Raw genomic sequence first — 72,089 nt, 5'->3', positions numbered from 1 at the left:
GGCAACCCTCCTGTGGGTTGGCCAATTAACCCTCAAAGAGCTAAGAGGTCTAGTACCAAGAGGGGGTATCAATCTTGGTCCAGCAATGAAGGATCTCCTCACTCTTATGATGAAGTTGTTGATGGCCTTGCTCAGACCCTTGGCCAGATCGGAGTGCAAGAGGGTTTTGTCCTCACAGTGGTTGCAGATTTGCGCAACTGTCATCGTGACAAGGATCAGATCAGCCTTAGGGACCCCAGGACGAACTTTCCTAGTGCACAGGAGAGGCTTATGAGGGTATGTTCCTTACTATCTTGATTTTTTGTTGTATCAGTGTTCATGGTGTGTATACACTTGTTTTCTCACAGGCTGTTAACTTGACTTATGGTACCTTTGCCGAGTTGCTACACCATCTTGATGGCGAGATAGCTTGTCTAGAGGAGCTGAACTTAAGGCCAAGAGGCAGATGACTCGTGACCTGCAAGAGGCCCAGGATGGTGAGAGGGGTAGTCGCCAAGATATGATTGAGGTCATCAAGGAGGGAATCACTAGGAGGCGAGAGTTAGAGCAGGCTTTAGCTGTGGAGCAAGCATAGAGACAACAGGCTGAGGATACCTTAGCGCCACTCTAGTACACCAATTTGGAGCTCACTGGTACGCTGACTTGAGCTAAGCTAGTCTGCAGGGGGTAATTGGGCTGAGGCAGGAGTTCGAGACCCTAGGGAAGCGAGTTGCTTGTACATACCTCAACTAGCATGGCTTATTTGCTATGTCACCAAGCATAAGTAACCTTCTCTTAAGGAGCCCATGAGTCATAGTGGGACCCAATCGCAATATACATCTCGTACCCGACATACAAGCTACCCTGTGGTAGTCGGATGTTAATGTCTAAGATTGAGCGGTGGCTAAAGTCTCGGTTAACGTTAGTCTGATGGGTGGACCACTACTTATGATACTCTCAGAGCTTCCGCTACCAGTCAAGTAAAATACAAAGGGTGTCAGAGGGAGACCGCGTTGGGCGGTTTTCTCTTCTCCGATGCCTAAGTTAGTCAATGTATTTGTATTGACAGAATAACAGTAGGTAAGTAGTAAATGCGTAATTAATGAGGAGAGATGAGAGAACCTTTTATAGGTGGGGAAGAGGCTGACCTCTTCCATGTTTTCGATGTGGAACTGACATGCTTCAGTTCCCATCTTGTGGAGCTTTTGATGCTATCTTGGCACGGCGCGTGGCAGCGCGTTAGCTACAATCTGAGGGTGAGCCGGGGCTCAGGCGGTAGCCTGCTTGGTTGGGTTTACGTAGGTCACTCCGTTGTCGAGAGTTGGTACGGTTGGCGATAGCATGAGCGTGGGACATTATAGCTAATTATGCTTGGCAAATGCTCATGTAAGTATAAGTCCCCCAAGTCCCCAGTCAAGGAGGGCAATCTCGGTTGGGGAGTTGCCTAGCGGTTTTGAAGCGTTACTTCTGCTAGACTTGCAAAAGCATAAGTAGCTTCAGTGCGTTGTCAACCATGGACTTTACTGAGTAAATGCTTTATACCCTTTCAGGTGGGCCCCTGCTAGGCCCCCCAGGGAGTCCCCCACTCCCCGGATAAGATAGACCTCCGTTTGGTCGTGTATTGTTTGTTGAGGGGAGCTGTGCTGAGCAGAGGGTGTTGGGTAGCGAGCCCAATCCTTGATACTCAAGTGGCAGGGGTCATCGTGCCTGATCAGGGAGGTCGTAGATTGTTGACGTGTCCCCTTGTCCCTGAGGGACATAGCTTGACTGTACTGCAGTGTGGCGGTCGTCATAAGCATGAGGCGTTGCCTCGGGAATCACCTTTGGCGGAAGTCCCTTTGCTAACAGTAAGCTGCAAGAAGTGTCGCGGGGACTTGCCTGGTCGCAGCTCAGCAATCCGTGTTGCATTCAGCGGAGCTTATCGCTTTCAAGGTGAAAAGTTGGAACTCCCTCTAGCGGTGTTGCGCCTAGCGAAGACGTAAGATGAAGGGAGAAGTTCTGCTAGCAGTGTTGCGCTTGGCGGAGACTCTCGCTTGCAAGATGACTGGAGAAGTTCCGCTAGCGGTGTTACACTTAGCGGAGACTCTCGTTGGCAAGATGAAGGGAGAAGTTCTGCTAGCGGTGTTGCGCTTAGTGGAGACTCTCGCTTGCAAGATGACAGGAGAAGTTCCACTAGAGGTGTTGCGCTTGGTGGAGACTCTAGCTTGCAAGATGACGGGAGAAGTTCCGCTAGGGGTGTTGCGCTTAGCAGAGACTCTCGCTTGCAAGATGAAGGGAGAAGTTCTGCTAGTAGTGTTGCGCTTAGCGGAGATTCTCGACCATTGGTGATCTTCCTTTTTGACGGTTACTTCTGATAGACGCTTCGTCTGACGGCGTCCAACACGTGGCCAACATGTATTAGGTTAGCGTGTGGAATAATGTCCCCGCAGCATGCCCACATCCTTGCCATTAATGCGAGTAATTATTGATTTTGTAACCGAGGTGACACCTTGGTTAATCCGGAGAGTAAGTGCGATCGTGGGGCACGTGTAAGGTTGTTCTGCGATGTCGTTTTTCAGCGGACGGTTTAGATTGGTTTGATGTTGACATAAAGAGAGGGAAACCGAGTGGTTCAACACTTTGCACTTTGAATTGATATCGTCCTCTTCAAGCTTTGTTCACTGATAGTCGAGGGGTGCCTTCTGCAAATCGAGTGAGTGTCGTTTGGTGATGGAAAAAGATCCTTGGAATCGAAGATATACATCTTAAGCGCACCGAATTTCTCATATTTACAGGTTGGTGATCCGAGTTTCTCTATTTTAATGTTTGTCAGTTTCTGGTTTTGTTGCTTTGAACTGGTTTCTGCCATTCCCCGGTGTATTTGAGGGTCTAGAATTGTGTTTGGGGGTGGGTTTAGGTGTTTGACAGAGGGTTGAGGTTTCTTGCTTTGTTAGATGGTCGAATCTGGGGTTTGAGTGTGTATGCGCTTTGTTCTTGTTTTGGTTGTTTCTGGGTTTTCTGGATAACTGTTCTTGATGTTCTTTGATGGAAACTGACGTAGGGATAGTTTAGATGGTTGTTGAACTAATTAACCTGGGTTTTAGGGTTTGTGATGGCTAGAGTCGTAGAGATCTCGAGCAGTGAAGACTCAGGGTCTGACGTGTCGCTCAGCGTGGCGGATAAGATATTTATTGACTCGTTGCTTCCGTCTGCCCATGCAGGAACCTCACTGTCTAATCCGCTAGATATCGAGCCGCTACAAACCATACCTTGGGAAGTAGCAATGGGTCTTGCCGGGTGTCCAGAAAGCTCTAGGGCAAGGGAGGATCTTGCCGCTCGGAATAGGCGCGAGGAGAGGCTAGCGAGCAATAGTGCTGCTAGCAGTTCCGCTGATGGGGGAGAGACTGGAGGGAGGAAATTGAGTCAGCTTGGGTCCTTCATGACTGTACCCCAGTGGACGAGGCAGGCTGGCCGATGACTGTAGCCGCCATGAACCGACTAAAGCGGGTGTTTCACCTCCCTGGGGTTGTGAAGCTGCGGCCGCTGATGAAGGACGAGAGAGCATCGATTCTGCTAGCGGGGCATGCCGTGGTGCATGAGGAGATCTTCCACCAGGGAGTGACGTTTCCCCTATTACCAAATCTCCAAATTTTGGTTTGCGAGTTCGACCTCGCATTTGGGCAGATTTGTCCCAACATGTGGTGGTTGTTGATGGCGATGAACTCGCTCTAGCGTCTGTCGGGATGTGAAGGGCCTACCGTACTTGGCAGAGGTACTTCACTGCTATGAACTTGTGTATGTGAAGCGCCAAGGTTGTAGGGGCAAGTGAACTTGAGTCGCCGCCAGGGGGCGCCGAAGCTAAATGAGAATCTGAAGGATTCCATGTCTCCTTGGCGGGGGACCTTTTGTATTGCTACCGCAGGGTAGAAATATCAAGTGGGGTCGAATGAGGGGGCACCGACATTCAGGATTAAGTCGGAGTTCCAACCTATCTGAGGTTGTCGCTAACTTCAGCTGCCCAAAGTTGGTGGTTTTGCTTGTATGATAATTCTTCTATTTTTTTCTAATCATTACTTGATTTTTTTTTTTTGTGTAGCGGGCTCGCGTTTTAATCTGATGCTCGAGGCGGAGTGCCGCATGGCAAGGATTAGAGGTTGTTGGCTGAATCGCAACCTGCTTGACCTTCGTCTTCTCACTGGTTGGGAGTTGTTAGTAGATCAACAGTTGACGAGCGTCCTTGGTAAGTAACTTTCGCTGATCCATGCCCTAGCTCAGTTTATATCAGGCTAACCCATTGTTTTTTTATAGCTTCTTCGCCGGGTAACAAAGCGAGCCGTGACGCTTTTGCAAAAGCCATGGACCGCGCAGAGATTAATAATTTTTTGGAGGGCATGTACGCAGCTGGGCTAGCAGCTCAGCAAACCGTCGTTGATCCACAGACACTGGCGGTGAGCCAGTCAGAGACTCCAGTGGTGCTGCCGATGCCACACCACTCTCATCTCGACGTCTATGGTTCGCCCGTGGTTCAGGAGGGAACTAGCACAGATCTCGAGGCTGCCGGCTGGAGCAGGGTATAGGCCGCCCCCAAGAAGGTGAGGGAGAGAGTACCCTCCAACCGTCGTGGGCCCTAGAAGGACAAAGTGGTGTCGAGGAGGGAACCAGTTACCGTTGCCGTGTTGGAGCCCTCAGGTGACCTTGAGGCCTGTCGCCCCGGTGCCACACGGGTGGTTCTTCAAAGGAAGCGGCGGCAGAATGATGCTAATGAGGAAGATGATGCAGCTGATGTAGAGACCATTGGGGCCCGCCAACAGAAGAAGGCCAAGGAAGCCTCGCAGCCGGTGACTGTGGTTGTCTTTGGGGAGCTGCAGCAGGGCGGCCTGGACTCGTTCTCTGCCTATGCGGAGTTTCTGACCGATCCCAAGCGGGAGTTTCTGTTCCTCCTCTACGAGCGGCTCGGGTTCGGCGGTCTGGATGGGACCATTCGGTCGACGGCCATTCAGCTCGACGTTTGGACATCTGTCCGTCGGGCTACATGAGCTGTTCCTCGCCGCTTCAAACCAGCCTCGGGTTAAGCGGCAATTAAGGGAGGAGATCGAAGGTCTCCAGAGGGAGTTGGGGGAGGGCAAAGACAAGGTGGCAGATGTTGAGCGGCGCCTGACCAAGGCAGAATGAGATGCTATGGATGCCCGCGGCAAGCTGAATGTCACCATTGAGCGGGACCTCGAGCGGAATGACCATGTATCCACTAAGCTAGAGCAAGACATAGCTCTGCTGAAGGACCAACTAGCGGCGAAGGCTAAGAAAGTTAAGATTCTTCAGAGGGACTCTGCCGCCAAATCTGCGGAGGTGAAAAAGTTGGAAGTCGAGGTTGCCCTGCTAGAAGTTGAGAAGAGCTGCTCGGAGGCTGCCTCTGTGGAGTCGCTCAAGCAGTCTGCGGCGTACAAGCAAGCAATGATGGAGGCGGCGAAGGCTGGTGCCGCATTCAATTTGGACTTGCTGAACCAAAAAGGCACAATTGACTGGGTTAAAGCATCTCAGTCTGCCAGCACGTCCAACCAGCAGCCGGTGCCAGTGGGTGGGTCTGCCGCTGCCCAGACTGGAGGTGCGTGCTCGGGCAGTAGTGAGAGTAACCATGGTCTGGCGGATGATGCTCAGTGGAACCCCCTACCTACTCAGTCTGAAGTGTCCCTGCCGAGTTTATGGCGGCCAACACTCGGGAGGATGGCACTATGGTGAAGCCGAGGGCTACCGCTCACGGCTTGGATCAGACGAGTCACCTAGTGAATCCACCGTCATCGGTGGGCGAAGAGAATGCTACTGTCGTGCCCAACAATTCGTGAAGACTGTAGCATAGCCTTTGTAATGTCGCTGAAGCTCTTTTTTTTTTTTGTAACGTGACAATATTCTTGGGCAGGGAGTCTCGACCATTAATATATACAGTTGGTATTTGCTTTTGAAATATTCTAAGTGTGGGATTCTTTTCGATGATTGTTGTTTGAATGTTGTTATACCGCCAGAGTTTTGACTTGTGCTTTTGCTAATCAACGAAACATTAAAGGAATTAAAATTGTTCCAAGTGCACGATGTAGCGGACGTGGTCCACCGAATATTGTTGGCGTTGCCAGTTAACTCTTGTGCTTGGACTTGGTGACAATGGTTTGAATAATTCTTCGTTTCATTGATAGCTGACAGATCAGCGTTTATAAAAGCTAGGTTGTACCTGTTGGGTAGCTTCCCTTAGCTAAATATTGAACAAAAAATTAGCTAAGTCAAGATGCTCTTAGGTAGCGACATGACTATTTGTAGTAATACCGAAGGTGTTTGGTATTCCAAGGGTGGGTCGTTGTGACGTCATCCTTGTTTATTAAGTAGAAGGTGCCGGGGCTAACGACTTCCACAATTTTGTATGGGCCTTCCCAAGTTGGGCGGAGTGCCGTTGGCGGTGGAATGACTTCCTTCATTACCCAGTCCCCCAGTTGGAGGCTCCGGGCTTTGACTCTGGCATTGTAGAAACGCGATACCCGTTGCTTGTTTTGCAAGTTGGGCAAATAGGCCTTGTGGCGTTTCTCTTCAAGGAGGTCCTTGTCGAGGTTGACGCCTTCGCCGTTGGTCTTGGAGCAGTAGCCCTCGACCCTAGCGGTAGGTTGGGTGACTTCGATGGGTAGGACGGCCTTAGTGCCGAACATCATACATAATGGTGTTTCACCAGTGGCGAAAGTTGGGGTAGTCTTGATGGCCCACAGAACTTCCAGCAGCTTCTCCGCCCATAAACCCTTGGCGTCGTCGAGCTTCTTTTTTAGCAGCTTCTTGATTATCTTGTTTGCTGCTTCGACTTGGCTGTTGGTTTGGGGGTGAGCGACAGATGCTAAACTCATCTTGGTGCCCAGGTTAGCGGTGAAAGATATGAGTTCCTTGTTGTTGAACTGTGTACCGTTGTCTGTGATGATTGTGTGGGGGACGCCGTAGTGGCAGTAGATGTTCTTCCAGAGGAAGTGAGTTACCTTGGCGGTAGTTATTGCCATCAGCGGTTCCACCTCTATCCACTTACTATTGTAGTCAATGGCGACAATGATGTATTTGAACTGGCCCTTGGCGGTTGGGAATTTTCCAAGCAAGTCTAGGCCCCATGTGGAATGGATCCATGGGCCAATAATAATTTACAGTGGTTCCGCCGGGGCGTGGGGGAGGTCAGCGTATTGTTGACATTTGTGGCAAGATCTTGACACCCTTCTGGCATCGTCGCCGAGCGTGGGCCAAAAGTAACCTTATCGCATTGTGCGATTGGCCAAAGATCTGGCGCTTGAGTGGTTTCCACATTCCCCAGCATGTATCATGGCAAGAACGACTTTTCCCTCCTCTGAGGTCAGACACCGGAGATTGGAGTGGGTGAACCCCTGGCGGTAAAGCTTGCCATTCTAGATGTTATAGCAGGCTGCCCTCTGCTTAAGTTGCCTTGCTTCGATCTTTTCAGCTGGCAGCGTTCCATTGCGCTTGTATTCTATGATTTCATCCACCCAGCTGGGATTGACCTCAATGTTGAAGATCTCCACTAGGGTTTTGGTGATGCTTGGCTTGTCGAGGCATTCCACCCTTGTGTCCGCTGGACTTTGGTGTGGTTGAGCGGTTGCTAGTCTGGCCAGTGAATCAACTTTGACAATCTTTTCCCTGGGGATCTGTGTAATAGTGTGAAATTTGAATTTTTTGAGCAGCGTCTTGACGTAACCCAAATATGCTGCCAATTGTTGGTCCTTGGCTTGGAAACTGTCGTTGACCTGGTTAACGACTAGCTTAGAGTCGCTGAATATGTTGACGTTGTCAACCCCCGAGTCGATGGCGAGAAGTAAGCCGGCAATGAGCACTTCATACTCCGCCATGTTGTTTGAGGCTTTGAAATTGAACTTTAACGCGTATTCCACGTTTAGTCCCCCTGGTCCCGTCAAGATGACTCCAGTGCAACAGGCCTTGGAGCAAGCGGAGCCGTCCACGTAGAGGTTCTAATCTGACTGCTACTGGGGGGCTCGTTCCGCAGCAGTTATCATTTCTGTGTTGGCCTCTTCTGCCCCTAAGTTGGGTTCATCCTGACACTCGTGAGCTCAGTGATGAAATCTGCCACCGCCTGGCCTTTCATGGCAGTTCTTGGCTTGTAGTCAATGTCAAACTCGCTGAGCTCGATGGCCCACTTGCTGAGGCGCCGGGAGTGTTCAGGGTTCTGCATTACTTGCTTCAGCAGCTGGTTTGTGAAGACATGAATTGTGTGGGCCTGGAAGTATTGGCGGACGCGCCTAGAGGCAACAATGAGTGCGAGAGCGAGCCTCTCCAGGAGGCTATACCTTGTCTATGCCCCGTTCATGCCTCTGTCGGCGTAGAATATCGGGAGCTCCTCCTGGCCCTCTCATCGTACAATGGCGCAACTTACAGTTGATGGTGATACCGCTAGGTAGATGTACAGTACCTCCCCCTATACAGGAATGGAAAGAAGTGGGACTGCTGCCAAGTATTCCTCCAAACTTTAGAACGCTGCCTCACAGTCTGGGGTCCAGTCGATTTCTTTCTTGTGGGTCCTTTTCAGAACTTTGAAAAATGGGAGGCACCTGTCAGTGAGTCTGGAGATGAACCGAGAGAGAGTGGTTAGCTTGCCTTGGAGGCTCTGAACGTGCACCTTCCATTCCGGAGCCTTCATGTTGAGGATGGCTTGCACCTTGTTAGGATTGGCCTCTATGCCCTGTTCGCTGACGATGTAGCCCAGAAATTTGCTAGCGGTGACGCCAAAGAAACATTTTTCTGGGTTGAGGTGCATACCATAAGCCAAGAGAATGGCGAATATGATTCTGAGGTTTTCCACGTGTCCGCTGGCTTTGATGCTTTTGACCAACATGTCATCCACGTATACCTCTATTATCTTGCAGAGATGCTCAGCGAACATGGCATTCATCAACCGTTGATAAGTTGCACCGGCGTTCTTCAAACCGAAAGGCATGACATTGTAACAGTATAGGCCCTTGTCGGTGGTGAAAGTGGTGCGTTCCTGGTTGCCGGGGTGCATCTTGATCTGATTATAATTGGAGAAGGTGTCCATTATGCTGAGTAGCTCGTGTCCAGTAGTTGCATCGACCAGTTGATTAATGGGGGGTAGCGGGAAGCTATCCTTTGGGCATGCCTTGTTAAGACCCTTGAAGTCGACTCATATCCGCCACTTTCCGCTGGTCTTCTTGACCATGACCAAGTTGGAAATCCACTGAGGGTAATTGACTTGGCGGATGAACCCAATGTTCTGAAGCTTGGCGACCTCCTCCCCTATTGCATGATATCTCTCTTCATCGAAGGCCCTCCGCCGCTGCTTGACCAGATAGAAGGATGCTTTTATGCTCAACTTGTGTGTGATGATTTCAGGGGAGATGCTTGGCATATCAGCATAGGACCATGCAAAGACGACGGCGTTGTCATGTAGAAACTGAGTGAGTTCTGCCGCTATTTCTGGGGCTAGCTGAGCACCTATTATGACTGCCCGCTCAGGGTGCTCGTCAGAGATCCTGATAACCTTCAAGGATGTTTCTAGGTTGACAGGCTCCTTTTTTACATATTTTTCCTCATCATCCTTAGGGCCCTCAAAGATATTTGGTGCCGGTGCATGGTTTCCTACCATTAGTATCTCATGGCGACGTGTTGACTGTGCCACAGTTGTTGAATAACATTCCCGTGCCAGTTGTTGACTTCCTTTCACACAGCCTGTCCCGTTGGGTGTGGGGAACTTCATGAGAAGCATATATCCAACTATGATGCACTTGAGCTTGTCGAGTGTCGGCCGACCAATGATGGCATTGTATGAAATGAAACAATCGACAATGATGAACTCCGTATGTATTTCAGTTGTACATGGACTAGCGCCGATAATTAGTCGCATGTAGTCAGAACCCAGTGGTTGGGTAACGTCATCGGAGAAGCTGAGCAATGGCTCATGATCCTGGAGTAATTTTCTATTCCGCTGGAGTTGGTTATAGCAACCATTGAAGATAACATTGACACCGCTATCAACAATGACCATTCCCACTTACCATTTATCGAGCACGGCGTTGATCAAGAATGGATCGTCTTGGGGAAGATGTACTCCACGCTCCTCCTCCTCCGAGAAGGTAATGGGTTCCCAACCAGACTTTGGGAGTTTAACGGATCTCTCATAGCGGATGTTGCAAACTTCTTTGGGGTGGTTAGTGCGTGCATAATGCTTTCTTGCCCTATTAGACATGTTGGTGATTGGAGCACCGTCGTCGATGGTGTTGATGTGGCGCATGGGTTTGATGTTAGCGACCACAGGTGGTGGTTGGCGCACCTTGAATTGTTCCATCTTACCATCATAGTACAAAGTCTCAATAGCTGTTTTGAGAGCGTTGCAGCTGTTGGTATAGTGACCGCTGTCCTCTTGGTATTTACACCACTTGCTGGTGTTTCTTGGTTTTCCTACTCTTGGGTACTTTCTTGGGGTGGCGGTGGGATCTGGTCTTTACACTGGTCGTATATCTCTTCATACGAGGTTGTGAGGACTATAAACACTGCGTACCACTGGGAGGACTTCATCTGTTTGTTACGGTTATCCCCATGGGATGAGCAGTTGCCCTTGTTGTAATGCTGGTCCTTCTGCCGCTTGCTCTGGTAGTTGCCCTGTTGCCACTCTCTCTTCTTATCAGTTGGCGGCGTAGCAGAGGTTTTGTTAGCGGTCTCCTAATGGCTAGAGAAGGGCTGAATGGACTTTGCCGGTATTGGCAGTGATGGTGGGGTTTCTCCATATGTGATGAACTCTGCCTGTGCATGGATGACAGCTTCGCTCATGACATGGTCATATGCAGCATTTGGATGATTGTAATTGAGATGATAGAGAAATTGTCCTTTTAGGAGTCCTTGCTTGAAGGCTGCTAATGCCATTGTTTTATCTCGATCGCCGCACTGAGATGCTGCCGCTCGCCATCTGTTGACGAATGCCTTCAATGTTTTCTCCGCGCCCTGCTTGACGTTGAATAGTTGAGTTGTGTTGTGATGTCCGGCGGCCAACAGGATGAACCGAGACAGGAAAGCGTTTGACAGTGCATGGAATGAGTCGATGGATCCTGGTAGGCATTCAAAGAACCAGCTCATTGCCTCACTATCTAACGTTTCACTGAACAAGTGGCAGAGGGTGGCGTCATCAAACCCCTTGTTGTTAGTGACTTTTTTGAAGGTGTCCATATGGACGAAGGAGTCAGTCATGTCGCCATAATGTGGCATCTTTGGTGTCTTTGCATATGCTGGTCTAACGGCTTGCAAGATCCTAGCGGTGAATGGTCATAGTCTGGATGCAAAGAGCGGATTTGGAATTGGCGCTGGGGCACCTGCCTCCACCCGGATTAGCCTTTGCTCTAGTTGTTGCATTCTTTCTAGGATTAGGGTTGTTGTGTCGCCAGCGGGCCCCGCTTGGAGATTTCGCCTAACCATCTCCCGCCTGGGGACAGGTGGATTACCTTCAGTCCTAGCCCTAGCCGCCGAGCGGTTGGTGTACGGCTGTGACTCTGCTTCCTGTTCCATCATTGGCTGGGGCAGGGGAGGTGGACCCTTTCCCAATAGTTCTGGTGGGTTCGGCGGTACCTACATATGTATGATTGGTACAAGTACCAATCCGCCGGTATTGGGTCGACTAAGTCTGGTGCTCCGTGATTACTCGCTCTGCGCTGGGTTAGCGTTTGCCTCCAGCGCCTTCTTCAGTTTGTCAAATTCTGACATCAGTGTGACCAATTGCTTTTGGGCCTCTGCCTTCTCTTCGCGCTCTTGTTCATGCTCCCTGTTTGCCTTGTGGAGGTCCGCTAGTACCAGCTCATACATAGCGGCGAGATCCTGGCCCGGTGGGCGACTGCTGCCTAGTCGGGCCTCTACTGCGGTTTGAGTCAGCAGGACCTGGGTTGAGCCCTAGGGTTCTGCGCTGGGGTTGACCGGAGTGTTGAATAATGCACAGTTAACATTAACTGCTGGGTTGATGTTAGCCACGGGGTTGGTGGGATGGGGGTTGGCAGATTGATCCGCTTGCTCCTAAACGTTTCCCCCGCTACCGTTGGTCATGGTGGTTATGGTGGGATGGCCTTTTGTTCAAGGATTCCCATAGACGGCGCCAATGTTAATGTCTAAGATTGAGAGGTGGCCCAAGTCTCGGTTAACACTGGTCTGATGGGCGGACCACTACTTATGATATTCTCAGAGCTTCCGCTACCTGTCAAGTAAAATACAAAGGGTGTCAGAGGGAGACCACGTTGGGCGGTCTTCTATTCTCCGATGCCTAAGTTAGTCAATGTATTTGTATTGATAGAATAACAGTAGGTAAGTAGTAAATGCGTAATTAATGAGGATAGAGGAGAGAACCTTTTATAGGTGGGGAAGAGGCTGACCTCTTTTATGTTTTCGATGTGGAACTGACATGCTTCAGTTCCCAGCTTGTGGAGCTTCTTATGCTATCTTGGTGCGGCGAGTGGCGGTGCGTCAGAGGTGATCTGAGGGTGAGCCAGGGCGCAGGCAGTAGCCTGCTTGGCTGTGTTTACGTTGGTCACTCTGTTGGCGGGAGTTGGTACCGTTGGCGGTAGCATGAGCGTGGCTCATTATACCTAATTATGTTTGGCAAATGCTCATGTAAGTATATCGGAAAAGGTCAAGAGCTCGCCAGGAAGCCACCTTCCCTTTTCTCACCAATATGACTTCACAAAAGCTTGTTGTGGAACAATATGACTTCACAATAAGCTTTTGTGAAGTAGAAATGGGACTTCTTGTCCAACATTGAAGAAAATGTAAAGGAGAGTGGCTCCCATCCTTATAAATGGGACCACACCTCCCATTTAGAAGACCACTCCATTTCAACTCTTGTAATCATATTGGGCCGCAAGGGCCAAACACTTGTTAAAACTTTCAAGTTGCAAGTGGAACCACTATATGTCTCGAGTCTCCCTCTCTCTATCTCTAATGCTAACTAGAGACTTCGTTTCTATCGTTAACATTGACGCTGTCAGTGGGAAGCCGATACAATGGCTTTGTCACTTACCATGAGATAAGTCACCTTAACGGAGTTCAAAGAAATTTTTCCTTCTTTTCTTATTTGAGTTGTCTACTAAGGTCGCTCAGTGGACACCAACTCCAGTGTGTTAAGCTTGCATTTCTTGGCAACTTAGCATTTCGCGACAACTTGTGCCCAGTCTAGTTCACATGCAATGTTTCAAGTCAAAGTGAATTTAGCTAACTGCCAATGTCGTTCCATCCCACACTTAGGTGACCAAAAAAAAAAATCAAAAAACAAAACATCAACAACAACTTTGGGTGCCCATTTACTATGGACACCCATTTGCAGGGAAGCTTGTAGCACAGCGGCACACAACACCGCCAACACTAGCGAGGGCATAGAGCCAGCACCAGCAGGCGCCAACCTGCGATCAACGTCAACGTTAAGGCAAGCCTACCAAAAACTTCAGTAGCAAACTTAACGAGATACTTGAGCCTTGTAGCCAAAAGCCTTGACAAGATCCTCAAGCTTTAATGAGCAAGTAGGACGCGCGCGGTCATCACTTCAACTCAAAACTCAATCAGCATCAACATCATCATGCTCTGTCCTCGGGTCAGTGTAATGCTCTCGTTAACTCAACACATCCATGAAGCTAACGCCATCTAATCTTGGCACCCAGAAAGTTACTCTATGCACCTAGAGGATCATACTTGTTCAATCATCATCAGTCCAACACACTCAATCTTTTTTGGTCCGTCAAGCAGCTCTCCCATCACCCAACCTCCATGTCTTGCACCGCCAAGCAAAAGCACTGCCAACAAGCAGAAAGTGTCCGTCAAAGGATTTGTCCGCTAGGGCTCTATCCGTCAAGCTCAGTCCTTCAAGAAAAGATCCGCCAACTGGCAACCACCAAGTTTTACCTCCACCAACAATCGCCAGGCCCAGCTCATACAAAGCACCAGCACGCCAAACACGGACCATACGCTCCCAACCACCTTCAGGCTTCAAATTTTTGTGGCGGTGGAAACCTCCAACAAAGTCCACCCAACGACATCTATGGCAGCAAGCTTGATGAGTCCCGTCACCTACTCAAGGATTATATAACTTGTCGCTCGAACCGGTCCCCAACAGTGACAACCGCCAACACAACGATAGCCACCAGCTTCGTCTCCTTCATCAAGCGATAGCCGCCAACATCAACGTCCAGTGCAATCTTACCGCTACCACCAACATGACCTTGATGCCACCACCAAGGATCAATCCGACAAGTGCATGCTGCCACCACCAAGGATCAATACAAATATGATCTTGGCATCCCAAATCCTTGCTATTTACCCAGTAGCTCCTTTTCTTCTTTCTATGCGCACAAGTCAAATGTTCGTTGTATCCGCTTTCCTTCAAACATGCTCTCGCGCTTTAAGCCTCGAGCTTCTATGGTCGTCAAACCCGCAAAATAAGCAAAGCCCCTTTCTTGACTCTTAATTTGCCTACTACTGAGATATATACGAGGCTGTGAACAATAACACAGTTACTATTTATGAACAAAAGTCTAATGCCATCTATGCACTTGGTCAGCCCATGCACTCTTAACTCATATATGCTTAACACTTGGTTAGCCTATGGACTTGCGATAAGTATTCATAGCTGCACATAATTATAATTTATTATAATCATTGGCATATTCAGTTAGACTTGGTTTATTTTTAAGAGTTTTCATCACCACTAGGGTGAAAATTTTCTTGCACCGGAAAAAAAGATACTCAACTTTCAAAAGTGATCAAAATGATACATAAATTTTTAAAAACAAATCAACTTGATACCCAACTTTCAAAAGTGATCAAAATGATACCTAAAGTTTTAAAAACAAATTAACTTGATACCTCAGTTTATTTTTTGTAAGAGTTTTTATCACCACTAGGGTCAAAACTTTCTTGCACCGGACAAAAAGATACCCAACTTTCAAAAGTGATCAAAATGATACCTAAATTTTTAAAAACAAATCAACTTGATACCCAACTTTCAAAAGTGATCAATGTAGATACCTCTCACTAGCATGACTAATTTGCTATCTCACCAAGCATAAGTAACACCCTCTTTGTGGGCCCACAAGCCATGGTAGGACCCAACTGAGATATACATGCCGTAGCCCGGCATACAACCTACGCCGTGGTAGTTGGAAGCGGCCAAGACCTCGCCGGGATGCAACCTTCCCGGCCTTACCAAGTTACCTTCATAAACATGCTTTCTAAGACTAGAATAGTGGTTTTAGCATCCCACATGAAAGAAAATGTAAAGGAGAGGGGTTCCCTTACCTATAAAAGGGACCCCTCCTGACACTTAGAATCCATTCCATTACACACTTTGTAATCCCATTGGGCCGCAAGACCCAACACACATAGGTAAACATTTCAAGTGGCTAAGGAGGGAAACGAACCACTATACTTCTTGTGTCTCACTATTTCTCTCTCTCTCTCTTTCTTTTATGTTAATTAGAGCCTTCAGTTTCTAACATTAACATTGGCGCCATATGTGGGAAGCCGATATAATGGTTTCGTCACTTACCATGTGTTAAGTCAGCTTAGCAGAGGTCAAAGAAATATTCTTCTTTTCTTCTCTTCTCTGAGTTATCTAATCTAAGTTCTCATTGAGCACTGATCTTTGATAAACATTCAATCTTCTTCTTAAGCAGCAACTTATGCCCAAACTTTGATCAATCTTCTCAGCGGCAACTTGTGCCCAGTCTTTGATCAATCTTCTCAGGGCAACTTGTGCCTAATGTTTGATAAAACTTCTTAGTGGCAAATTTTGCCCCCAATCTTTCCCACCGGAGTCCGGCTAGCCTAGTGATCTTCTTCCAGAGTTCTTCATATTCCAAAGAATCAGACTTGGTTGGAGCCAACTTGCACCGGACTCGGGAGGACAAGCGACGATAGTCGCATGTGTATCGCACTCGTGTGCTATGGCGTGTATTGCATTTGTATTAATATGTAACATGTTGTCATTGTGTATCGCATTTATATGGAGTATCAATCGGTGTATCGCTATTGGCCACAAAGCCCATTATAATGAACTTTCATTTTGGAGAATGTATCGCCTTTTATTGTGCTATCGTCTTTCATTTCTGGTGCTTTTCATTGCGTATCACTTGTCATTGTGGTGGAGTGTGAGTGTCGGCGCTGCATTCTATGGTAAGCCATTGTAGATCGGTACTTGGGGCGAGAGAGAGTGGCTAGCCTTTGATGTTGGGCTCATTCTTTTGGCATGGCGCCTCATCGGCGTTTCATTAGTATTGCATTGTATCGCATAAAGTAGCAGTTCGTAGATAGGAGCATTCATGAATTACGATGTATCACGTAGCATTGACATTAGTTCGTGGTGATATATTGTATGCTATTCATTCATTTATTGCGTGGCGAAATATCGCATATCGCTGCATGGCGAAGTATCGCATATTGTTAACATTTGGGCCTTGATTGACATTTGGCGCGATGTATCGCGCAATAGCATTCATTCGAATATCCGCTCGTGGAGATGTATCGCATTCGAAAATTCGTGTTGGCGTATCACGTATTGTTAACATTCGTCCGTGCATGGTGGAGTATCGCGTATCATTCATTCATTCATTCGCGGCAGAGAATCGCTTAGCATTCATTCATTCATTCATAGCATTTTAAACATTCGTGTCGGCGTATCGCGTATTGTTAACATTTGTTCGTGCATGGTGGAGTATCGCATATCATTCATTATTCATTCATTCGCAGTGGAGAATCGTGTAGCATTCATTCATTCATTCGCGGCGGAGAATCGCGTAGCATTCATTCATTCATTCATTCATAGCAGAGTATCGCATATCATTCATTCATTCATTCGCGGTGGAGAATCGCGTAGCATTCATTCATTCATTCATTCATAGCAGAGTAGCGCATATCATTCATTCATTCATTAACCGTGCAGTATTGCGCAACATTCATTCATTCATTGACGGCGGAGTATTACATATCATTCATTCATTCATGCATGCATTCGCGGCGAGATATTGTGTAACGTTATATCGCATAACGTTAACATTCATTCAGTCATTTGGAAACATTCATTCATTTGATCGCGACTGGCAGCGCAAGGGTTCATGAGGGACATCTTCATGTTGTATCAGCAGAATCGGCCGGGAGCGATATCGCATTTGCATTATTGAACGCGTAGGCAATAAGTTGGGATTGCTATACTGCTTGCTCGTGCCTGTTACGTGTAATTGTAGTGACCGATGAGGCTGATGGCGATAGTTATTGGAGTATGTTGGACTGATTATAAGGTCGGATGGCAAGAATCGTTAGCATTCGTTTAATGCAATTGGGTATGGCGAGTAGGAGCATTTCATTCATTAGTAATATCATTTCATTCAATACTGCGTGAGGGTAGTTGCAAAATACATTCAACTAGGAAAAGATAAAAGGAGAGATAGTATCGGTGCTTACAAGCATGGGGAGAGGCGATAGCGAGGTGGAGACTGTGCAGCCTGGGTGCCTCGCTCTACTTGGGATAGTAGCAGAGGTGCTGGGCATTCGATGGGTGTGGGAGAGTGGTGTCGTCTGCTCCCCTCAAGTAGAAGGTAGCGGGTCCAACGGAGAGGAGGCTTTGAGCCCTGTTGGGGTTTGCATTTTCTCTTTCATTACCCAGTCTCAGACTGAGAGGAGGCGAGGCATGACCCTGGCGTTATAGTAGCGAGCGATACGCTGTTTATTATTGATATTGTGAAGATGGGCTCGCTCGCGGCACTTTTGCAAGAGGTCAGAGTCGAGGTTCAACCCTTCCGAGTTAGTGACTGGGTCGAAGCATGAGATCCCCTCGCTGCGGACCTCCTGCTCGACAGGGATCACGGCCTCCGTCCTGAAGGATAAGCAGAAAGGGGACTTGCTGTGGGCCTTTGTTAGGGTCGTCCTGATCGCCCACAGGACCTCGGGTAATTTCTCTGCCCATAAGCCCTTGGCATCGTCTAGCCTCTTCTTCAAGTTATGTTTAATTATCTTGTTGATAGCTTCGTGTTTATACCTACACTAGCAAGCTAGTTCTCTACATCACCAAGCATAAGTAACACCCACTTTGGGACATCCACGAGACATGGCAAGGCCCAACCGCGACATCCATCGTGTAGCCCTATGTTCAAGCTACGCCACGGTATCTGGAAGAGGCAAATCCGTCGCCGGGAAGCCACGTTCCCGCCCTTGCCAAGATGCCTCCACAACATGGCTTTCTACATGCTTCTTGGACTAGCTAGAATTGTGTGGTTGCTTGTCCCACATCGAAAACCATGTAAAGGAAGAGCATTCCTTCACCTATAAAAGGAATGCCTCCTCCCACTTAAACACCATTCAACACATTCCATTACACACTTTGTAATGCACTTGGGCCGCAAGGCTCGACACACTAGTACACATTCAAGTGGACGTAGTTTCCCGCTAAGGCGGGAAACGAACCACTATACTTCGCTTGTGTCGCCCTCTCTCCCTCTTTACTTATCGTTAATTAGATCCCCAACGGATCTAAGCATTAACACTTCGACTTGGCCATTTGTCTGTGGGTGTGCGGGGGAGGTGTATCGGATTTGCGTTCCGTACTGGCCGACGAAATCCTATCGTTATCAAACTGGGCACCGTTATTTGTTATGATTGTCTTAGGGATTCCAAACCGGCAATAGATGTTCTTCTACAGAAAGTTGATCACCTTTGCCACCGTGATTGTGGCCAGGGCCTTGGCTTCGACCCACTTGGTATTGTAGTCCATTGAGACAATGGCAAATTTTAGCTAGCCTGGTGTTATTGGGAATTTGCCGATGAAGTCTAGCCCCCACTGGCAGTATGCCCAAGGATCTATGATGATTGAGAGCAGGATGGAAGGTGCGAGAGGGGAGTTGGTGAACTGATGGCACTTGAGGCATGCGCTAGTGATAAGCTTTGTGTCTTACTCGATTGTGGGCCAATAGTACCTTGTACGTAATGCCTTGAAGGCCAAATTTCTTGCGCCAGCTTGATTGCCACAGACTCCACTATGCAACGATAGCAGAACTCGCAGCCCCTCCTCGAGGGAGATACACTTCAGCAAGGGGAAAGACCTTCATTTCCTGAATAGTTTGCCTTCTTGGACAGTGAATAGCGTTGCTCTTCTGTGGAGCAGTGTCGCGATAGTCTTGTCTTGGGGCTCGATACCCTTGGAGAGGTAGTCGATGAATGGGTCCATCCACGAAGGCGTGCGCTCACTCTCGGTCAATAATATTTCCAAGAATGCCTTATCGATACTCAGCTTATCTAGGATTTCCAGCTTGAGGCCTCCCATATCTGTGTTTGGGGGCAATGTTTCTAGCCTGGCGACAACGTCTGCTTTGCTATTCTGTGCCCTAGGGATCAGGACGATTGTGTGGCTGGTAAGGCATTGTTGGAGTAAGATCTTGGCGAGGGATTGGTAGTGAGATAGGTGTGGTTCTTTGGCTTGGTAATCGCCGCCGACTTGGTTTACTAGGAGTCTCAAATCCAATGTAGTGGCCCATTGGTCTGTGAGGACCCATCTTAGTGCGTTGTGGTGGTGCAAGAGGCACATAAATGGCTCACTCAAATGTGATTAAGTACGAGATACTTGTACCCAGTCACTAGCTGTAATGCAGAGATAGATTGAGTGGCGGTGGGTCGTAGACGAACTAGTATAGCTATATGCGATATTGCATAACCCCAAGCGGATATAAGAAGATTGGTACGCGTTACCAATGTCCGGGCTACCATCGTAGTCATTTTCGCGAGACCAGTTGGGTGTGTACATGGGAATATGATGTCCAACATCAGTCCTAATGCAATAACCATCAAAAGTCTTCGATATAAACTCTCTAGCATTGTTAAGTCCAATTGACTGAATGAGATGATACGGGGAGTGAACCCGTTACCATATGATCTGTGCTAGGAGTGTAGTATAAGCAGCATTACAAGTGGACAATGGCACAACATGTGAACAGCGTGTTTGCGTGTCAACCAACATCATGAAATATTTAAACGGCCGCAAGTTGGTCGTATCAGTCCACAGAATTGCCTTGGATTCTATGTAAGAACAGAAGGAGTATTGTTGTATCCTTTGCATAGGACGGTCTCAGTACTAATTTCCATGAGGAACATGCTTTGTAGAATGAGCAAGAGGCCTTAAAAGCAACCAACACCATGCCAATAATGCCTTCAGACGACAGAATTCTTGTTTTCTGTTGTCTGAATCTTTTAAACTTCTTCAGACAACATATAAATTAATTCTGTTGTCTGAATAGCATGAGAATCCATACTATTTCAGTTTTTCTAGCTTTGAACAACTCAGACAACAAATAACTGTTGTATGAATAAACAGAGAAATTCTCACTTTCAGTTGAAAAAATAAGACAACAGATTTATGTTGTCTGAATGAAACGGGAAAATTACATCTCCTTTTGTGTCCAAATTTTTTTTTTTTGTTACCAAGTAAACTTATCATCAATTTGCCTCAACATGCCTGTGTTTTCCCACACTTAAATCAAAACATCAAAAACACCTTCTCGCGCCTAACTCTCTCTTGACCCAACAGCAACCTAGAGGAACAACCCAGCAACATCCCATCCATTACGAGCAACCCAACCCAGATTCCCTTGATTCCTCTCCATCAAAAAAGACAGAAGATTCCTTTACACTCCCCGAACTAGGTTTTCCCAGATCTGGAGTTCTTCAATTTCAAGAGGTGGAGTCCGAAGCATTCAGTATTGTTAATTGCATGGTAAACTCGTTCTTCCTCTTAGGGTTTCAACTTCGATTCATTTTGGGTTTTAGGGTTTTGTTGGGGTATCGATTTGGGGGTTTTGCTAATTTCCTTTGAAACTAGATTGGGGTGTTAGGGAATACAAATCAAGCTAAAAAGATTGCAGAGATAGAAGGCTGAGATCGAATCGAATCAAAACAAAAACGAAATTACAGTGATGAAAATCGAAGTAAAAATCAAGCTAAACAGAGTGCAGAGATATGGAATTAAACCTCAATGATCGATTAGAGACTGTTGCGAACTAGAGCGAGAGCTTCGTCTTCCTGAGCGAGCTAGAGAGAGACAGCTTCACGGTTTGCTAGAGAGAGAAAGAGTTTCATCGTGGTAGAGAGAGAGAGAGAGAGACTGAGAGTAACTGAATGTGAAACAGAAATTTAAATAATAGATAGGTGAGGTTAAAATAGGTATAACATAAAAAGGAGCTGATGGTTTTGGGCCCTAAAGTGGTCTTATGTATACAAAACAATTTAGGTGGCCTTATGAGTCATATAAGTCTCAAAGTGACACTTCTCTGTAATTTTCTATTGTAAATTTTATACATCTGTTTCAATTACATCTCTTATAGTATTAGGAGTTTGAAGCCTATAAGCATCTCTATCTCCACCCTCTTCGCTTCCGTGCTCCCGTATCGTCATCTCTCTGTTTTTTTTTTTTTTTTTCCTGAGAATTATCGTTGTTTCTCTTTATCGAGTATGAGTTCCAGAAGACGCCCAATGGATGACTACAACAGGTGGTCCAAGCATCTTCCTGATGAATTGATTGAGATGATTGTGAAGCGTCTAACCCTAGTCGATTCAATCAGATTCGCTGCTGTGTGTCCTTCTTGGAGAAGTGTATCGTCACAATGGTTTCAACGAGTAACCCGACTTCCATGGCTCCTGAATTCGACCGAGTTTCTAGACTCAGAAACTGTGAATTACAGTCTCTACAGTCCAAGTGAAGACACAGTCTACGACCTCAAGTTTCGAACAGAAAATAATAAGTTGCGTGCTTCACGTAGTAATAAGATACGTTGCTCGGGCTCTATTAATGGCTGGTTGATTATGTCCGAATGGAGATCGAAGAAGAATATGATTCATAAGACTTCCATCAATTATTTCTTGAACCCAATGACAGGTGATCGTATTAAGCTTCCCCAGCTGACCGGAATCATCCCATTGAGCTCCGCGGCCTCTTCAGATCCAAGATGTTCTGATTGCATTGTTGCAACCTCTTCAGATCCATTACGTTCTGATCGCGATATTGTAGTTCAAGGCGGGATGAAGTTGGTGTTTTGCAGGCCAGGTAGTCATAAATCATGCCCTTGAGAAGGGCAAAAACGTTATATACATTGCATTAAATTTCATGAGGATGGCAAGTTATACGTTTTAGAACTGACCGATTGTTATGAACTTGTTGTTCTTGTTCTTGTTTCTGTTCCTGTTTTAGATCCGTTAAATCAATGTCAAGGCAAAGGCAGGTGTGAGAAAATTATTGCTTATAGGGAAAAGACAATATTAGCTGGAATGCCATCAGGGGATTCGCCGGCCGGCATTGGGAGCCCATCATTTTTCTGGTCCTCCAAAGGTGAGTTTTTACTGGTTTGGGGGCGCGATTGGCCCGGCTGGAAATTTCGTGCGTTAAAAATGGATGATAAAAGTGGTCATAATCCTGTTTGGGTGGACTTGGAGACGAATGATGTTGCTGAAGACGAAGTAGTCTTAGTATCCGCCTCACACAGCACCTCAATGTCAAAGTTGAAGACATTTATGACAACCATAGACGAGGCTTTTCTGGGACTTTATTGCGGAAAATTCTTCACCTGCCATGGTTCGTTGAATTGTGAGAATCTTTTACGTGGGGTATGGTTTACGCCCAATATAACCAGATAAATCAGAGCCAATTACGAATATATGGAAGGAGATTTTAGATATAGGACGTCCTTTGTTTACTATACTTTGTTTGAAGGACAAGTTATGAATTTCAATGTTTTGAAATTTGGTCAAAATATTACTTTACTTGAATTGGAAATTTTATGATTTAAAATTAAAATATCTTTTATTTATTTCTTTGTGGGGGTCACTGATATTTTTAATACTAATTAGTGGTTTTCTATATTAATATGTAATGATTATTTGACCATGTGGTTTATGCCGATCATAAGATTCTAATTCTAACGGTCTGAGGCGAAGAATTTTAATGTGGCCCCCGAGATTTATATATATATATTCAGGGTGACTTCTTGAAATTGAGAACTGACAAACTACACTAAATTGAATTAAACCGATGCAATTTCAATCGATTAAACCATTGAATCGATGGTTTTGAAGTTTTGATGCAGTTTGCATAGGTATTTAAGAAAACTCGGAAAGAAAGAAAAAAGAACCAAAACGAAAGAATAATTAATTAAAATTTTGTTGTAGACAAACTGAAATTGAGAGGAATTTGCTGTGTATTCTCATTGATAATAGGGGCCTCTTTATATAGAGGATTACAATGTATAGAATCTCAATCATACAAGGAAAGTAATCGTACATTGAATAGGAATCTAGATCCTTCTAATTCAACCCTATTACCACTAGGTCAAGTAACCTAGAGTTTGGGCCAAACACAAATAGAGATATCCTTAAACACTCCCCCTTGTGTTGTCCAAACGCGGTGCTTCTCTCGTTGCCTCGTTAAAAACCTTGCCGAGTAACAAAAACCCAGTGGGACAAAAATAACCTCGGTCGAAAGGGAAAAAGAGGGAAAAAGAGCACAACACACCCTTCACGTTTCGAGGTGAACATGTAGACATCTCCCCCTGATGTCTGCACCTCCTCCTGATGACTACGATCATGGGAGTTCAGATAATTTCCGCAAGCCAATTCTTGCCACATGTTTCTCGAACGTGGATTTGGGCAATGACTTAGTAAACAAGTCTGCCTCATTGTCCTCAGATCGAACCTGGTTCACTTTGATCTTGAGGAGCTTCTGTTGTTGCTGATTGTAGAAGAATTTGGGCGATATATGCTTGGTGTTGTCGCCTTTGATGTAGCCTTGCTTCATTTGTTCAATGCAAGCAGCATTATCCTCATAAATGCTCGTTGGCTCATCTGTGGTAGACTTCAAACCACAATTGCTTCGAATATGCGTAACTATGGATCGAAGCCATATACATTCACGAACTGCTTCGTGAAGAGCAATAATCTCTGCATGATTCGAAGAGGTAGCGACTAAGGTCTGCTTTGTAGACCTCCAAGATATCGCGGTCTTTCCCATGGTGAAAACATAACCAGTTTGGGAGCGACCTTTGTGTGGGTCAGAGAGGTACCCAGCATCAGCAAAACCATCCAAAACACTTATATCGTTTTGGGATGGGGAGAGGGAACACAGTCCACCATGTGTGGCGTCCCTGGCACTTGATGGGTCCGAATCCATCTTCTCTCTGTAGGGATAGAACAAGCCCATATCGATCGTACCACTTAGGTATCGAAAGATATCTTTAACACCAGTCCAATGGCGTCGTGTAGGCGCAAAGCTATATCTAGCTAGCAAGTTCACAGCGAATGAGATATCCGGTCTTATGCATTGTGCTAAGTACAATAATGCGCCTATTGCACTTAGGTAGGGCACCTCTGCCTCTAGCACTTCTTCATCGTCATCTTTTGGACTAAATTGATCCTTCTTTGGATCAAGACTACGGACGATCATTGGGGTGCTTGAAGGCTTAATCTTATCAGTGTTGAAACGCCTAAGCATCTTTTGGGTATAAGCTGATTGATGAATCAGGATACCATCTCTACGGTGCTCAAGTTCTAAACCGAGGCAAAACCGTGTTTTCCCAAGATCTTTCATCTCAAACTCGGATTTCAAGTGTTCAGCGGTTTCCCTTAACTCTTTAAGGGTGCCAATTATGTTCATGACATCGACATAAACCGCTACTATTGCAAATCCGGAACTTGTCCCCTTTATGAACACACATGGGCATAGTTCATTGTTGACATATCCCTTTTCAATCAAGTAGTCACTTAGACGGTTATACCACATCCGTCCGGATTGTTTCAATCCATATAGTGAGTGTTTCAATCTAATCGCAAACGCGCTCCGTGGTTTAGAGCCACTTGATTTGGGTAACTGAATTCCGTCTGGAATCTTCATGTATATCTCTGTATCTAGATCCTCATATAGATACGCAGTAACCACATCCAAAAGCTGCATGTTCAGTTTTTCGGAAACTACCAAACTGACAAGGTAGCGGAACGTTATGACATCCATTACGGGAGAATAGGTCTCCTCGTAGTCGATTCCAGGGCGTTGTGAGAAACCTTGCGCCACAAGGCGAGCTTTGTACCTTACAATCTCGTTTTTCTCATTACGCTTTCTAACGAATACCCATTTGTGACCAACTGGTTTGGTGTTGGGCGGTATTGGCACAACTGGTCCGAATACCTTTCTTTTCGCTAGAGAATCAAGTTCTGCTTGGATCGCATCTTTCCACTTTGGCCAATCAACTCTACGTTGGCATTCATCAACGGAGCGTCGTTCGATGTCATCGGTCTCAATAATCTCACGCGCCACTGAATACGCGAATACATCATCAATGATGATGGAGTTTCTTTCCCACGTCCCATGTACACTAGTGTAATTAACAGAGATCTCTACGTTCTCAGGGATAGGTTCTGACATTGAGGCATCCCCCAATGATGTCTCTTGGACATAACCATAATCCGGAACATTCTCATGGGACGGATTTTGAGTATCGATGATCAAAGGATTTGTTTGTGCCTCGTTCGCTCTCTTTCTAGGGCGAGTATCCTTCGAACCAATCGATCTACCGTGCTTTCTTGCGGGACCTGCGGCCATAGATGCCACATCATTGCCATGTTGGGCAATGGCGCCATCTCCTGGTGTCACAAGAGAGGCGTGATGTCCAGTATTTGGGACATCGATCCTTGCAGGCACGTTTGCAGCAGGTATGTGTGATCTCATCACTTTGGCAACATCAGAAAACGCATCAGGCAGAGTGTCTGCTACGTTCTGGAGCTCGATTATTCTTCGCACTTCAAGTTCGGACTATGCGGTACGGGGATCGAGATGAGACATAGTGGGGACAGACCACGACAATTCCTGTCGTTCCTGTTGAACATATGTGTTCTTATCTCCCCCTAACGATGGGAAGACTGTCTCATCAAAGTGACAATCCGCAAATCTAGCGGTAAAGAGATCGCCTGTCAAGGGTTCAAGGTAGCGGACGATTGTTGGAGATTCATATCCAACATAAATGCCCATTCGTCATTGTGGACCCATCTTAGTACGCTGTAGCGGCGTAATAGGCACATAAGTGGCACACCCAAAGATGCGTAAGTGCGAGATATCAGGCTCGTACCCAGTCACTAGCTATAACGCAGAGTAAGATTGGGTGGCAGTGGGTCGTAGACGAATTAGCGTCGCTGCATGCAATATTGCATATCCCCAAGCAGAAACAGAGAGATTGGTGCGCATAACCAATGTCCGTGCTATCATCTGTAGTCGTTTGATAGAGGCTTCTGCGAGACCATTTTGGGTATGAACATGGGGAATTGGATGCTCTACATCAATCCCCAGTGACATGCAATAGTCATCGAATGTTTTCGATGTAAACTCCCCAACATTATCAAGTCGAATTGACTTAATAGGATGGTCAGGGTAGTGAGCCCGTAGACGGATAATCTGGGCGAGGAGTTTAGCATAAGCAGCATTTCGAGTGGACAGTAGCGCGACATGTGACCAGCGTGTCGACGCATCAACCAATACCATAAAGTATTTAAAAGGTCCGCATGGTGGTTGAATTGGTCCACAGATATCCCCTTGGATTCTCTGTAAGAACGGAATGAGTATTTTGGGATCCTTTGCGTAGGACGGTCTCGGTCCTAATTTCCCGAAGGAACAGGCTTTGCAGAAAGAGCGAGGGGCCTTAGAAGCAACCAATGAGGATTTTGGTTGGGCCTGAGCGTCTGTAGCGCTATTAGAAGCAAAGTGGGTGACTACATCTCCCATTATGGCGTTAGAGCCATGGAAATTGGTGTGTGTGGCGTCATGGCCACTAGGAGGAACAACCCTGGCATCATGCTCATGGTTGGCACCATTAATGGTGTCACCACATGGGACTTGGGCGGCCCTATGGCGCCCCAAGACGGCTGCAGCTCCAGATGCTGCAATTGTTGCGGTCTTGCTAAGTCCTGGAATCAATTTTCGATTCTTGCTTCTTCTCACTCTGAAGAATGGATGTCCGTGTGAAGTCTTTAGTATACGGAGCATCATATCACGACCAGGATGTCCTAGTCGGTCATGCCAAAGCCAATATGTGTCTGAATCCAAGAGATCTTCTCTTATGACATTATTGGATTCAATAGGTCGAATTGTATTGACATAAAGTCCACTAGATTGACACATAAGCTTCTCTAAGATGCGCTTTCTTCCGCAATCATTAGAGGTAATGCAAAGGAATTCTATTCCGTTCTCACTATGTGTTTCCGCATGGAATCCGTTGGCTCTAATATCTTTAAAGCTCAATAAGGTTCGATTTGCCTTAGGAGCGTAGAGAGCTTTAGTGACTTTAATCAAGGTGCCATTAGGCAAAAGGAATTGGGCCATTCCATGTCCTTGAACTAAACCTGATGGCCCAGCCATCGTAGTCACAGATGAATATGTAGGCAACATCTCCAAGAATAATTGCCTATGTCGTAGAATGGTGTGCGTAGTCGCACTATCCGCAAGACATTGAAGTTCATCCATTCCTCTTAGGATTGCAGAGCGAGATTCGGTCCTAGGCGAACAGACTAGAGAGATGGTCGCGTGGTCACGGGGTCGCGGGATTGCTGGGGTATCGCGAGAATGCGGAGCTGTGAGAATACGGAGCTGCAAAGAATGCGGGGCCACGAGGATGCGGAGCCGCAAAGAAGTTGAGTCGCGAGCGTTCGCGGGAGAAGCGAGCGCGCGCGAGGGTACTAGTCTGATATCTCGCGGAAGTATCGCGGTGTCGCAGGGTGCGGAGTCGTGGGGGTCGCGTGAAGGGGCGAGCGTTCGCAGAAAAAACAAACGCGCGAGAAGGAAGAAGGCAAGCAGGGCTTACGGGCGCGAGGACAGGAGGCAAGCGGGGCTTGCAGGTGCTGCAAGGGCAGCGAGGCTAACCTGGTAGGGTTAGCGTTGAGTTGTGACGTGGGGACTGCGGGGGCAGTAGTAGCATAGGCGAGGCTAATCCGATTTTAGGCTTATAGCTAGGGTTAGGACTCGTGCTGATAACGTGTTGTAGAGAAACTGAAATTGAGAGGAATTTGCTGTGTATTCTCATTGATAATAGGGGCCTCTTTATATAGAGGATTACAATGTATAGAATCTTAATCATACAAGGAAAGTAATCGTACATTGAATAGGAATCTAGATCCTTCTAATTCAACCCTATTACCACTAGGTCAAGTAACCTAGAGTTTGGGCCAAACACAAATAGAGATATCCTTAAACAAATTTATATTTTTGTTAGAAGTGATTGATTCTTGTTAATTAGCTTTATTAGTGCAGGCTCTCAAACAATATATAATGTCCCTTGACTCTAACCATATTTCAAGTTCTATACCTGTTTAATTTATAGCAAATTACCACTAACTACACTTTTTATCCAATATTTACCATTAATAGGCCTTTTTTTTATATTTCCCTTGCGGTACTGTTCATGACCCATGCGCAAGGCTCATATCCCGTGCGGCCATTTTCCTACCAATTTTTTGATTGTTCTATTAATGAGAAATTACAAAAATAACCTCAACTGATTTCTAATGGTAGCACTGACCCTCAGTAGTGTACTGACCCTCAGTAGTGTACTGATCCTCAGTAGCACTCAATAATAAATATATTTCAGAGATCGCATTATCTACCAAGTTAAACAGGTAGAAAAAGTAAATGTAAATTTTCCATGTATGTTGCTTCGCATAATGCTGCTTTGATTAATTTGTGTATATGATAAATGCAAATATGAGTACTGAACCTCAGTAGTACCAATCCCATAAGAAACTAACAAACACAAAACCAAAGCTACTGACCCTCAATACAAAAGCACAAGTCTAAAACTATGATTCCACAACAGGACTATAGACACTGATTCCACAAAAACAATAGATATTGCATCCTTTGGATACCCAGCTTGATCTGTAGTTTCAGCTCCTCAGATGTAACACCAGGTATTGACCCTGCAGAAATTAGAAATTATGACTAATTGACTAACGAAACAAATTCACAAAAAGAAACAAATTCAAAAACGATCTTCCAAATGTGATAACCATCGAACACAACGGTTTACATGCACAAAACCCAACAACTAACCCCAATCTGTCAAAACCTCACTGCCCTGAAAATTTGAACACATCTTTTAACAAAAATACATCAACCACTTTCTGACTATATCAACAATTAGCTAGCAATCCCGATTGAGCTCCACAACTTTAATATGAAACCAAAAATTTCAATTGTGAACATAATCACCACTCACCAGGCATGAAATTCTTTGTAAATTATGAAACTAAAACAAATTTCGGTCACTTTCGCACAAAAAGAACATATCAAACTAGTTCAAAGCTACTGACCCTCAATACAAAACCGGTTGCTTCGCAGCCTTGCTTCACCGGATTCGCAGCCTTGCTTCACCGGATTCGCAGCCTCCCTTCGCCGGCTTCGCAGCCACAGTTCGCCGGTTGCTTTGCAGCCTCGGTTCGCCGGATTCGCCGCCTCACTTCGGCGGCTTCGCAGCCTCGCTTCGCCTGTTGCTTCGCCGGATTCGCAGCCTCCCTTCGCCGGTTGCTTCGCCGCCTCGATCCGCCAGCTGCTTGGTCCCTTACCTTCGTCGGAGCCCTAGATCGATTTAGGGAGGATTTGGATTTTGGGATGGTTTCGATTTTGGAACCGATCTGATTTTGGGAGAAATGGGTTATGTGAGTCTCAATGGCATGTTTCGTAATTTTCTTAATATTTGAGTGTTTTTTCTATTAAATGGGTTGACAGCCTGTTTCAATTATTGCCCGCATGGGCTATTGATTTTGGAGTCTGCTATTGGTAAATAGTAGTGTCATTTTGTAGTTATTGGTAAAAAGCTCTTTAATTTATTATTGCTTGATTAGTTTTCTAATGTAAGGGCAACTTATTTGGCTTGTTTTTTTTCCCCCTTATATATTGAAATTTCTCGTGTTTTTTGTTTTTCAATGCATGTTATTCTGTTCAAATGAAAATAGTGGATATTGTGTACTTAGATTTTTTTTTTTTTTTTTTGAATAAAGGGCGGTGCGGCAGCCCCACTACACCAATTTCGGAATCAGACAACACATATCAGACGACAGCAAACATTTTAACTATCGTCTGATTTAATCAGATGACAGCAAGAAATATTGTGTCGTCTGAGTTTTCGAATTAGACAACAGTTTTTTCTTGGCTCTTGTGCAATAGCTTTTCAGACAATGGTTTATTTTTTTGATGTTGTCTGAATGATTTAATTCAGACAACAGTTATTATGTGATGTTGTCCAAGGTTCATTTATACAATGGTTGATTTTTGCTGTTGTCTGATTATTTTCAGTCACACAACTGTTATTAGGTGTCTGTTGTCTGATATCTTGTAAGTCAATGGCTACTGAAAGATGTTGTTTGATTTATGTGGTTCAGACAATGGTTTTTAATTTGTCTGTTGTTACATGAGTTTCAGACAATGCACTTTATTTGATGTCGTCTGAGTTTTAGATTTTTTTTTTTGGATACAATGAATAGCTGACTTTAGTTAGGGTTTGACTTATACTTTTAACACTTAAACTCTTTCAACTCGTTCCCTCTCCATTCCATCGAGCAAAACACCCAGTCCGCCTCCAGCTGAAAATCACTCTCTCTCACTCTCATCCCTCAGTCCCGCTCTCAGCCCAGCCCTCAGCCCCGCCCTCAGCCCGCTCTCAGACCACGAACCCGTCTCTCTCAGCCCCGTCCTCAGCCCGCTCTCAGACCACGAACCCGTCTCTCTCGATCAGCCTCGCCCCCATTCCATCGAGCAAAACACCCAGTCCGCCTCCAGCTAAAAATCACTCTCTCTCACTCTCATCCCTCAGTCCCGCTCTCAGTCCCGCCCTCAGCCCCGCCCTCAGCCCGCTCTCAGACCACGAACCCGTCTCTACTAAGCAGTTTGAAGGCAGATCCTCTCAAACTTAACCTTCATCAACAACAGCTTCATGGTCTGGAACCCGCCGGAGTTCGTCAGGGATTGTATGGATGATGGGGAAACCATGAGAAAAGAGAAGAAAAATTAGTGTGAATCCTGAAATCCTGTTCGATATCATGTCCCAGTAGGTTGTTAAGAGATTTCAGGCAAATAGGCTTGAAGTGCGAAGTGTTGGATGTGTTTTTTTTTTTGGGTTGCCCAAGCTCGATCTGCTCCGACTCATTCACCCTGCTCCCTCTGAACTTTAGGTACTCAACTTTGTTTGATTTTACTCTCTGGGTATTGCTGAATAGCCATTTGTGTGATTAAAGTCTGAAGCTTTTGATAAACTTTAGAAGAAAGATTGAAACTTTGGTTGCTGTCATTCAAATTTTGCATATTTTTTAGTTATATGCTTAGCTTTTGATAAACCCATTTGATATATTAAAGAAAGAATGAAATTTCTGAAGGCTTGGGGAAAATTTGGGTTTGTCTTCGAAGAGGTTGCTGGGTTTTCGAAGAGTTGTGAGTTTAATTTGGGTATATCTTTGGTAACATGAAAGAAGATGTCAAAATTGTTTGAACTTTAAACATTTAGTATTGAAAAAGATAAAATTTGAAAGGAAGCTATTTCTACAATTTTGGTTTTAGTTTTGAGTTTAGGATCATTTTCTGGACTTTGCCCTCAAACTAAATCTGTGAATTTCAACTGGTGAGTTTTCTCTCCAAACTATTTTGCCAGTTTGGATGCCGTGGTGTTTATGCGCATTTTCATCTTCAGGTTAGTGATGGATGGACTAGTAGTGTTAAAGGGTATATTGGATTTGAGTTTGATTTTTGAAGTTGGGTTTTTTTGTTTGTGCAGTTTGAAGGTGTTTGGGTTTGGTGGGATTATTGGGGTTTTTGTTCTTCTGCCAATAAATTTTCTGGGGACCCAGCTGGAGGTGGATTTTTCGGATTTGCCCAACAAGTCTTTGGACTCGTTTAGTATTTCGAATGTGGATGATGGCTCAAACTGGTATGTATGTGGTTCTTATGGGAGGGTGGTTGAAAATTGTGGGAAATACTGAGATGAAATTGTAATGTTAAACACTAGGTGTTGTAGTTTTTGATAGTTGCATTAGCTACACTGGGTTGAGGGTCATTTATAACATCTATCATATTTCCACACATTGTTTCCCAGTTTCCATTCTATTGCTTTCAATTTTATCAAATTTATGGCATTTATAAGCCGTATAAGTCGGTGTGTCCTTCGGTTAAGTTAGAGTTGGTTGATTAATGAGAGGTGAGGGCAGCTTGATCTTAGGTTGAGATTTGCGTTTAGGTCTGTGGTGAATATTCTAATTCCCCCTGGCAGATTATGATAGCTAATATAAATAGGATCTGTTCCTCCGTGTTTGGCACCTGACTTAGAGTTTTCACTTACCTATTGTGTCTGAACATTCATAGACTCGGAGGATATTGAATTACCTGCTTGCAGATTAGTTTAATCTTTACTTCAGCGTGTTCCTCTTAATGGAGTTGTGGCCAGATATTTCCAAGTTCATTTATGTTTATCATATTTATGGTAGGCATATGGTAAAACCTATTATGAGGAGACCCTGACTGTTAATTTTGGTTTCAAAGGTTATGGGTTCATTTTTGTGCAGAGGTTATGGGTTCATTTTTGTGCAGCATATATTTTCAGTGCAGTCGTCTGCTATCTTCTTTACAATGTAAGTTATATTTTGTTTCTTTTCTATGGCTTTGTTTCATCAGATTTTGGTGGTTCATTTAGAACAATAGAATCAACAGTATTCAACTTAATCACTATGCAGGAGTACAGTTATATCTCATCAAGAAGAATTGCTCACTTCTATTCATCCAAACCTCAGCCTAATCAGTTCACAGTATTGGTTCGTGCAGCTGCAGTGAAACCGTTGAAAAATTCTTTACAGAATATTACTCTTATACTTATCTTTCACACTCCTTGGTTCGTCGAACTAGCAAACTCCAACGTCTCACTGTAAGCCTCAGCATGATAATTTCATAGTTATTTTTGAAGGCTTAGGGATTTTTGTAATTTCTGTGTTTGTTGTTAGTTTCTCTCTTATATTATCACCTCAATTTGGTGCTTGCCTACCTAAATTTACTTTTAATGTGCCGACAGAGGAGAAAAAGCTAGTTCTTGTTTCAGATGTTTTGGTCTCCTATTCTTCTCAATACCCATTATTGATTCTTGAATTCTCGACCTGTTGCTGTTCTGGGTTCTTGATCGGATTCGGTTCCAAACAGAAATCGCTTTCTGGGTATTAAAGATTTATGCTTTATAGTTTGTTAACCTCTAAATTTGGGCTAATCTTATGATTGCTTGTGTGCTCTTTGTTGGGTGTCATTTCTATATGATTGTTCTTGTTCTGGGTTTATGTCTGTCGTTATCATGTGTTGTTTTTGGGTTCAGATTTCATTTTTTGATTTGTTTTCTATTGCTTAGTATAGTTGGATTACCAAGTTTTGACTGTTTCTGATATGGGTTGATCGCCAAGGATTTTATCATGATTTGCTTAGATTTCTTGCGTTTACACTAACATATACGATTGATTTTGACGTCTACAGAGGCCATGAGTTCAAAAACGAGGGTTTTGGTCCTGGCACAGTTATTTTATGTGATCAGGTACTATGATTGCCTACTGATCTTGACCTTCCTAAATATTGACTTTGAAATTTTTGCTTCTTAAAATGCTCTCTTTTTGGCTGGTCAGTTTATCTATTTGTATATGTACGTGTTTAATAGCTGTAGGTTTACATTTGTTGGTATGTTCTGTTCTACCATTGTTGGTCTGTGGCATTTCACATTTGTATGATTGGTCCGGTTAAATACTGTGCTCTATATAGAAACAATGAACTATAAAGTAGTAAGAAGATTTAAAAGTGTACATAAGAAGATTTAAATTCCATAAACTTATGCTTTGCTAGTTGATGTTGTAAATAGGACTATCTTAGCAGGTACAACGGAGTAAATTCTTGTAAGAACTGTAATTTGCATTTGATTAATTGAACGCCTTTATCTCTAATATTTCTACAATCTCTTTACAGCTTTTTAAGATATATAATACTAATATATAATGTATTCACTCATCTCTACATTATTATATGCAGGTTCTTACTAAGGGTAAACAAAAAGATGTACTTAAAGCTGCCGGTGCATTGTTTTCACATATTTGTGAGGTTTAGGCAAGGTTAATGTGCATCACATTTATGGACAAGCTAGTATCGTGGGGGTTAATGTTGGGATAGAATGACTTTGTTGGATATATGGATGAATGTATCGAATCTTTACATAAATAAATGTGTTTTGGGTTGTCATTTGGATCCCATATATGCAGAATGTAGGTCTTTTGAATGTCTCTCGGACCATTCTATTCCAGCTAAAAACTATTGTCCAATAATTGATCATCATAAAATGCCTAACAAAAACTGTTGTATGAGTCATTTAACTATAATACTTTAAGGACTAAAAGAACGAGAAAGCCATTGTCCAGCAAAACAACAGACAATGGTTTTTTTTAGAAATCTATAGTATCAATAATAGATAGACAATGAGATTTGCAAGTACATATTGTCTGATCAAGCCTTCAGACAACAGCAAGCATATAAGCCCCTGTTGTCTGCCACAGCCTTCAGACAACAGTAAGTATATAAGCTGCTGTTGTTCTTCGTGGTATTCAGACAACAGACATCATAGTAGTTGCTGTTGTACTAAACTTTATCAGACGACAGTTTTTTGGTATTGTCTGATTATGTATCAGACGGCATTGAGATAGACAACAGCAATGCCTATAATCAGACGACAGTGAAAAACTGTCGTCTGATTGAAAAATTGGTGTAGTGCCCTTAAGCCTTGATAGCATTGATTAAAGAAACTGTCGAATAGAAGGGAGGGACATTGAGCCTAAACCCCTTATTACAATAAGTAGCTAGAGAACATCCTGAAATACTATCATGAGTCTCTACTAAAAACTCGTACTCAACAAAGCACCAACTAGCAAAGAGCGCTCTACTGGAGACTCTATTTGCTTTAACTGCTTGAAAGCAGCGGTGACACTACGGAAAGATAACTTGATCTGCAACCCGACTACAGCAAAGCATAATTACCGTACGCACAGCTTTCCCATCATGATGCCACTGAAATATACATCCAGTGACACTTAGTTTCTCTCTACCACTAGGAGGCAGCGACTATTTGACGAAACAAGGAACTCGCCGCCTACCTAGAGCAGACATGTTACTGCCACTAGGAGGTTGCGACCATTTGCTAATGCAACGAACTCGCCACCTATCCAGAGCAGACAAGGCACATAGAATGCATAAACAGGCACCAAGCCCGACTAGCCCTACACCACTACTGTAGGGACTTATTTTTAACAAAGCAACAACCATAAACAACCAACAGGAAATAAAGCAACTAGAAATTAAAAACCACCAGCAAGGCCTAGAATCAAAAGCTCGGCCCAACCACCATCTCCCCCGAGGACCCAATGTTGCAGCACACCAAGCTTGCAGCCGACGCTGGGTGACTGAAATGGAATTGGATGTTACTCAGGGAATCGGTGGCGTCCTTCAGGGAAGGGTTTCTGCAATTTCAAAATGACCCGTCGCAGAGTCGGCGGAATGTCAAAGTCAGAAACCCTACCGTTTCAGGTCCGTCCATGGCGAAATTGAGCTTGGGCGACCAAGCTTTCTTTCTCATGGCCTTCATCGCCTGCACGGTATGAGCTCAATTAATCATCTTTTCTGTTTCTACAATTTGATTCTTTTAGTTGTTTTATTGACTCAATTTGTAAAAGTTTGAATTCGATCATAACTATGAAGATTTTATTTTTATGAGAAAATAAGCAAATTTTGTTGATATGAGCATGAGTTGAATTCATAGTGTGCAGACTTCAGTGGCATTTACGAGCCTTGTAATTGTAGCTCTCCCGACATGTGTAAGTGGTCTGCTTGGCTCAAATTCACTTTTCAATTTGAATGAAACGTATTAAATAATTGTTTTAGAGAAGAAGTAAGAGTTTTAGGGAGTTGTGACTTCAGCATAGGATTTCCTTTTTCGGGTAGGACCATAAAACCTGAATCGATTCTATTCAGTTTATCCATGTCTTTGTAGTGTTTGTCATTAGCGCTCATATTTTCGTTGTTGGCATGTTCGGTGTGACAGTCATGTCATGATTTTAGTGACCTTGGTTCATTATAAGCTTTGCTTTAGCTGGGCAGGATCCCAGAAAATTTAGAACTGTAATAATAGACAAGGTTATTATTTCAAGATAATTTACAAAGCATCGTTGAATTTTCTCCAAAATTAAGAACGTTATACTTGACAATGTTATTATGTTGGTGTCCTTTCGTTGGTTTAACTGTCATGGTTAGAGATTGTCCAAGTTGCAGCTCCAATATGTCTCTTTTTTCTTGTATGTACTGTAGGCAATAGGGAGTGCTGCAACATCTCTTTCAAAGCTAGCAGATACAGGTCGTCAAGAACGCCCTAGTACTATGGCTGCCATTAGGCTCTTAGGAATGGAAATAAGTGATCTCACACTGGAATTGAATGACCTAAGGTGATCATTTTATCTTACTTTTTTGACTATATATGTTGTACAATGGTTAATTGATCAACCATTCAACCTTTTCGCATTAATTATAGCCCTCTTTATCATGCAAGTCATCCTCTTCCTATGGAGCACCTAACAATTTATAGTTTTATAAGATGGATGACTTTACTTGTTCATGCATTCATTATGCAATGAGATCTGTAAGGGGAAGATCATTGAGTCTAATCATTTTTTTTCTTTTTCCTTTTTCTTATTGTCTTCTAAAGTATTTATTATAAATGGTAATCTATTGTAATTCTCCCACATATATACTACATCAGGTTTTACATGAGGAATTACTTCCAAAGGCAATTGGTCATCAGTTATCTATGTCAAAACTTTCTAACTCCCAGTCCCATAGGCTTACCATCAACAAGTATTCTGCTCTTGAAACCGCTAGGAAGCTTCTATGGGTAATACCCTTTCTTGTAAACTTAATATATAAACAAAATTGATCACATAGTGCAGTCAAGTAGTTGTTAGTTTCTAGATTGCTTCATGACCTTCTCTGTTGTATTAACATCCATTTTAATAAATTGATAAGATTTTGGAATTGATAATCTTTTGGTTGGGATTTGGGACTTGTGAGTGATTAGGTTTCTTTTAATCTCTTATAAAATTATAGTCTAAGCAGTCATGGATAGGTGCCAACTTTTTTTGGACTTCTGCAGAAACTGCCCTGCAGCACAGCTCTCTTTGGTATTTGTTTTACCCTACTTAATGATCTTTAAATGTACTGAAATTTTGACATGTTTCTGTTTTGTTAGTTAAAAAAGGATCTGGAAAGTTTCATCTTATTCCGAAGCAAAGTGAATTTTCAGTGATTCTTCCAAATTTGGTCTACATTTGGGAAAGTTCCAGCATTTTTAATGTATCCTCTGATTTGCTGTTGAGAATATTTGAACTCCTAATTGAATCATTTATCTTCTGATTTTTATGTATATTGAATTGTGCATTTCAAATGGTTGTTTCAAAACTAATTTCATGTCAATTGGACATACAATGAATTTTTGGTCAATTTTCTAAGTTGACCATGCTGCTGAGATTTTTTTTTTATATGACTCATGCAATTCAGTCAGATTATGTTCATCTTTTTCCTTGCTGTCCTAAATAAAAATTCCATGAAAATTCAGTATGTTCTACCTTAATATGTTTACTATGAGTCTGCAAAAGTTCAAGTTCATGGCAGTACAAATGGACTTTAATAAATTCCCAAAGCTAAGTTGTGTATGCCTTAACATTCCAGTTCACTTATGTCTCCCTTTTGATGTGTGATGCAGATTGCTTGGACTCTTTCGTGTCGATTTTACTGGGAGATGAGAGGTTGCAGATTGTCATGTCAATTCCATATATATATATATATATATATATATATATATATATAAATGGTAGATTGCTTTGGAGTAATATTACTCTATAATTATTATTTGTTTTTGGGTTAGAAGTAGTCTAGTTTTGCTTGGTGTTCTCTTAAATTATGATATGAATTGGCTTCAAGCCTTTTGACTTTGATGATATAACAAGCCTTTTGTATTGTTCCAAAATGAATGATGTCCATATGGTTAACAATCAACACAAGATTACAACATATGTTGTCTCAACATGAAAATGAACAATTAAATCGTACCAAAATCTGTTGTTTCTTGTTATATCAAACAATAGAAGTAACAATTTATTTATATTTCAAATGTGCTTCAAACAACAGAAGAGTGAGTTTCTGACCTCAATCAAACTACACAACTACATGATTACATATAGTTATATTATCTATCAGACAACATAAATACTTAAAACAGTGGTTGGAATTCAATATAAACGACATAAAAATAAAGTCTGAAAACTATCTAGACGACAGATGAGTTATAATTTACCCAATTTTAAGTGAATTTCAAACAAGAATCAAATGTCTTTGAAAATGCATTCAGACAACAAATTGTTAAACAAGCCTTTATTTTGGTAACTTCAGACAACATATAAATGTGTTCTTATTACATGTCAGACAACAGCAGTTTTATTAAAACTGTAGTTTGTAGTTCATTTGAACAACATTAATCTGTCATTGTATGTGATTATTAACGACAAAAAGTCCCAAATCCTTCAGTGTTGGGTTGTTCAGACGACAGAGCTTTGTGAAACTATTGTTTTTTGAGTGAGAAGAGACGACAGATGATATCTGTCATCTGATGCCGTAAGAGACGGCAGCTGGATAGACAACATATAATTTACATATCAGACGACAGATGAGATATGCCGTCTGAAGGCTTTATTGGCATAGTGTAATTCACTACACCAATTTTTCAATCAGACGACAGTTTTTCACTATCGTCTGATAATAGGCGCTGTTGTTGTCTATCTCAATGCCGTCTGATACATGAATAAGACAATACCACAAAACTATCGTCTGAAAATGTTTACTACAATAGCAGCTGCTACACCTGATTCCGCCACCGGTTTTGGACTCCTGGGATCAAGGTCTTTAAGGTGTGCACTGGAGGCAGAAAGGGTTTCAAGGTATTGTATTCAGATTTAGGTTTTGGCTATTTGTTTTAGGGTTTGGGCTTCGTGTTGATAACGTGTTATGGAGGTCTCTGTATATAAAGGATTACAAGCATAGAATCAGAGTCTTATAAAGAAACATGGTCATACAATGATTTGAAGCAGAGATAATTGAGAGAATGAGTTGTGCTTTCATTGATAATAGGGGTCTCTGTATATAGAGGATTGCAAGCATAGATTCAGAGTCTTACAAGGAAACATAATCATACAATAATTTGGATATCTACGAAGATATCTGTGACGTCCCGAACCCGAATTTACCAGTTTACAAGTCTTTCGATGGGTAAACGACATTTACATTTACTTTTTGGCTCCGTTTCGACATTTTAGGGGGCCCTAAAAGTTGACTTTTTGTTCGGGTCAAAATTTGAGAAAATTTCCTTCATGAAAGTTGTAGAGGACGTTAAACCGAGCGCGTGCATATGTAGTACGTAAAAATCAGAGTTCGTATACGAAAGTTATAAGCGAAATAAGAAAGTTATTGTTTATGATAGATTGGTATAAATTTGAAAAGTTACTGTGGCCGGGTAACTTTTCTTTCTTTTCTCTCTCCTTCCCCCCGTGCTCTCTCAGTCTCTCTTCTGCAACTCTCTCTTTCTCTCTTCTGCAACCTCCTCTTTCACCACCTCTAGACCACCAAATGGCGAGCTGCGAGCATCGATGGACTCGTCTCCTCCTCCTTATCACGCATGTGGGAGTTGTTTGTGACGATTTGGCTGGAAATGTGGAGATCGAAGCCAACATTTTTACTGTAGCAAATTGGTCAACGCCAATTTCCGGCCACCTCCGGTCATAAACCCCGGTCCATTAGAAGCGCCTTGAGCCACTCTTCATGCTCGCCAAGTTTCATAACCCAGATCGAAGCATGGAGGAAGAAAGCATAATTGGAAAATTTCACTGTACTTCGGAGTGCTTAATTGTTCGGCTACTTCAAGGTATTTTCTGACTTTGTAACAGTTGAGAAAGTTATTGGAAATGTTGAGATGATGCTGTGGATGAAATTTGGTGGCCGGAGGAGGAGTTGGCCGCCGCATGAACAGTGTCACCAGAATAGTGCAACGGTGAACAATGCGGTGTATGAACAGTGATTTATATTATGTTTTTTTTAGCTAGTTAAATCCTATAATTTTTGTAGGGGTTGAATATGTGAATTTGGTTGGAATTGGAGAAAATTTTAATTGATTATGAATTTCTGGGAATTTAGGATTTCGATTATCGATTTACGAGAATCCGACCATCGGATATCTCTTGGTTCTGACTTGGAACCTTTAAGATAACGAATTGGTATTAGATGTAAAATTTGGGTTGAATCAGAGAAGAAGTGGCGAGATGATTTATGAGGATTTAATTTTGAGAATCGTATTTAATTGTTGAATAGTTATTCACGGAAAATAATTGTGTACAGGGCGACGTACCGAGCTATTGCTCGACGAAGGAACTCGTATGCATGGTCGCCTAAACAGTACAGTGAGTGGACATTTATTTTAAATTAATTGTGCATGCAGTATATTAGCATTTTCCGATTGAGATTTAATTTATAATTTGAATTATTGAGTTTTATGGTTTTATGAGATTTAGTTTATCGAGATTTATTTATGAATTACGAGATTAGTATTGAAATTCCTTCCCGAGGGCTTTTAGAAGATTTTTGAGATAGTCATTCATGAGTTATTGAGTTGAGGAATGATTTTCGGGAAGTGACTGATTCAGAAAAAATTATGAGAATTTTGGATTTCGAATATCGGTTTTTATGAGGATTCACGAGTACGAATGTTTCATCGAATATTTGAGCATGATTGATTTATCGAGATTTATTGAATTTTGAACTCTGTACTTATCAGCTTTGAAGTTAGATTGAGTTTTCTTTCCGAAAACATTTATTGATTTACAGAGTATTTGATTTTATGCTTTCGAGGATTTATTGAGATTTTGAGGTTATTTTCAGTTTCTTGAGGAGGCTATTCAGTTTATTAAGGAGGCCAGTTTTGGCGCATGCGTATTTTACCTAGTTGGCAGTTCCTTCTAGGTAATAGTCTGGTTGGCAGTCCCTTCCAAACTACAGCCCTGTTGGCAGTCCCATCCGATGCGTCACCTGGTTAGCAGACCCTTTCAGATGACATGAGGTAGTTAGTCGGCAGTCCCGTCTACTACCTGTGGTTAGTCGGCAGTCCCGTCTACTACATGTGGCTAGTTGGCAGTCCCATCTTTCCACCGCCTCCTATTCCGGTTGGCAGTCCCTTCCGATGCGTCATCTGGGTGGCAGTCCCTCCTAGATGGCATGAGATGACTAGACAGCAGTCCTTTCTAGTCATCAAACGAGCCTCATGAAAAGGATGTTTTTATAAGGATTGAGGATGAGATTTTAAGAGATTTCAAGATGTTTTTGTTTGTGATTGAGATTTCAGTAAAGAGGATGATTAAGAGTGTTTTCAAGATTGTTACTGCATGCGAGATTTTAGAGAATAACTTGGGAAAGCATTAAGTTTTACTTATACAATTGAAAGTACTTATTTTTCGTCCACTCACTCTAACAGTTTTTAAATGTTTTCCCCTGGGCCCTTCGGTTTCAAATGCCCAGTTTGCAAGCCAGTTTAGCTTGAGATCGAGCGTACTTAGGGTTGAGGCATAGCTGTCATAGCTTCCGCATTATAAAAATATTGGTCGTTTATCTTGTATTCTACCTTCTTGTACGCCTAAGAAATAGATTGCTCTGATAACTCTTGAGATTAATATTCTTAAGTTTCAGAATTGTTTTGTGATATGGGAGATGTTGTGATATAGGGAGCAGGGTGGCTCCAGGAGAATAAGGATGGATGATTTAGAAGTGTAAATGTTTTTCTACAGGTTTTTGGGTAGTCCACTTTTAGAGGGAGTTCCGCCAAATTTTTGGTAGAATTTCTTCTAAGGTGGGCCCCGCAAGGCCACTTTGGATTTCAAGGTGAAATCCGAGGCGGGTCCTGTCAATATCTCCAAGAATATCTGTAAGACTAAGTCTATTACAACTCAGACAAGTAACTACACTTTGGGTCAGACACAATCTAGGTGTCCTTAAACAGTTTTTTCATTGTCTCAATATTTAATTAACATATCAACAGATTATCGTGCGAAAATTCCAAACTTCGGCGCAAACTCGGAAATTCCAAACTAGATGTCCTTAAACAGTTTTTTCATAGTCTTAATATTTAATTAACATATCAACACTAAGAATATTTGTAAGACTAATCCTAATACAACTCAGACAAGTAATTACACTTTGGGCCAGACACAATCTAGGTGTCCTTAAACAGTTTTAATTTTCATTGTCTCAATATTTAATTAACATATCAACAGATTATCGTGCGAAAATTCCAAACTTCAGCCCAAACTCGGAAATTCCAAACTTCGGCCCAAATTTGAAAATGTTGGATAAGGTAAAAAATTGAGGTGATTCGAACCTTGGTTGCCCAAGGCATGTAAAAAATATCCCAACCATCCCTGTTGGAATGTTTTTTTTTTTTTTAATCAAAAGAAGAACTTCATTAAATAATGAAACGATTACAATGGGTTATGGGACCATGAGTATCCCACACTAGACTTCACACTGAAAGTCCATGCTGACACACTGATGGAGCCAATGAGGCCTCGACTCTAAACAAAGAAAAGGTTGACTAACTTTTAAAGCCTCCTTTGCTAACCGGTGAGCAATATTGTTGCCTTCCCGCTTTACAAAGTGACCACTACAAACATGAAATAATTGAACTAAAGACTTAACTTCCTCAATAATATGACCCTCAATACTCAAATCGTCAGAACTATCCTCCAGCGCATTAACCACGGAGAGGGCATCACCTTTAACTTCTAGACTCGTAAATCCCACATGCAAGGCGAAGCGTAAACCATGTAGAAGAGCTAGAGCTTCCACCGATCTTGGGGGGAGGTTTCCAACCTGTGGCACTGCCATAGCCCCTTTTAGCGAACCCACGTTATCTCTAAACACCACACCCAGGCCACAGACATTATTTTTAGCATCGCAAGCCCCATCAAAGTTCATTTTTAAACAACCCACAAAAGGAGGCCTCCAAAGAACTTGCCTTTGTATCGAAGAAGTGCCATGAACCTACCTTGCTCCCCCATTCTTCTCCCATTCCACCTGCCATTCACTAGCCATTCGAATGACAACAGCTGGCTCTAAAGCCTGTTCTCCATGTCTGTGCAAATTCCTATTACGCCACAGCCACCAAGATATAAAACCAAAGGTCTCCAGTTCAGTTCCAATGGAGATAGTGCTGACATGATGCATCAAGTCCAAAAAAGAAGGTTCTTGCCAAGTTTTATAAACCCCATGCAAAAAAGATCTCTTCCACACACTTTTAGCCTTTAGACAGTCCCAGAGAACATGCATGATTGACTCATGTAATGCTCCACATTGCCCACAACTTGAATCAGCCAACATTCTTCTTTTCTTCAAATTTTTTGCACATGGGACAAAGTTTTGGATTGCTCTCCAAAGAAAGATTCTTATCTTGTGTGGGACATTAAGATTCCATAACTTTCCCCAAAAGGCCTTACTTGAATTATGACTACATGAAGCCACATAACTAAACTTTTTGGTCTGCAAGTCTCGTGCTACCCAATACCCTGACTTCACCGTATAAACTTCATTCTTTGTATAGTGCCACACTAACTTGTCTGGTACCGTTCTTAATCCCAAAGACATGTTCAGTATCATATCAGTTTCATGAGGGAGAAACATGGCTCTTATCAATGGTACATTACAAGCTCCGGATTCAGTAAATAAAGATTCAACCTTCATATTCCCCTACATAGGTAAGTGACTCGATACCTTGAAAGTAACCGGGGAAGGCAACCGTCTGTCCTCTTTGATTCTCACTCTCTTCCCATTACCAATTCGCCATCTAGATCCACCATCAAGAACTTGTTCCCCCATAATAATCCCCTCCAAATGGTAGAAGGAGTAAGTCCTAGCGTTGCATTCAGAAAACAAGTCTCAGGGAAGTATTTTGCTTGAAGCAGCCTACTCACCAGAGAATGTTTCCCCCCAGAAAATCCTCCAGACAATTTTCGCTAGCATGGCTTGATTGAATGCCCTCAAGTCCCGAAAACCAAGGCCCTCTTCCTCTTTTCTGTTACATAGTTTCTCCCAAGCACACCAATGAATACCTCTAGCATTACCACCTTTCCCCCAACTTTCGACTGCAATTTTTTACACACTCCAATAGGCAATTGGAACACACTCATTGAATAAGTGGGAATAGCTTGAACAACTGCCTTAAGCTTAAGCTTTCGGAGCCGTTGCGGAAAGGCTTGAGGATGCCTTTGGACCCACAAGATAATTCACTATGACGGTGATTTTCGAATATGAGCACCTGCCCCACTTTTGTTTGTTTTGCGAGCTCCTTGATCATATGAGTGCACAGTGCCCTGCCAAATTAGGAGGGAAGATCACAGAGGAAAGGTTTGGACGATGGAAGACGCTCTCAAAAGATGTGTATTCTATTGATCCACACGGCCAATTACATGGGTGATCATTTGGTCTAATTCCAAGCAGGAAAGCATGGTCGCTGAAGGCACCGGAGATAACTCTGAGCTATATGATGAGAGGACGTGAAGAGGTTATGGATGAGGAAAATGTGACCCTTGGAAAGAGTTGGTGGTAATACAGGATTATATGAACAAACTACAATGCAGAAGGTTAGTTTGGGAGATGCCTTCTGGTGATGTTACAATGGATGAGTCTAACGAAGTGGATGTAGAGAAGGATAGTGAAGGCCGACAATCTACCGATGGATCTGGGCTTATGGCGCCAAATCGTTTCAATTTAGGGGCTTTGAAAAGTACACAGGGGCTGGGGAATTTTTCTAGTCAAGCCTTATTGAAAAGTGGAAAGAAAGGAAGTGGTAAATAGGTTCAAACAGTTGACACATTGGAAGCAATTACTAAGAAGAAAGGCAATGGAAAAGGGAAGAAAGTTGTAGATGATGGCGAGGTTTCTAAGAGGGGTACTCGGAAGATATCAACCTCTCCCAGTAAAGGAGGCAAAAGTAGAGGAGCTGGTTTTACTCTTTCTCCAAGTAAGAAGCTGGAGATTGGCTCTCCGATCAAGTATTTGAGGAAGAAGAAGGTGACTGATAATGACTTGAGTTTTGTCAAAGGGCACAAAGTGGTAGGACCCGTTAACCGGGCCCACCACGAACAATGAGTCTCTTATGTTGGAATATGCGCCGGCTTGGGAACCCGGCCACATTCAACGCCCTTAGGAAATTGTTAAGGGTTCAAGATCCCGATTTCGTCTTCTTAATGGAAACGAAAAAGAAGGAGGAACCAATGGTTAAGTTATGTGGGTCGTTAGGCTATTCTAATTGTAAGGTGGTGGAAAGAACATGAAAACAGGGGGGTGGTTTGGCGTTTTGCTGGAAAGATAATCAACAAGTAAACATTTTGGATGCTACGTCGGGCTTTGTTGATGCCTTGGTTGTTATAAGTGGTAAGAGGGTGCGGTTAACTGGCTTTTATGGCAATCCTGAGACAGGTGAGTGTCATCATTCTTGGGAGGTGCTCTGGCGACTCTCACATCTGTTTCCATATGAAGCTTGGTTTGTCTTTGGTGACTTCAATGAAATTCGTAATGATGATGAGAAGAGTGAACGGAGGCTACGTCCGGTTTATCAAATGGAGAGGTTTAATCAGGTGGTTGATGATTGCTCTTTACAGGAAATTGATTTTTCAGGGTCTTTGTTTACTTGGAGTAATGGTACCGTTTCAAAACGCTCGGATAGAGGCTTTATGAATGAGGCAGCGGTCTTGGCTTTTCCAAAGGTCCATGAATTTCATCTAGATGTTGGGGCCAGTGACCATCTTCCATTACTCTTTGATTTTCTTGGTATGGGTCTTCCAAAAAATCATGTGGGGAAGAGAAGATTTTTGTTTGAAAGTTTCTGGGTGAAAGAGGAGCAGTGTGGAGAAATTGTCCAGAAGGTGTGGAGTGGATATGCAGCTGGGGATCTACTCTCATGTCTAAACTCATGTGCTTTGGAGCTCTCTAGTTGGAACAGAAATGTTATTGGACATGTCCCAAAGAAACTCGCTAATGCAAATACTAGCTAATTCAAAACATTGGTAGTCATTTGACTTCGTTCGGTAACTCCAAAATAAATATGACCAGGTAAGTAGAGAGATGTCGGTGGAGCAAAGCTCGCTTAAGTACTACTTATCTTAAAACCTTCATAGACATCATACTCACTTTGGATGAGCCTAGTTGAAGAAAACCTAAACCAATGACATTTAGTACAAAATATATGGTAATTGCCTATTACATCTCTTGGAAAAATAAAGAGTTAAACAGAATTGGCGATCTATTAATCCTAGAGAAATTTGAAGTCTTCAACCCTTCATTCTAGATCACCTTCTTGATCTTCTTATTCCACATAGTGAGTTTCTCTTGCTTCACAATATGCTTTATAAGCGGTGACAATATTCTCACAAGCTCTACAAATGTGTACCCAATGACCGGATGCTCCACATCGAGAACATACATTTCTGTGTTCTGATTGAGGCACTTTGAAAGAGTCATTTGGATGACTCTTAATGTTGGTGGCTCCACCAACATGGCTAGAGGCGTTGCCTCCCTCTCTCTTTTCATGTTGATCTCTTCGGTTCCGTGTTAGCCTATTTTGGCAGTTACCTTCCTCATTAGAGCGAGAATATAGATCAAAACGTCCAAAAATATCCCTAAATTTAGGGTTTCACTCTTGGTGCCCTCCCTTAGGGGCGCGACTATAATTGGACTCCGAAATATGCTCTGTTTCCACGGGCCTCGAATTATAGTTCTTCACAAGGATGTTGTCATGCTTTTCAGTAACATTTATAGTTCCGATGAGCTCATGAAACCTTGTGATCCGTCATGCAGTAACATAGATTCAATAGTTCTTAGCAACCATCAAAGTAGAGACGGGGATGTTAGAGAAAGTCTTCTCAATCAACATCACATCTATGATATCTTTTCCACAGAATTTCAGCAAGGATTTAATGTGAAGTGCTTCCGAATTGTAGTCAAGAACTGTCTTGAAATCATAGAAGCAAAGGCTATGCCATCTCACTTCTAGGTCAAGAAGTAGAGAGTCACGAACGTTGCCAAATCTTTCTTCGAGTGAGCATAACCTTCTGTGGTCTTCTTCATTTAGATACTCGTACTGGAGCGAATCATTCATATGACGAGTCATTAGGATGACGGCTTTCGCCTTATTTGCCTCCAAGGCTGCTCTATTTGCTTCCAAAGCTTGAGCTTGCTCAATAGTTAGCTCGTCCTGGCTAGGCTCAAGAATCGTTTACAGAATTCCTTGGGCCTTGAGATGCTGCGGACATCACGAACCCACTTGTGATATCCAGACCCAGTTTTCCTCAATGGAGCAAAGTCCAATTTGTTCAAGTTACTCATCCTGAAAAGGAACAAGAAAAAAAGGGTTAGTTTTGGAGCAAAGGCTACCAATGAAAACAATAGAAATGTCTAAGCGTAATTGCTCCCAAGAAATTATGAATTTAAAAGCGTGATCGCTCCCAAGGAAATTCTATTTCAAGAGATATTGGATTAGATCGAAACAATGATGTGTATGGTCTCAACAAGCTCCAAGCTTGGAGATAGCACGAAGCCCCACAGTTCGGCTTAGGTCTCCCAATGAAATAAGAAAAGGGGGTAGAAGAAGGGAGGTTACGAGTCCCTGAGAAAAAGAAAAGAAATTGAAAGTACGGAAAGCGGGAACTTTAATGAAAAATTACCTTGAAAAGGACAAACAGGGGTTGCCGGAACTTTTGGCCTAAAGTTTGCTAAAAAAAGGTGCTTCTGGCCGATGGTAGCAGGAATTGGCCAGAACTGCCTTAAATGGCTTCTGTCAGGTTTTCTGCTTGCGGTTCAGTCACTTAGGAGGTCGGTTCGGTGGCTTTTAGACCAGTTCTTTAGGTTCTGTTTCCGGTTCCTGAATCCTGGGATTGAGACGCTGCTGCTGACAAAATTTAGTGGCAATCAGAGGTCAAGAAGGCAGTGAATCGGTAAAGAATCTAATTCTGATTTCGGGGGCCGGTTCAATACTTTTCGGGGCCAGTTCTTGGGATTCCGGCGCCGGTTCTGGACTCCTGGGATCAAGGTCTTTAAGGTGTGCGCTGGAGGCAGAAAGGGTTTCAAGGTATTGTATTCAGATTTAGGTTTTGGCTATTTGTTTTAGGGTTTGGGCTTCGTGTTGATAACGTGTTATGGAGGTCTCTGTATATAAAGGATTACAAGCATAGAATCAGAGTCTTACAAAGAAACATAATCATACAATGATTTGAAGCAGAGGGAATTGAGAGAATGAGTTGTGCTTTCATTGATAATAGGGGTCTATGTATATAGAGGATTGCAAGCATAGATTCATAGTCTTACAAGGAAACATAATCATACGAAGATATCTCCAAGAATATCTGTAAGACTAAGTCTATTACAACTCAGACAAGTAACTACACTTTGGGTCAGACACAATCTAGGTGTCCTTAAACAGTTTTTTCATTGTCTCAATATTTAATTAACATATCAACAGATTATCGTGCGAAAATTCCAAACTTCGGCGCAAACTCGGAAATTCCAAACTAGATGTCCTTAAACAGTTTTTTCATAGTCTTAATATTTAATTAACATATCAACACTAAGAATATTTGTAAGACTAATCCTAATACAACTCAGACAAGTAATTACACTTTGGGCCAGACACAATCTAGGTGTCCTTAAACAGTTTTAATTTTCATTGTCTCAATATTTAATTAACATATCAACAGATTATCGTGCGAAAATTCCAAACTTCGGCCCAAACTCGGAAATTCCAAACTTCGGCCCAAATTTGAAAATGTTGGATAAGGTAAATTTGCAGAAATGATCTACACATTATGACCTAAAAACTGAACGGTTAAGATGCCAAAATGTGATTGAAAAGTTGGTTTAATGCCTTATTCCTAGAAAAGACAAAAAAAAGAGATCCCTTAATAGAAGGGCCCTCTTAATGGAAGGCCCTCTATATATTTATACACCATTCCTAGTGGGATGTTATTTGGTTATTTTATATATATTTTTATATTTATACCTTCTACATATATCTCACTCTCTTTCCATTATTTCTTTAAAAAATTTATCAAAATCGATATTTTCTCAATATATCTATTTTGGTTATTGAACGCATTGACCACCCCATCAATTACTCGAAAAAATATGTGGAATGTAATTTTCTATTTTTAATAGTGAACGTGTAATTCTCTATTTTTTAGTTAACCTGCCTCTGTGAAGTTTCCGGTATTCGACACATGCTACTGCTTTCAGCCTCTATAGGGTTTTCGAGGTTCTTCCCCGCTGCGGACTGGCTTTTATGGTTTTTGGTCTGATAGCTGTTTTGTGGTTGGCTTCTTCATTTATCGAATAATGGCACCGGAAAAATCCTTATCAATTTCAGAGTGAGGGTCTCCGATTAATTAATAGTAAGGAAAGCATGGTTTGGGGTTTCTTCCCCGCCGACCCCCTCGCAGGTAAGTAGTCTGTCTATTTTGTTTCTTTGCTCCGCTAGGAAACCCAGGAAATTGAATATCCTCATCCGAAAGATTTTGATTACTTATTCTCTAGTCTGGTGGAGTCTGATTCAAGTTAATTACTGTTACCGTGAATTATAATTTTCATGGGATATGTTAGGAGCTTTCAAACCTTTAGATTCATAAGCACATTTTGCATTGCGTATCTACCCTCCTAAAGCACATTTTGCATTGCGTATCTACCTTCGATGCTTTAGGTTCTTACAATTTGTCATGTGTTAAATGTGCTGGAAAGGATTTAGGTCTAACTGGTTAGCATAACATGGCAGGTGAGCATACATACTATATCTTTGCTACAGGAACTTACAAAGTGGGTCGGAAAGGTATGTACACTCTACATTACAAACATTTGACATGCACTAGTTACTTTTCTGTTCAGTACGTTTTGAAGGAAGTAGCTCCGATGCCGATTGGAAAATGTGTCGAACAGGGTGTTTCTTAATACAAAAGGGTGTGGGGATTTCTGGGTAAAAAGAAATACAAAGAACCACTAACTAACTTGGATTTTTCCCGATCACATTTCTTTTTTCTCCTCTGGGTATCAATTCCTTTTTGCTTCCTTCCCCTCTAGTAATGCTTATGTTACAAAAGTTGTTTGTTTTCTCTACGTATATTGACTCACTAACCTTATGTAAATGTAGGTTGTGATGTAAATATTGCAAAAGACAAAGGAGTTTCTAGGGTCCACGCAGAAATAATTGTTGATTCAATGATATCAGCTCTCCCTCGGCAAACTAAATCTTCTGTTTTATCCTCCAAAGTCCGAATTAGAGATTGCTCAAAATATGGAACGTATATTAACAAGAACCTTACATCAGTGGAGAAGATTCATGAGTTACCGAATAAAGAAACATCATTGAGAGATGGGGACATGGTTTCATTTGGAACTGGTACTGCTGTCTTCAGGTAATTTAACGAGTTTTCCAAGGTTTAGTATCTGCTTATGTGGCATTGGCAAGAATCATAAAGTAATACAGTAGTTTTTGGACAACATGTTTTTATATGGTGGCATCTTTCAGAACTCAGATTGTTATGTATGTTTATAAAAATCTAACTGCTGCTGGTTGATGCCAGGAGCAGCTCTTTCTGCTGATTAGGAATGCTATCACATAAGACAATGCACTGCTATCACATAAGACTTGCACAGTTGCACTGCTACAATTTTTTTCTTTTCTTTAAGTACTGATATGCTTATGTCTTTTAATTCAACTATGGCAGATTTTCCTTTGTTCCCCTTATTTTGTTCGCATGCTGCCCGGAAAATTCTCGAGTGAATCATCCTCTTCAAGAGAAAATTTCATCAATCGGTTAGTGGCTAGTGAGAAGCATATTTATTATATACCTGTTGATTTCCATGTTTACTTTAATTGTTATAGTTTCATTTGTAATATCTCTTGTTTTCATATGTGTGCTTCCTAATACATATTAACTAGTGAAACTCTATATCTAATAGATATTGATGCGGTCTTATATGTTCTTGAAAAAAGAAAATGATTACAGTAGCAGCCTCATTTTTTTTTTTTTTTCTGTAAGGAAACTGAGATGCTTTAGATAAGTAGGTACACAACACAAAGAAATGGAACCAACTATCTACGAAACTGACACTGAAACAAGACAGACTGCAATAATCTTCCTCGCTGCGGACTGGCTTTTATGGTTTAGGGTTTAGGACTGCAATAATCTTAAAAAAAAGACTGCAACAATGTATGCGTAGACACCCAAGCAACAAATGCACCAACCAGAAGTAATTAAAAGATAAAAGCTTAAGAAATAACTGCTTATCAATCCATGTTCAGTAGGAAGATAGGACACCTAATATCAAAATTGACCTATTCCCCAAAAGCGAGGCCCAAAATTTGGCTTTGGCCACGACCAAGTCACTGCTTTTCCTGTAAGCATTTGTTCAAGAAAGAAATTGACCTAGGAGGTACTTAGCCTTCCATATTGTGAAGGACGCCTTGAAAAGGAGGGAAGGTGATCATCAATTAATATACTGAAAAGACTTCTAAGAGAATGTACGTAATGACTCACAAGACCTTTTGTCTAATCTTGAAGAAGGGAAGCATTTTCAATCAAAGATAGGAGAAAAGAAATCTCCTCAACCTCAAATTTTCCAAATATTGAAATGCCACTCTGAGAATGGAAATGAAGTATTAGACATGTTTACGGACATGGTATAAGCGAAAGAAACCCTACACAATCAGGGAAAAGAGACACATAATAGAGCATTCCCTGTCCATTTCTGAAATTCAAACATGGATGGAAGAAAACATAATATAGCCCTGAGAATTGTCTCTCTATGGAGTGGTGTTGAACCTCTAACCATTATTTTAGAGTCTCACCCATGTAATTTGTATTCACTCCGGATGACTCTTTTTTTGAGAAGAAACAGCTTTTTATTAAAAAAGCAAAAATCGAGATACAGGGAGGCGGACAAGGAGTCCGCTTTAATGATCTAAAGAGGGCAGCTAGGGCTATAGGCCTAGCATCTCGTCTAATAATACTAATCAAGGCTTAGGGGGCTTATACTACAGCTGCTTGCCAGTTAAGAATAATGGAAGAAAGATTATAATCCTTGAATTCCTTAGAAATAGAAACCCATAAGGATGCCCAAAACTTGACTCTCTCCCACAGGTCTTCCTTCTCCACCCCTCCATAGTTTTCAAATAATCTTTTATTTCTTTCCATCCAGACCACCCAAACTACAGCTAGCACCCCACAACCCCAAAGGGTTCTGGCCTTTTTACCTTTACCAAACGCTATGGGGTTTTCCCTTAGCAATTCATTTCTCTGTAATGGAGTTGTCCAGTCCACTCTTGCTTCCCAAAATAATTTTTTCCATAAGAAATTAGCCACTTCACAATGCACGAAGACATGATCAACAGTTGCCCCTTGAGCTTTGCATAAAATGCACCAGTGAGGAGAAAAACAACTTCCTGGTCTTCTCCTTTGAAGAACATCACATGTATTTGTCTTCCCCAGTACCACAAGCCATCCCAAAATCTTCACCTTAGTAGGGACCTTGACCTTCCAAATAAAATTCACTCCGGATGACTGATGCCGAAGAGTATTAGACTCTGCCCGGAATACCTAGTAACCACTAACCAAAAGGAATTACGTTCTTATGGTTGTCAGGTTATTTCACTTAGAAGATGTTGTCATTTGGGGTTTTTCCTTCCTAGAATGTAATTCATTTGTAGTGCTGCACCTTGGACTGTTTTTAATTCTTATGGTTGATGACTTACAGAAATTGGGGAAGGAGGGTGGCTGGGGTTGGTTGCTTGTGATCAATGTTTTAATGCAAATGTGTATACCAAAGCGTTTTTGTTTCATCTTCTGCCTCCAAATTTAAGCGTTGAGGCATGAGCCTTCAGTGACAAGGATTTATTATGTTTATAATGTAGTTAAGAAGTTCAATAACAGGTACACTTTGCATCTGTCAAATATATTTTCATGGGTGTCGTCCAATCTAATGATTTTAGTTAGTTTGTTTGTTGTTCTTTTTTTTTTTTGGGGTGGTGGTGGTGGGGATGTGAAAGACTGCGGCATATTTCGCTGAGGAAGCAAAGGTGTTTGTAATTGAGAAACACACTTGAAACAACATCGTTTCCTGTCCCCTCGACGACACGTATGTCTCTCGTGCCTTTATGACAGAGCAATCCCTATGGTTATTTCCTTCTGCCTCACAATGAATGGCACCTATAGCACTATCTCGTTGCTTAATGTTCTCAGGTTTAGTTAAGGATGTGATTTTCGGTTTAGGAATGGAATGGTGGTGTTGTTTGAAGGCCAAAGAGACGTTTGGGGGGCTGTTCCTTTCTCCAATTTCTGGTGTGGTTTGACTGGAACTGGAGGGCTTTAGAGTTATAGACTGTTCTATGTCAGACTTAGATATCAGTCTGATATCTTTATTTGAATACACTCAGAGGCATAGTTAGTAAAATACAAGACTGTATAATACAGGAAATATATGTACATGTATTATTTGGGGTACTTCATCTAATAGTTCTTTCAAAAGCTCAGCAAAGCATTCTTAATTAATTAATTACTTTATTTTTAAATTCTAAAATATTCATCTATTCATTTTTGTTCAACAATGTGTAAAATACCGGAAAAAAAAACGTAAAGCTGTGTATAAACGTGTATAATACTTTTGGATGCAAAAGTACGGGAAATTTAACGAGTCCCTTTCAGAGGAGATGCTCACACATTTTCGTTTTTTCTGTGATGGTTTTCATTGCTCTCTTGCATGCTTAGGTTGTATCCCCTTGGGTGCTTTGGATTTAGTTTTACTTATTCACCAGAAAAGAAAACTAATCATCAGTTGGAAACATCATAGGTTTTGGTTGGGCAGTTTCTTAATCTAGTTGGAGAGTTATACTTGTTGCTAAGTGATGTGTGCTTCTGATGTTAATTTAGTGTTTCTGTAATGTTTACTAACTATAATGGTTTCATTAGGTGCTCGCATCACCTATCATTGGAGTCAGGAGTGCACGCATGTGCTTGTTGACCAAGTCATGCCAATGAAAGAAGATCTACTGGATGGTATTATGGAGAAGAAACCTTTTGTAGTTGGAAGTTGGGTTGAGGTAGGTGAAGTAGTTGAATTTTTATTTATTTATTTATATTATTATTTTACTTTTTTTGTTATTTTTGTTGGTGTGATGTGATGCATATGCAGTAATGTTTGGTTGAACTGGTGAGGGTTGATTCCTTCAAGGACCTCTGATTTCTGTTTTGTTTTAATTTGTTTTAATTTTAGTTTTTTAATTTTTCCCAGGATATCTTGTTTTCTTTCCATGCGGTCAGGGAACTGTTCTTCATGGGCCTTTCCCCCCCATGTTTACTGCAATGCAATACTTTCCCAAAAGATTATTGCAATGGCGTAATTAATATTGCAAGTACAATAATTTTCTGATTTTGGAAGTTTTTTTTTTCATGCCAATATTGAGCATATTTTCCTTCGTACATCCATTCCTTGCATTTTTCTACTTATAGCATGCTCCTAAGAAAAAAAAAAAAATTTAGCTAGAAACAAGTCGATACTCAATATTGTTGCACTACTACATTACTGCTGTACAGTAAAGTAACTGCATGGGAAAGAAAGTGCTGACCTCAATGGGAAAAGTCCGCAGAAATGACCTTATGGGTTTATTTTCTCAACTTGGTAGATCTTATTAATGGTCTGCAAGTTCTTGGTTTTTCTACTTCTCCTAAGTTTCATCTCTTCTCATATATGTGGCTTTTACTGAAGTTTAAATGAGAAAGAGTGGGAATAATAAAAAGATATAGCAGTGTCCTCTGTGTGACATAGCCAATTGTGCAATGTTGTTCATTGAGAAACTATAATATCCAATTGTAAAATCAAAGCTTCTATCTAGGAAGAAGGAAAAGCTGGAACAGATGGTCAACTTCAGACATACTTTGAAAAATGACTCATCGTAGTTTTAATCATGGTGAATTATGGATGCTTTATACATGAAGGCTGAATCAAGTTCAATAAATCTTAAGGTTAATGTGACTCGTTAGTTTCCAATATCTTTGGATTACAACACAGAAAAGGAACAAATTATTCCTAATTGCCAGTTTGTGAAAGGAAATGGGAAGGGTGATGGTATAGATGCAGATCTTTGAGGTTTCATGCAGTAATATCTAGACACTCCATGAAGTGTAATGGAAGTGTGATTCTAACGGATACTTACATGTGTCACTTAAGAGTTAAGACGTCCCAGGACTCATGGTTGCTTTAAAGGGAAAAAAAATTTCGACGTGGAAACAGTTGGTACGATGTTGCCCCTATTATATAATTTTATGACACGTGGGAAATAATGTGATCAAATTCGTAATTCTTTATTTTTATTTTTATTGAAATGGTAATTTATTAACTCAAAGGGATTACATCAAGATGGGGATACGCTATTCTCCAAATGGGAACCCCCAAAACTCAACCAACCTAGTTACCATTATTCATGGAGCCTCTAAGGCTCCTGATCCTTGCAATTCATAGCTTGTGCTAATGACAACGCAGATCTAGCAAGCTTGTATTCAAATTCGTAATTCTAATCCCAATTTAGAAGGACCAGTTATTAGGTTTTTAAAAAAAAACATAATTGCTTGGAATATAGCTGGATTGGGGTATGCTTTTTTAAAGTTTTGAATGTATCTTGTTTTTTTGATTGACCACAATCCCTCATCAGAGATCTTGCTTTCACTATTTGCCTGGTTGTTCAATGTTGTTTTGTAGAGTTTATGTATTCTTTTTTTCTTTCCTTTTTTTTTTTTAGTTTTCTTTTGAATAAATTATCTTATCTTGTTTGCATTTGAAAATGAACACCTGTATCACAGCATGATGACAAAGTATGTTTAATTCTGCTATTATAACTATTTATTACTACTTTGATGGGAATTTTGACTGAAACATTTGTTCTGTTATTGTTCCATGACTCTATTGTTGGTGATTACTGTGGTTTATTTAGTTTGTTGCAGAGAAGAACATTCTCACTGAGTTTCCTAGTTACACACCGTGAGTGTTAATTCTTAATCTTGTTTTTGATATATTTCTTGTAGATTATCAATGGTTGTGTTGATACAAATATGTTTTCTTTTATCTCTTAATCAGCTTTTCTCCAACAATGACCATGGAAGGAATATCGGTCAAACTTGCGGACCCAAGAAGTCGAGAAAACTGTTTAAAAGGGTATACATTTTTGTTGGACTCAACACTAGTGGTAATGTTGCATTCCTTTAATCCCTCAGAAGATTTAGTATCGTTCTTTTTTCTATACCCACAGGAGTTTAATTTTATTCGTCATCGCATTGCAAAAAGGAAATAAAATTTTATGAATGTTTGTTCTACGTATGTTAGTTTGCATCTGTGCATTCAGCTTTAGGTAAACTTACACCCAAAGACAGTTCAGTGCTCTGCACTAAAGTATGATTGTAGAATTGTAACTTGTCTTGGCCTGATGTAATGAGTAGTTTAGTTTTGTTTCCAATCGTTATGTTATGTTTGAGAGCTCAAAATCCTCATTGTGTCTTTGCACTGTATGCTAATGTATTGTACTCTTGCTCTTTCAGTATAAATTCGGTGATCGGTTGCAGTCCTTACTGGAAGTCAGTGGTGCAGAGATTCTTTTAATTGAAGGATTTAAATCAAAAAGCCAAGTATGATCCTCTGTCTTATAATATGTGCACATACTTGCAAGATATATCTTCTTAGGGTTCTTGTTCCCAGCGAACTTTTTATCTGCCTTCCTACAGAGGTTGTTTAGTTTCAAATAAATAAAATAAAATAAAAAAACAAATAACAATAACAAAAGTTGATTGTAGGTTGTGGAACTCTTTTTACCTGGCCAGTCAAAACTTTGTAAAGTCTTGAATAATACTTATTTGTTAATGAGTCAAATTTACACGTAGATATTATAATCCTGAAGACTTAATATTTCACAGTCTGATTTTTAGTGAAAATTCAAATGCTACCCTTCGATTTAGTCTTAAATTGAAACCCAGTAAATTTCAAGCCTTATTCTGTGGATGTACCGAACTGTGCATTCTCTTTCCTAGTGTAGCAAGTGAATGTGTCCTCAAAGCAAGTGATATCAAAATAGATTTGCAATTCTTATTCTCAATATGTTATTTTGCTTTGTCTTTCCTTTTAGTAAAAATGTTGTAGCTGTTGGTGAATTTGGTTGCTTCCCTGTATTTTGAACATCAGCTGTCATATCATGGTTCATACTACATTTTCAAGGCATACAATATATTTGTTTAGGGCTAATTACATTTCACTACCCTATGTTTTAGGGGCGATTACATTCCAGTTACTGTAGGATTTAGGGTTTACACTTTGCTACCTACTGTTTCAAAGAAATAACAGTTTTGTGCCTCCATCAGTTTACAAGTTAATTGACCATCAACTGTGTTGTGTGGGGTTATGATCTAGCCCATTTTGATTACTGTATGTATTCCGCAGAAGACCAGGAGTCTACCCACCTACAGAATTGGATTCCTTCTGATGGAGGTTATTGATGCAATCCCATTTGGTCCAATAAGTAAAGACTAAATAAAAGTACTTGTTGGTTATAGAGAATGACAGGCAGTTGCCTACAACCAAAAGGAATTAGGTTATTTTTGTGCCTATATAAAGGTGTTGGGCTCTTTATGTCAGTGGCAAGCAATTGCTAGCAGGTGGGGCTGGCAGGCAGCTGTTAGCAAGCATACTACACCAATGAGAGTGAGGGAATTACACTCCAAGGAGAGTCAGAAATACCACTGAAGAAGAGAGTGAGGGATAATAGTGGAGGGAAGAGTGTGAGAGAGAAGAACCTTATTCTTGATCTGTCTACTATTCTACTGGTTCATCGAGTCTTGTGTTAAAGGGTTGTCAAGATTGTTATCCCCATTATAGGTATAGTCCCAGGGATGTAGGCACATCACTGAACCACACTATTTCTGGTTTGTTTAATTTGTTTTGATTTTCTATTCTAATCAATTCCAACAAACTGATGATATGGCATCAACAGTGACCACAAAATCAATATACAAAATTACCTTTTGTCACCTCCTGAGTTCACAGTGGTCCTCAATGTGCTCATGAGACTCCACTGAGCACATCAAAACATAGAAGGTATGCCATGTTTGTGGTTTCTGCAAGATCGGGTTTGTAGAAGGTATGCCATGTCATTATTAGTGCTTAGACCGAGGATAAGGTGATGGAAGTATGAATTGTTGGAGTTTAAAAACAGTAGGTTGCATTGTGTTAGAAAGATAGGGGCGAAAATGAAATGTTCTCAAAACCCATGGTAGTGAAATGTAATTAGCCCACATGCCCAATATATCATAGTTTCAAGTCTCATATGCTTGGTCTCCGGGGAAAGAGATTATAATGAAGTAGGATTAAATATCAATGCGTCTCTGTTCCTGTTTGCTTTTTTCCTCCTAGTTTGTTTTGAGGACTTCTTGTCCTCTGTTGTTTCTTTGTGATTTTTTTAGCTCAAATAAAATTCAGTTTCTGTCTCAAGGAAAACAAATGCATTCTGGTCAAGGTAATTTAAGCATGCATTCCGTATAAAACCAAAAACTGTGTTTGCAATTCTTGTGCTTAGGGTAGAATCTAGATGAATTACTCTTTTCAGTATCATATTGTCCCTCCTTTATCCGTTTGCCCCTTTTGACAAACTGCTTGGCTTAAAGCAACCAAGTTTGCTTGTGCCAGAGCAAAAGGGTCTAAACCCGCATTTCTCAAGTAAGATATTGCCATGGAAACAAGCCCAGCCTTTTCTCAAGGTTTTCCAATGGGGCAATGGTCCTACCCTTTTTTACTTTAATGCCACCTTCATCACAAATTTTCTTGAATTATCCACCTCTTTCATGAAACAATGGAGTGAATTGCAATTCGGTGTGTACTGCATGTACAGAAAACTGCGTGTATAGACACGTGACAAATGTACATTTACCTATCGTTCTATGGGGCAAATGCCAATTATGGTACCTGGAGTATTAAAGATTGAACAAATTAGTATCCAAATGAAAAACGTGGATACTTGGGTAGTGTAAGATATCTACTTTAAACAATTGAGAACATCTGTCCAACTTCTGTTAAAATCAGGTGCAAAATTGATGCAGGACCAATAAAGCAGAACTCTAGAACTAGGATTTATTTGCAGCAGTCTCGATTGTAGAAAGGAAAGGGATTTAGAGTAAGGGAAACTAAGAAAGGGATAGGGCTACTAGCATCACACCAGTAGGGTTTCTAGGCATCACACCCAGAGGTTTTAGGCATCACACCTAAGATTAGGTTGCATCACACAAACCTGGAGAGAAGCAAAAGCTTTCAATTTTATTAATCTTCAATCTGAAAATAAAAGACTACAAAGGCCTCTATATATAGGGAGGCTAAGATAATTCTAGAATAACTAGGAATATCCTTAAAGACCCTAAAGAAATAATCCTAATAATTATAAGAATCCTAATAATAAAAGCCTAGATTTATTTGAACTACTTTCCAAATCCTAATAATTATAGAGGCTAAGATAATTCTAGAATAACTAGGAATATCCTTAAAGACCCTAAAGAAATAATTCTAATAATTATAAGAATCCTAATAATAAAAGCCTAGATTTATTTGAACTACTTTCCAAATCCTGACTTAAAATATTCCGCTTGTATTCTTCATCAAAAATCATCAAACAAACTCTTGCCAACCGAAATGTTATACTACCCAATAAAAAGCCGTCATGTGAAATCTTTTCCCATATAACATTAAAATATTCAAAATCATGTTCCTCACTATGCATTCAAATCTTACGGCAATTATCATTCTTATTACTTTTATTTTTAATTGCCATTTCTTCATGTCTTCTCTCTTCTGCTCCATCTGCTCTTCAAATATATGCAGTGGCAATAAAGCAACAATCATATTCTAGTTAGGAATGGTTATTATAACTGTCATATTGCAATTATGGTTGTGAGAGGGGAGTGATTGATGTGCGGAGCAAAGCCAACCAACTAGGCACATGCTTATAACATCCATTGATGGATTGAAGAAAAAGAAAAATGTTGGGCAAACCTTATTTGATTTGCCCAGAGTCCCAGACCCACCCATTGGCCTTTAGGATCTATCTTCTGTTTGTATCTGCAACCATATGAAAAATTCTGAAAGAGATGCAAACCTTTTATGAAGCAATCAAACATCAGTTCTGGTGAGAGGAAGGAAGTTTGGATGGACAACGAGATGGTGGAGGAATATTTTTTTTTTTTTTTAGATGTGGAGAGAAGGGAGGAGAATAAAAGACAGAGGGGGAGAAGGGGACAGGTTTAGGTACCAATTTTTCTGATGTGTGATACTACTCCATGTACCATATTTGGATTTTACCCTCATTCCGTACATATGTATCCTGATAACTTGCCTAACTACTTTGTTTCATCATCGACATCTGTGATCTCATGTTGGGTCCTGCTCTGAGTCTGCTGACTACAAATTGCGTGGTTGTATTTATTACCTGATTCTGAAATGAAAGCTATAGAAAAGCTTACATTGCTGATTTGACCGGTGAGTTATGTAAAAATTGTACACCAAAGCTGTTTTTATAGGGTACAGATAATTAAGAAAGTTATTGCTTGATGGTAAGTTGATTTTATAGCAAATTATTTATTTTGAACATTAGGTCAGCAAATTGAGTATGTAGTTTACTTTCTAAATCTTTTTTAATGTCAGATCCCAGATTGCGCAGTCAGTGATCGTGTTGTGTGTGTTGTCCCAGAACGTGTGTCCGATGATTGCTCTGATAAGCTTGGTTCACTATTACGAGTGAATGAACTGGGCTTATTATGTGCCATATTGAATGGACGGCTGGATCCATGTATGTTAAAATCACCTTGCGGTGAGTGCTCTTATTACCTTTTGCATAGATGTGCAAAACTTGTCAAAAGTGATCGACGTAAATAACATTATGTATTCTGTTGTGATGAACAATTGCATATACTCTTTTTTTTTTTTTTCCTTAATACAATTTTAGAGGTTTCATATACTTACAGTTGCCATGTATTAACAACTAAATCAACTTTAAAACCTCATATTTTGAGAGCCACTTGAAGGTCTTATTGACTCAAAACATGTGCCTTGCTTCAGAGTCTCAGATTGTGAGTCAAACAGATCTCAACATCTGACCCACCAAAGGCAGATTTCATTTGCCTTAAAAACAATTTTAGAGCTTACATATACTTACATTGTCCTCATGGATTAACAACTAAATCAACTTAAAAACCTAAATATTTGAAGGAAAAATGATCAGTCTTGTTGACTCAAAACATGTGCCTTGCTTCCGAGTCTTAGATTGTAAGTACAACAGATCTACCAACATCTGACCCACCAAAAGCAGTGAGAAGACATGTTAGATTGTAGTCCTCAAAAAGATAAACCAAACAAAGTCTCAAATGCTAAAGAGTCTCCTAAATTTTCAATCAAGAAAGGATTTCAGTCCTCTGGAGAGGTGAACAAGTCAGCATGATGACAGTATGCTTGCTGACATGAGGAAAGGCTTGCTTGGATTTCTAAGAAGACCCAAAGAAATAGGAGAAGAGATTTCTTTGATATCAAGGTCAAATTTTCAAAATATTCTTCTTTGTGGTTGAAAAAAGGTTCTAGAAAGTTATAACGTTAGCATGCACTTGGGCCCAGTAAAAATTATAAATGGGAGTCCACCATACAATGATACCCAATAGCAAATAGAGAGTAATAAAAATGACTATAATTCCAACAGGTTAGATTTAGCCGCTAGATCTTTCCAAACTAAAAGTTTATTTGATGGACTACTTTATTTGCTCTACAAAATACATTGGTTTCTGTCCTTTCAAGCTAAGCTACAAGCTGGACTTGCATCATCATAACGAAGACTTCCTAATACATCTATGTTTTACTTTTGCTCTTCCCAGACATATATTATTTTGCGTTGAGAGTTTCCTTCAAATTAATTATTTTTGTTTTGTTTTTTGAGTTTTTAGCAATTCTCTGTCGTGTACAAAAGTTTGGAGTACAGTCGTTTTTTCCAAAATAGTGGTGCCCATATGTATATTTACACCTCTACTTGTTCTTTTTGTAATCAAGGACATATGCTGTTTTTGCTCTTAGTGGTTGTTTATATATGTTATTTACCAAAAGATTCAAATACTTGAGTCAATAATACTTGTGGATACAAGCTCTTTGGATTGAAATTCGAATCCTTCTAACTGAACTGACTCTCATCTCAATTATAGCAGACTTATTACTAAAATATAACTTCTTTAGCAGTTTGCTTGTTGTTGTTGTTGTTCTCCTTTTTTTCTTGCATTTATTCTTTTTATTGATTGTAAACTTTTTTGGTTTTGGCTTTCTTTTTTCGGTTAGTCATACAAACTCTTTTGCTTTTCCATTGAAGTGAGGGAGAATATTTATCCACTACTTTCTTTTTGCAGTAGTTGTCTCATCTTCATGCTCCACAGATGAAACTGTGGTAGCTGATTCTGATGTAGAAGAAACAGCCACATCAGTTCTGGCAACTGCATCTGTTGGCACTGGAGTTGTTGAAAATGTGCCCCATGCAGTTACCAAATCAGAGAATAACTTTGTCATGAGCTCTAGACGCAGTAGTGACATATCCACCATAAGAGGCAAGCTTGATGATTCTGAAAGTGGGATTGCTGATATCATTTATAGCCAAGATTTGATTGCGCGAGATAAGAGCATACCTTGTACCGTTGTTACTAGTGCAAACAACAGATTCATAAATTTCAAACGCTTCAGAAAGGTAATGGATGCTTTCTCAGTTGCATTTACCATGCAGTAACAGCTTCCATCAGCACATGTCCCTTAATTTGTAATTTGGTATCTCGAGAGATGATACATTACCAAATCCTGTGTCCTTTAGTTTTGAGTTAAGCTGAAGTACGTATATAGAGGGTTCATTTTGCCTGTCTTATTTTATATTTTTCAGGTACAGAAATAAGACATTACCAACTTATGTTTAAGTTGTGTAGTTTTTAATTTACATGGTTCAAGTCAATCCCAGTCTTCAGGGAGCTATTCCAATAAGTCATTCTCCACTCCATTTTCTATTTTTGAACTTCCAAAGTTACCCCAAGTATTGAGTTCTAGACCAATAACCCATAGTGCCAGTTTGCAAAGCTGACTGGTTGAGTTTGAGGGAAATTCATGTTCCTTTTTGGGTTTCTTCTGACTTAAATGATGGCTTGGGGAAGTCCTGTTGAGCTATTGCTTGTGTGGGCTTGCAGCTCTGTGGAATTGGAGCCAGTAACTTGTCACTTGAAGCATCTGAGACAACATTCAGATGATTAGTTGCAGCTCTGTGGAATTGGAGCCAGTAACTTGTCACTTGAAGCATCTGAGACAACATTCAGATGATTAGTTTACTAGTATTGGCATTAAACAGCAGTGGTGAGATTGGGGGGGGGGGGGGGGGGGGGGGGGGGGGGTGCTTGATGGCGAAAATTGTGGTGTTTTGTTAGTTAACTTCGGAGTAGGCAATATTTATCTCAAATCTCAAAATACTGAAACTTAGGGTAATTTTGGAAGTTCAGTAATATAAAGTGATGGAGTGCTTCAGTACTTATCTGGAGTATGAACAACTCCTTTTCTTTAAAGATATGCCCGTCAGCATTTGGCTTATCTGAGAAAAGGAAACTTACTATTCTCAATTTTTCATGTCATTGGAAAGAGATAGGGGACTTCATGTCCATTATGCAACTTTCTTGTTGTTTTTTATTATCAAATTTATTGTTTAGTTTTCAATATGCTGATTTCTAGCACAGTCGAAATAATTGCCTTATGAATTCTAGAGTGTTTATAAAGAGTGGCGTGAATGCATGCCTGTTAAACTACCATGGATTTTGAAATACTATCTCTCTTTTTCTCCCTCTGTGGAATCGAACTGCAGACAAATACTCAGTCTGGGAATAGCTTCAACAATCTTATTCCATTCTCCAAGGACCCATATAAGTAAGAACTCTTTTACAAAGCCTATCCGATTCTGTATGATGTGTTTGTAACGTCACCACTCACCAGGTGTATAATTTTTTTTTCTCTTTGTTTCTTTATAATAGTGAATCTGACTATGGGAGTGAGGAAGTGGTACAGTCTGTGACGGACGAGAAAAGGAGAAAGCACATGGAAGCCATCTCTGAAGAATTATTTAATAATGAACAGTAAGGCATCTCTTTATTTGCTCAGCCAAAAAGTGATATGACTGAGAACTTACAATCTGTTTCAATGATTTAGGGGTCGACGTCGTGGTGTAGCTGGTTCTCTTCGTGGGATTCTTAGTCATGGAAAATGATGGAACCACCAGCTCAAAGACAAACAGAAGGTGAAAATGTTATCTTGGATCTTGAAGGTGTATATGTTAAGAGTTGTTAGACTTTTCTGCTAGGCAGGATTAGAATTGGGTAAGAAATGGTGAATTGTGTGGACTTCTTTTGGGGCTCATTTAACCAGTGGACCTTTTCTTTTGGACAATTCAACCAGTGGATTTAATTTGCAAATGAAACTGAAGCCAGTTTTGGTATAAGCAATCAATCTATTAATGAGTTGCAATGGTCATTTTAAAGAGGAAATAATAGGACACTGAATCTGATATATATTATATTGATTAGAAACATTAGATTAACTTAATTTGTGTTTCTTTTTTGTTTTTGTTTGGCAAAACTCTTAGAGGTCAGTATGACTATATGGTTTGTGGATGAGTAAAAAGAGTGTTTTTTTTATTCCCATTGGTGGTTGATCTGGTGGAAAGAGCAAGGGAGATGCAGTTGATAGAAGGCTTGGGAGTAGGAAGAGAAGGCATGGAAATCTCTCATTTGCCGCTTGCGGATGATAAAATCCTTTTCCTTTACTATGAGAATTAGCCAGATTCCCACACTGCAGCCTAGAAAGGGTCTCTTTGGCATGCTGGCATTAAAAGTAGGTATGGGCTACATGCAAATGGCTGGGATACCAATTTGTAATCCAAGGTTCAAGCTGAAATCTCTGGAAAGCTCTATCACAAGGAATTAAATCCTTTTCTGCTTGTTGCAATTTTGTGGTGGGAAATGGGGAAAGATTGCGGTTTTTGGAAGATAGAAATAGGTAGAGGTCATCTTTAAGATCGCTAGGAAGTGTGTTGGTTCTTATTTTGATGAATTTGAATGATCCAGAACTAGTGGAGCTTTTGTTATAATCCCAGCTTGTTGGAGACTTCTGGTGAATTTTCCTGCAAATCCTACTCTAGGGGCAGTTGATGGATAACCCATCTCATAGTAAAGGTATAGCACTTGGATGGGCGAATATGTATGTGATTTGGTTCAAAGGAGAAGACCTTATGCTTTTATGTTCCCTTGGCTCTACTTGTGTGAAATATGCTAAAAAGAAGCCAGGAATGTAAATGATCTCTTTTTGCGTTGCCCCATGTAGGGCTAGGATTGGGTTGAGCTGGTCCTAAAAATTGGTAGAACCGAACTTGAACCCGTTCCCGAATATTTTCCGACAAAGGTACCTGCAAGTGATCACATTCCAAAATCAACTTTTCTATTTTTTCTATTTTCCGACATTGAAATTGCAATCCATGACAATATACATAATAAAATATATAAAATCAATTCCTCTTATGGTCCGATGGTGGGTATGGGAAGCAGCTCCTCTGGGCTATGTTTGGGGGTGCTTTTTAGCTCCCTTGCTTGTAAGCAGAAGACCCATAAATGTTTGGTAAGTCAACTTCTCATCAGCTTTCTCCAGAAGCTGCTGTGGCTTCTGTCGAAAAGCAGAAGCAGCCAGACCCCTGCTTTTAAAAGCCAGAAGCCAGGAAATCACTGTGGCGGGTGTTACTGTAGATTAATGAAATTTTGATAATACCGGTCTCTATCCTCCCTTGGTTGAGGCAATTACTTGGTTGCCATGAAACCTTTCTTGATAGATGATGCCGCAGGAGAGCAATCTCTCTCCCTCTCATCACAGAGGCCGCATCAATCTCTGATCACAGACGCCCCATCAATTTCTCTCCCTCTTAGAACCCATTAGTTTTCTCAAGGATTTGGCTTTAAAGGAGACTATTTTCGCACTTGGAGTTCGATTGTTGGAGTTCGATTTGCAGCAAATGATTTGAAGGTATGTTTCCAATTGATTTTCACACTTTGGATGTTAATTAGGCTCTGCTTTTCAATGGCTTTCTGAATATAAGATTGTTGATTGTTACAACCGATTCGGAATTGCTTTGGATCATTGACTGAATGCATAGATGTTGATTGGTATTGTTCAAATTCGCTACCCAGATTTCAATTGACTCCTTGCCCAGATATGTTGACTGAATGCATAGATGTTGTTTAGGCTCTGCTATTTGCAATCTCACAGACCTTGCCAGAAAACCTTGCAGGTAAACTAGCTAATAGTACCCCTATTTTCTCATTACTTGCAGACCCCATCATGATCGATAAGTATCAGCCTCATTGCATGAACAAAATCAAAAGAAAGTGATGAGAGAAAGATAGACAATTAATGGTTGCAGCTAGAGGCTGGATGATATAATTGATGCTTTTGGAAGTGCACTACGGGCTTGTTATTTATAGGCGAAAAGAGAATGGAACTGAGGAACTAAAAATAATATAATACACATGCATATGTATTTGAGGTAGGCTATGAACACGTGTTGGTGTCTATATTTGTTTTCTTGTACGGGGAAGGTACGAGAGAGCTGTTCTGTGAAACCAAGGGTTGAAAGTTATGCAAAGTGAAAAAGATTTCAGTGCGTTGCAGCTCGGGATGGATGGTGTTACCCATGAAGAGAGAGAGAGACACACACACAACTAGATATCCTCAGTGCCCAAAGCTAAACTAAACAGGAGTCCCATCAATGGATTAACTGGCTTTCTTTCTTTCTTTCTACCTGGCAATGACTTGCACTCAGTACATATTCCACTACTTGTTAAATGATTCAACTAGTTAGGCACTGACGCAGTCGGATTGATAACTAGGTTTACCAGTAATAAACCTAAAACAAAGATTCTGGAGTCCACCAGAGATAAAAGAGAAAACACTCAATTTTGATTGATAATATGATAAAAGATCGTTCTGCAGCCGTTTAAGGTTGCTTATATATGAGAAAGAAACCCTAGGGCGACTAACAATGAAACCCTAAACCCCACGGATTAAAACAAAACAAATCCAAAATAAACTAGAAAACCTAAAATAAAAAGAATGTAAAACTAGCCTAAAAATATGAAATCACGAATCGGATAGTTAAGACGATACATTTTGGCCTAAATCTGATAGGGCTCACTAAAGTGAGTCTTGAAGATCTCGTCGTTCCCATTCTGGAAAGCTATCATGCGTCTCAAACGGACATTCTGGCCAAAAGTTAGTCAAATCTGATTCAAAATCAAAACCTGACTTTTTGTACGAGTAACTCGAAAGGTCCAAAACCAAATCTTCTTGAATATTCCAGCGGCTAATAATCTCATTACGCGTGAGTTACCTATTTTCCAATCACTCTTCTTGATTCTACGGCGCTTCTTTGCTTTTATGGTTTTCTGGCTAAACTAGGCACATTCTCGTTCTACATCAGGCACTGATTTGATGGAGGCTTGGAGCTGAAACTTTGATTAATATACTTAATAGGCTTAAACTAGTTTGTTTAATTGATATGCTCTCAGAATATAGTCAATTTTTTGATTCCTGACAGTTTGCAATGATTTTGTGTTTTAGCAATTTTATATTATATGTAATTGGTAGGATGTTATTGATAGAAAAGCTAGAATTCATATTGAAGTATGCATATGAATAAGACTTTGATGGAAAAGTTGCAGTCTTGACATGTGACTTGGTTATGAGTGATTCCTTTGTCTGGTTATTCTTGTTAGTTTCTTGTGACTTCAATCTTCAGCTAAAGTACTTTTCAGCAATAGGGAAACTTCATTAGCTCAGAAATTGACTAAGAAAAGTAAGGCAGGACTTTGGAAGACTTGTATATATCATGTGGAAACAGAGAAATGTCTTGTTTCAATCTTTGAATACTGTCTGTGTATATTCAAATAACACAATTAGAAAGTTTGAAATGAATTCAACTATGTTCAAATAGCTTTTGTTTTGGGCTTGTAAGTGAATACAATGTTTTGATCAATCTGAAGCAATACGATTATACGAGTATGTAATTGTTCATTTTCTTATTATCGTTGTCTCTGCACTTAGTAGATAGGTATGATTTGTTGCCAAGCTCATGTCTTGAATGGAGAGACTAATCACATGATTATCAATTTGTTACTCTTTGATCTAATTTTTAGTTTTTATTTTTTATTTTTTGTTTAGATATGATCATTTCAGTTGTTACCTTCCTGCCATTTTTTTAATTGTAGTGCTCTTTGTTACCGATTAAATGCATTTACTATGTTGTTTGCTTATCAACTTCTCGAGTTAAATGAAAATAACTTTCTCATGAAAACGGCTATTTATTGGTTTATAATTATCTTGGCAAATCAAGTAATCATCTTAGGATTTATTCCTATCCTTATCATGTAGTTTTGGCCTTAACCACTGCAAGTGGTCTAGTGGTTCTTGCCTAGTTGGGTGTGCTCCCCAACCCAGGTTCGAACCCCAAAGCTGTCAAAGTGGTCAGGCACTGTGCTGCAATGCACAGTTGGAGCATTTCACATGCGCCGAAGGGGTTTATCTTGGGCCTAGGAAGCCTTTGGGTTCCCCTTGACAAAGTCAAAAAAAAAAAAAAAAAAAAATGTAGTTTTGGCCTTTATCAATTGAACAGTTTTGGCCTTTCTTAATTCACGTTTTCTGACTCTAGTTTTGTGTATCTTTGTTTCCAATAATTTGAGCATTTTTTCTGGTTTAGTATGTCAACTTGTGCACAAATGAAGTTGGATCACTATCTTGGATTGAGAAAGAGTTGGTTTAGGCTATTTGTAATTTACCTATTTGCTATTTCATACAGGTTCTGGGGAAAAGATTTATATAGCCTCATCGATTTGGTTTCCTCCATGCAAAAGAAGAACCTCAATGTGTGATGTAGAAGAAGAATATTATGGTCATGGTGCACAAGAAATGGAAACAATAAGAAATAACATTACTCAAAGTTTGATGAATGCGCGTAATAACGTGAACATTTGAATATGTTATGATATTTTTTGTGGTTACTTGATGCGAACCAGAAACCAATTGTTATTAATGTTACTAATATATTTGTATAAGTTATTTTTAAAATTGTCCAATATTAATCCTATGGTCACCATGATTTATAAAAATTGAAAGTTAACAAAAATTAATAAGGACATAATAAAGATTAAAAATAATAACAAGAGCATTTGAACAACATTGTATTATCAAACAATCAAGACAAAATAATCTCTCATGTCCAATTTGGTCATTCCACAAACAAAAAGCACAAGCTAGTTTGAGTTTACCAAACACTTTGCCACTGCTTTTGTCACTGACATCTCTTATAAAAAGCCAGTTTACCAAACACTTAGCAGCTTTGCTTTTCAGCTACTTATTCTCAGAAATAAGTAGAAACCAGTTTTTCTGAAAAGCCCAGCCATACCAAACATAGCCTTTTGGTGCTCACGTGTAGGTGGTGGAGGCACCGCCACACTCTCTACCAGTGTCGGAGGTTCAAGGTATGTGCAAAGGTTCAAATCCGTACCCTTCGTTCTTTGGGTTTTGCTACCCTTGCTTTCGATAATGGGTAGGGCCCTGATTTTCAGGGTTCACCCCGTAACAGAGGGATAACTAAGGAGTCGGAAGCCCCATCTAACCTGGGGTGGGAGTGTTACATGGTTTGGATGGTGTCACGAGCTTAACTTTGCGATGAGGAAAGAGGACCACGCGACACTTGCTAGTAAGCAAGTCAGCCAAGTGAGTACCTTACAAGGAACAATGAAAGCCATACGATATTAAAATGGTGCTAGCGGCAAGCAATAACACAATTATATAAATATTGGGCAACCACGAAGAACAAATGAATCATCGAAAGAAAAGATTAAGAAGCAATCTCACGGGACACAGATAATTGAATAATTCCTCTTTTATTGATGGTAAGACGGTAAGGGAGGCAAAAATACATGCATGTGTTTACCTATACTAGTTCCGTAGTCCAAACTATGCCGATTAGGAACCCTTCCCTAAAGAGCATAACGGGCTTAAATGACCAAGGCAGTGGGAAACATGCACTTGGCTGAGGAGACAAAATGCTAAATAAAATAAAATACATAATTTATAAATTATCAAAACACCCCTGACACACAAGCAACCAACCAAATGCTTAACTAATGACCCTGGACAAGGTTGCTTGCGGCATTACAAGTGCGGCCCCTAACATCCTCCTCCACTTAAGCTGTTGGCGCTCTCGACGACTGCCTTGGTCTTGAAGTCTTCAATCTTCTGCTTGAACTTCTTCTTCAGGGCTTCAGCATTCTCCCAACTGATTTCTTCATCTCCAAGACCCTTCCACTTGACAAGAAACTGCTGGCACAAGCGTTCAGACACTTTGATCATTCTTTCTGCAAGGATCTCCTCCACTACTTTCGGCTTGGGCGGACGGTTGTCGTCGTGCTCTCGAACAGGCTGGTTTTGTGCTTGATTTTCAAGGTCTGGCTGGTGCGGCTTGAGGTTGCTGACATTGAAGACGGGGTGAACTCTCATCCAGGCTGAAATGTCGACTTTGTAGGAACACTTCCCCACTTTAGAGATGACAGGGAGTGGTCCTTCATACTTCCTGAATAGTCGCTTGTCTTGAGTTGTTCCGGAAGTAACTTGACAAGGACCATGTCTCCTGCTTTGAACTCTCTAGGCTTGCGGCCTTGATCTGCCCACTTCTTCATTCGCCCTGCTGCTTTCTCCAGATAGGCTTGCGCAATTTCAACATTGGTCTTCCACTATTTGTGAAGTTGAAAGCACACGGATTTGCCCCTTTGTAAACTTCTTGCACAATATGAGGCAAGAGAGGCTGTTAACCAATGACCACTTCGAAAGCACTCTTATTGGTAGATGAGCTTTTCTTCGAGTTGAAACAAAATTGTGCAATATCTAGCAACTACGCCCAATTTTGTCGATTGACATGAATGAAATGGCGCAAGTACTCCTCTGACATCCCGTTGAATCTTTCTGTTTGTCCATCGGTCTGGGGGTGATAACTCGAAGATATGTTGAGCTTGGAACTAAGCAGCTTGAATAGCTCGGTCTAGAATGTTCTTGTGAACCTGGTGTCCCAATCACTGACAATGTTCTGAGGCACACCCAAATACTTCTGCTTGAAGAAAAGGCTTGATGTATCTTCTGTTGAGCAATACTTTGGGGTTGGCACAAAGGTGGCATACTTTGAAAACCTGTCAACCACAACAAGGTTGCCTGATAAGTCTCCCACCTTTAGGAGGTTAGTAATAAAGTTAAGGGAGACACTCTCCTACGGGCGAGAAGGAATAGACAATGGTTCCAATAGCCTTGGAGCCTTCTGAGTCTTGATCTTATCTTGCTAGCAGGTTAGGCAGGTCTTTGTGTACTCTGTGACATCGTCTCGCATCTGAGGCCAATAGTAACCTTGTTTTAGAAGTGCATGGGTTCTTTGCCAACATGACCTGCCCACAAGGTGTCATGACACTCCCTCATTAGCATTCTCCGTAGTCCATCAAGTCGTGGAACAAACACTTGTCCTCTTTTTGTCATCAATATGCCATCCTCCATCCAGAACCGACGACTCTTCCATTCCTTTACCATTTTTATGAGGGATTGTGCCACATGATCTTTCTCCAAACTCTCCTTGATACAGTGCCTAATATCTGTGGCAATGGCACTGCCGGACAAATTGGCCAACATTCTGAGGGTGACAAGGTCGGCCTTGCGGCTTAGAGCATCAGCC

General features: G+C 41.3%; 1 protein-coding gene and 2 long non-coding RNA genes across 10 annotated transcripts; all 3 read left to right on the top strand.

The window, feature by feature from the left end:
• The first annotated feature begins 17,555 nt into the window (after window positions 1-17,555).
• LOC121050377 lies at window positions 17,556-31,644 on the top strand. Its single transcript, XR_005802790.1, has 3 exons — window positions 17,556-17,567; window positions 19,201-19,202; window positions 31,504-31,644. It is a non-coding gene; the product is annotated as an uncharacterized LOC121050377 (long non-coding RNA).
• A 3,886-nt stretch (window positions 31,645-35,530) lies between these two features.
• LOC121050294 lies at window positions 35,531-37,920 on the top strand. 2 transcript variants are annotated; one of them, XR_005802589.1, is made up of 4 exons: window positions 35,531-35,685; window positions 35,857-35,904; window positions 36,395-36,974; window positions 37,842-37,920. It is a non-coding gene; the product is annotated as an uncharacterized LOC121050294 (long non-coding RNA). The 2 variants fall into 2 exon arrangements; XR_005802588.1 differs by lacking the exon at window positions 37,842-37,920 and adding an exon at window positions 37,187-37,393.
• Window positions 37,921-49,392: 11,472 nt separating this feature from the next.
• Window positions 49,393-65,762, top strand: LOC112176015 (nijmegen breakage syndrome 1 protein). 7 transcript variants are annotated; one of them, XM_040510022.1, is made up of 14 exons: window positions 49,393-49,656; window positions 49,986-50,039; window positions 50,147-50,250; window positions 50,358-50,622; window positions 50,935-51,023; window positions 54,175-54,305; window positions 56,193-56,239; window positions 56,336-56,444; window positions 56,794-56,880; window positions 60,929-61,094; window positions 62,665-62,996; window positions 64,143-64,204; window positions 64,309-64,410; window positions 64,484-64,804. In XM_040510022.1, the coding sequence occupies exons 4-14, from the start codon at window positions 50,426-50,428 to the stop codon at window positions 64,539-64,541; spliced, it is 1,380 nt and encodes a 459-aa protein (XP_040365956.1). In that variant the 5' UTR covers window positions 49,393-49,656; window positions 49,986-50,039; window positions 50,147-50,250; window positions 50,358-50,425; the 3' UTR covers window positions 64,542-64,804. The 7 variants fall into 7 exon arrangements, with proteins under 7 accessions (XP_040365956.1, XP_024169589.1, XP_024169588.1 ...); XM_024313818.2 differs by lacking the exon at window positions 50,147-50,250 and adding an exon at window positions 64,917-65,762 and having other exon boundaries at window positions 49,394-49,656; window positions 64,484-64,571; XM_024313821.2 differs by lacking the exon at window positions 50,147-50,250 and having other exon boundaries at window positions 60,929-61,073; window positions 62,668-62,996.
• Window positions 65,763-72,089: the final 6,327 nt, after the last annotated feature.

The sequence above is a fragment of the Rosa chinensis genome, chromosome 7 (assembly GCF_002994745.2).
Source record: "Rosa chinensis cultivar Old Blush chromosome 7, RchiOBHm-V2, whole genome shotgun sequence".
Classification (NCBI taxonomy): domain Eukaryota; kingdom Viridiplantae; phylum Streptophyta; class Magnoliopsida; order Rosales; family Rosaceae; genus Rosa; species Rosa chinensis.
The sequence above is the reverse complement of the archived record's forward strand: the minus strand, read 5'-3'. Positions and strand labels throughout refer to the sequence as shown.

Coding starts and splice junctions, on each gene's coding strand:
- LOC112176015 (XM_024313818.2), top strand. CDS start 49,620: ATGGTTTGGGGTTTCTTCCCCGCCGACCCCCTCGCAG. Junction 54,306..56,192: donor TAGTTGGAAGTTGGGTTGAG/GTAGGTGAAGTA, acceptor TGGTTTATTTAG/TTTGTTGCAGAGAAGAACAT. Junction 62,997..64,142: donor ATTTCAAACGCTTCAGAAAG/GTAATGGATGCT, acceptor ATCGAACTGCAG/ACAAATACTCAGTCTGGGAA.